Here is a 71,272-nt window from a genome sequence, read left to right on the forward strand (position 1 = left end):
AAATATTACTTTTAGTTAAATGTTTTATATGTTATCTTTTAAATATTTTGAAGTTAAACCTCAAAAAATAATACTATTTGAGAACTTAATGTTTATTGTTGAATTATTCGAATGAATTTTATTTTAATTAATATGATATTTGATCAGTCAAAAAATTATTTATAAAACGTTGGTCATGCATAATTAAATATCATTTATTAGTTTTAGTTAAAATTACATGTATTTTATTTTAAAATATTGAAGTTAAACCTAAAAAAATTAAATTATTTTTATTTATAAGAAAATATTAAAGGTCATATATGAATTATAATATTTTTTCAATTATAATAATAAAATTTAAAAACAGGCCGCGCGAAGCGCGGGATACTACCTAGTTTCCTATAATAATGCTTGGTATTTTTAGCATATACTATAGTTGTGGACATGATAAGTTATAAATGAATATAATCTCTTGTATTTAAATATTTATAACATTTAATATTTCACATTCTGCACAAATTTATCTCCGATCTTTTTATGATAAGGAAATTCTTTTTTTAAAGAACTAATTGATAAAAATTCATTGACTTTTTATGATAAGAAGTTGCGGCTAAAAAAATATGGTATTAGTAAATATTTGTTAAAATTCTTCGACTTTTATAATAAAAATTTGCAGCTAAAATATATGCTATTAATAAATATTTTTAAATTGAAATCATTAATTTCTTTGTCAAAAAACAAAAAAAAAAATTAAAAAAATTACTTCTTACGATTTAAATTTTTATTATTTCTCTAATAAAAATACGTTAAGGAGAAACATGAAAAATAAGTGAATTGTCAATTTAAATTCTATAAATAATACACTAAAAAGTAAAACTTTATAAATACTGTGCATATATTGCACGGAGTCTATATTAGTAACTCTATACATACCGCGCATTTATTACGCAGGATCTAAACTAGTTTGTTATCCTAATAAACTTTTAAGGATTCTATCACTAAAATAAAATTTAGTAAGAAAAAGGAAAATTAAAAGATTATTTTTGACGATGATACTTTTCTTGTGGAGCAACCAAAATCTAATTAATAATTAATTCTATTATTAGGTGTCAAAATGAGGTTTTTCTTGGGGAAAACGAAAGGGAAACTCAGAATTTCTAGATCACAAAATTTAACTGTTGTATTTGTGGCATCTCATAAAGGCCGCCCACCTCTTTGCATAAGTCACATTTACAGTCACCAACCACGTCTTCCGGTACCTGGTTGCCTTGTCCGTGACAAATAATCGTACATCCACGTCAATTCACGTGACCCACTCTCTCTAACTCGGAACTCACCTTTTAATTTCCGTTAATAACCTTGCATCTTGTATAATCTAGATTTGATAAAACTAACTTCACCCGCGTAATTGACATTCAAATTAATCAAACTAAAAGTTACTCCACAATTAAAAGTCAGCTCAATCTTTCTTAAATAAAATACACTCAAACCTAAAGACCTAAACACTAAAAACCGAGGCCATAAAATTGATTGTACATTTTGTACTTCATTAAAGTTGGTTGGTAAAATGGTGGTAAATCAAATATTCAATTTTTAATTAGCTTAATTGATAAAGTTGTGAAATGTGATACACATATCCCGAGTTCAAATCCCGTTAGCTTCAAAATCGGCCCTTATAACTAACTCCCTTTACACAAAGAAAAATGATTATTATATAAAACCATTTTACATTTTTACCGTGTTAAATGGTTCTTTATATATAAATAATCGTCTCATAGTAAAAGACACTTTCATTCTATCATTTGTACCTATTTTATTTTATTTTACTTTTAATTTTTAAAAAGACAGACCTTTTTTTTATCACCAACCGGTTTCGTGGGTAACCCGTCATCTATTGATTGTATATAAAAACCCTAAACCCCTCTCACAATCTCACAACACTGAGCTCCACTATCATTTGCCTTTCTAGAAAACTCTTAAATTTCAACCTCTCCTTTTATTTTCTCTCTCCAGAATTATCATGGGTATCTCCTCCTCCTCCTCTGATCCAATCTACTTACATCTCCATTTAATTTAATACTCTTAATATCATCTCAGATTTAAGTTTCTTATCATTCTTGTATTTTTTTTAAAATTTATTCTAACGATGTGTTTCGTTTTTTTGATGATTTACAGCACCAATCAAGATCGGAATCAACGGTAATACTTCTATTCATTATTCTCTGTTTTTGATTTTTAATTCTAGATCGTCTTTCTTATGCTAGATACTGTAATTATTGTGTAAGATCGTCAACGAGACGATCCGATTATATGTAAAAACACTCATTTATTGATAGTAATAGATGTAATTTTTGTTTGTGCTGAATTTAATATGATTTTTGAGCGAAGAAACATTTAAATCGGTGCTAAAATGTGTATCTGAAATTTTAGGGTTTAAGTTTCGAGTACTTTTTATGTATGACCGTTGTATGCTGCGTTTTAGGTTATGCACCTCATCCGTTACTATCGTTACATGAGATTTGTAATACTACCGTCTTATTCTAGAATTTGTGTTTATGTTTCTCTGTTTTCCGTTTTGGTTTATACGAAGTGTTGATATCTCAACTGTTGATTTTGCGCCTGTTTTATCACTGCAACAGAAGTAGTATATTGCTTAGATTGGCATATTTTGCGTATTATGCTTCAAAAATTCTCAGATACGACGCAAAATGACCTTATAATCAGCATGTAGCGCATTATTGCTATCATTATTGCTATTGTAAGGTTGTTGTACACCGGTCTGAAGACTATCTGAATCTGCTTTTTGTTGAAAACCGTATAATGACCCAATTTTTTGAGTCTGCTTTTCAAAATATATCTAGATCTATGGTAAAATAGTGATTATGTAGGCTGTTTCATTATTCTATCTGGCAAATCAACGTTTTAGGGTTTTGATTTGGGAGGTTGTGTTGTTTTTCTATAGGATTTGGAAGGATTGGCCGTTTGGTCGCTAGAGTCATCCTTCAGAGGGAAGACTGTGAGCTTGTTGCCGTCAATGACCCCTTCATCACCACTGAATACATGGTATGGAGTACTTTCTGTTGATAGATTACTGTTTGATGCGTTTTTGTGCTTTGAATTATGGTTTAGTATTGTTTAGATTGGTATTGATTTATACGAATGTTTGTTTTTGTGTGGCGGTAGACCTACATGTTCAAGTATGACAGTGTCCACGGACAATGGAAGCACCATGAGATTAAGGTCAAGGATGAGAAGACTCTTCTCTTTGGCGAGAAGGCCGTCACTGTCTTCGGTTGCAGGAACCCTGAAGAGATCCCATGGGGCGAGACTGGAGCTGATTTCGTTGTTGAGTCTACTGGTGTCTTCACTGACAAGGACAAAGCTGCTGCTCACTTGAAGGTAATTTTTTGGTCCTTCAAGTATATCTATTTGATTTGAGTCGTTTCGATATTTTCTGCGGTTTAGTTGCATGTCTGTTATCTTATTGGAAGTGCAATTTGATTTTGTTAATTGTCTAGTTGATTGTTTTGTCTCATTTGATGTGAATTATGTAAATTCAATATGCAATACGCTCTGTATGGACTATTTGGTATGTAGATTTAAAGAACATAACATGACAGAGTACAATCGAGTAGATTTAAAGAACATAACATGACAGAGTACAATCGAATAGATTCACCATTCAGGGGCAGTTCAGCGCTGTTTTAATTAGTCTTATTGTACCACTTGTTAAGGGTTTCTGTATCCTTGATTCCTAGTTGTCGTATCGCTTATCTGTTGAGTGCGCGGTCTTGTTGATTTTCCGCATGAGATTCAACTATTTGTTTCTGCTGGGATTACAAATTCTTGTTCTGAAGTGATTTGGGATGAATCTGCTAAAGTACGCATGGCATATATTTACTACATAGATAATTATTGTACCACTTATTACTTGGTTGTTGTGGGTAGGCTAACCTAAGTTGTTTTCATTATGTGAACAGGGAGGTGCCAAGAAGGTTATCATCTCAGCTCCCAGCAAGGATGCTCCTATGTTTGTTGTTGGTGTCAACGAGCACGAGTACAAGCCAGAGCTCGATATTGTGTCCAATGCCAGTTGTACCACCAACTGCCTTGCTCCCTTGGCCAAGGTACATCCTCTGCTCAGTCATTTTGGTGTGTTATTGTGGTTATTGGTTGGCTTAGACCACTGATTGTTGCTTTGTGGTGGATGCTGTAGGTTATCAATGACAGGTTCGGCATTGTTGAGGGTCTCATGACTACCGTCCACTCCATCACTGGTGAGTTTGCTTCAGATAAGGATTACATTCCTTGGTTTATAATGTTCCTCGTCTTTTCACTCCTAATTTGTTGGTTTCTTGTAATGTCTTTAGCTACTCAAAAGACTGTTGACGGACCATCTATGAAGGACTGGAGAGGTGGAAGGGCTGCTTCCTTCAACATCATTCCCAGCAGCACTGGAGCAGCTAAGGTATTGTTACATCAAATAGTCTCTGAAGATATGATCTCTCTTATATAGTTACTCTTGCATAAATATTGTTATGAGACTGTTTCATGCAGGAATGGTCAGTTACATACTGTCGCATTATTTCAGTTCACCTTTTTTACATAATTGAGCTTTCTTTTGTTTCATTCTTATGTAGGCTGTTGGTAAGGTTTTGCCATCATTGAACGGAAAGTTGACTGGAATGTCCTTCCGTGTTCCCACCGTCGATGTTTCAGTTGTCGACCTTACTGTCAGAATCGAGAAGCCTGCTACCTACGAACAGGTTAAAGCCGCCATCAAGTAAGTCACTATAATAAGACATTTGTGTACATTCATCATTCAAGTAATTATAGCATTGGACAGCTTGTAGATACGAAGATGCACATCTCACTTTGCTTTGTTGGTGATTGTTAGGGAGGAATCTGAAGGCAAGATGAAGGGAATTTTGGGCTACACTGAGGATGATGTCGTCTCCACAGACTTTGTTGGTGACAACAGGTACTATGCGATTCCATAAATCTCTAAAATTCATTCTATAATGACATAAAGTTACTTCAGAAATTATTACTTGTGCCCAGCTAGAATCTTACACAAGTTTGGTTCTATTTCCTTGAGTAACCGGCTCTCTTCTTGATATAGGTCAAGCATCTTCGATGCCAAGGCCGGAATTGCTTTGAATGACAACTTCATCAAGCTTGTCTCATGGTACGACAACGAATGGGGTTACAGGTAAATAATGTTCACTCTCCCTAATTGGTGATTGTCTTTGACTCTTTGTTATCATTTGCCTATGTGGCTTTCCTTGGAATGACAATCGTTCATTTTTTGTTTCAGTACCCGTGTTGTTGACTTGATTGCCCACATCCACAAGACCTGCCAGTAAGGGGTACTTGTTCGAGTTCATCGGTGCATGCAACCTGTTTGAGTTTTTTCGTCTTGTCTGGAGATTGTTAATGATTTTAACGCTTAGAATAAACAGGGATTTTGGGAAACAGAACAATTTTAATATTTCCATGTATTTGGATCTTTCCTTTGTGTTTTGAGTTCGCAGTTTATATAACGGAGTTAATTTGAGATTATGGTGCTTTCTCCGCTCATATTGTGTTTTCTCAGTTTTTGTTGGCACGTAGTTAATATGATGCCCATAAATAAAAAGGCACTCGACGTGGCCTTGTCCTAGTAATTTTTTGAATGTTCTTCAGCTTTTAAGTTTACGTGTTTGCTTGAATGGATTTGGCATCTTCATTTCTTCGGAGGAAATGGAGGCTTCATTATGGTTTAAACGGTATAGAATAAACTATAGGCAATGGAAAGGGATCCTGGCCTGATGCAAGTGCATCTATTTCTGAAAATTTGAAAGTAACAAAAGATTTTGACTTGGTAGTTGAGATGCTGTGTTTTTCGGTAGGTAGATATACTTCTCAATCTTCTTCCTTGCTGTGCTCCTTTTTCTATCTTCTATATTGTCCAATGAACAAAATTCGTAGTTCTTTTCTACAATAAGGGCACGATAAAATGCAAACCAAAAGACTGTAAATGAAAACATAAAGTGCAAAAAAAGTTGTCGAGTCTATGGACTGATGGTATACACTAGCGTTACACTGAGCACCTTGGTCATACTTGTACAGTCGTACATAAACCGGTACAGTTCTCCATACTTGTCTCATTTAGATGTTTTTGTTGTTTACAAACCCGGTGTTTGTGATTATAGCTGTATGCTTTGTATAGTAACAGTGAATTTTTGAGATTTCAAGGACTTGGTAATGCACCAAGGTGAGTTAGGTAAAAAAATTCACGCAAAGTACAGTAAAATTTGACGAGCGCCTCTTCTAGCCCAGTGATTGCTCCACTTTGATACGAGTTTGTATTTTCCAATAAGTGAAAGAAATATGAACCTTTGATGAAAAGCAATTGAGATTAAATGAAATCAGGTAGCCACTAAGATGAGGGCATTTATAAATCAGCAATCTTATGTTCTTAAATGATGATATTCACATCTTTATTCGTATACGGACTACAAAGAATGTGTATTAAACTTCTTCGAAGAAGACTATAGACAGTTCTACGCAAGATACTGGGGAGAATAATTTATATGCACGGGATACATAGCTTGTGTGGAACTCCGGCAGTCTTACAGCCTCAGTATGACCTCTAACTTTGAAATAAGCCGGCTTTGTCATCAGAAGTCTTATTTCGTTCAATCGGTTATTCCTACGGTAAGCAATAGCTGACAGAAGCCTCTCTTGAATCAAAGCTTAGATGGACGACTAGTAGCTTGTTGTACAAGCTCTCTCCTAAGAATCTTCCCTGAGGGATTCTTTGGAATGGCACTGACAAAAGCAACACGCCGTATCCTCTTATATGGAGTAACCTAAAAAGCAAAGTGAAACAGCCAAACGGTAAGAATTCCCAACACTAACAACCATATTACCCAATGTCTCAAGGCCTTGAGGGTTCCCGGCCTCCTACAAATGGCCGGGAAACAGAAGGTCACCTATACGGTACATAGCCCTGTCTAGGTACCGCTGTGTTGACAATACAGAGACCATCACCGATGACCCATAATGAATTTTGCAACTGACACCAAAAACAAGGCACCCTTGAGAGCATGGTGATGTGGGGTCAACAGTATAAATCAAATGTAGTGGAAACAGATTTCGCCAGAAAATAAAGCTGGCCGAGGGATCTCAAGAGGATATAGGCTTGGTCCACAACCAGACAGACACTTGATCTTAAACTGACATCATACATATATAAAAGTATACAAACAAACAGAGAACATATGAATGTCGTGATGCTTAAAAAATCAAGATAGGTTGCATTAATACTGACAGCTACAGCAAAGTAACCGTGGATATGAAGAAAACATGCCTGTTTCGCAACATAATCCATGATCTGAGACGTAGAAATATTGCTTCCTGGTTTCCTAACAACAAACGCCATTGGTATTTCCCCTGCGTCTTCATCAGGATACCTGTGGAGAAACAACGTCATTATTGAAGGTTACAGCTTACACAGTAGAAGGACATGCATAAACATACCAACAAACTTGAACTCCGAGCAGAATATCGCACACAAATAAGATCAAGCTGAAACTAGCGCTATCATATTTCCAGTTAGCAACAAGCTTTAAACTCCAATTCTATTCATCAACGGCCAGTTTAGAAACAACACGAACGGAATTAAGTTTTACTTTTCAATCCGCATGCTCTTTCTTCATATAGGAGTAATACGCTTTCTTAAATCAATGTGCCAATCAGAAATGGGAAGAAGACTTTGAAGAGGAGAGACTATAAGATTTGATTGTACATTGCCGTCTGCCAAAGAAGCCAAAGAAGTGCTACTTCTATGTTCAACACAAAAACTATGGGCCCACCAAGGCTATATCAAGTAGGGGATTAAAAATGTACAAGATAACCAGTCTCGATGTGGGGCAACCAACATGTGAAATAGGCACCCCCTGAAAATTAGAACTCAAGAAGGTGGCAAGAAAATATTGTAAGATATACTGAAAAGAAAATATTTAAACTTTAAGTTTTTATAAAAGAAATCCGGAATTCGGTTTTAAAACCTGTAAGTTTAACTTGACTTTGCATTACATTTTCGCTCTCCCTTTGTTTTTCATTTTCCCTTTTCTATTCGCATTTTGAGGTGTGCGTTCACCCATGGAAGGTTCTAAAGGATGATTCATGTCAGCCGACCCCAAATCATTTTGGGATTAAGGCTCTGATGTTGTTGTTGTTGTTATACTGAAAAGAAAAATAAATCATGTATACAACAATATGTTCAAGTTAACAAGAAGTTGTTTTCGAACTTACGGAATGACAGCAGCATCAGCAATGTCCGGATGTGAAAGTAGCAAACGTTCAAGTTCAGCCGGTGGAACCTGGCAATACAAAAGGGCTGTGATTCATAGAAAACATGAAACCACACAAGAACACAATAAAAAGAAACCCCGGCACAGGTAAATGGCTAATATTATAACCTGATATCCCTTGTACTTGATTAATTCCTTCAACCGATCAACTATATAAAGACATCCATCAGCATCAAAATAGCAAAGATCACCCGTTTTCAGCCAGCCATCGGGAAGCAATGTTTCAGCAGTTGCTTCCTTATTTCCCACATAGCCTACAATTCACATAATTGCAGTTAAATAAACCAGAAGGAACCTTTACCTTTGTTACCTTAGTCCAAGTGTGATATTTTCTTATTTAATAAAATCCCCGATGGTTGTTATTGTGGATGATCAGGAGAGATATAATCAGGGGAGCGTACGGATTATTTTCCATTTACATACTTGTGATTCATCTAAGATCAATCTTTTTTATGGCTTCCTGTGCACTTGTCTAGCAAAGAGATGTTTACTAGTTTTACAATATAGGGGCTATATACGTCTTGGTTTAAATGTTTGTTGCTTTATCTGGCTCAATAATACTGCTTATCCTCATGAGTTTTACCGACCACCTACTGAAGCAAAAGCTACACAAGACAAGCATCAAGCATCTACTGACGGATTAACATGAAATGAGACTTCTATTTTCTTGCCAAAGATACAAACAGATAGTTGTTATAAGATACAAATAAGAACAGACATCCATTAATGTATTACTATTTATTACAATTGGATTTATTGCTCAACAATTACAAACTCTTCAACACAGACAGTCTTGAACTTGCTTCTTTTAAGTGTACTCCAACCTCATCAAAATTTAGTTTAGTTTCACCGTGTGTTTATGTTAATTTTGTTAAGGTTCCAAGTAAAATCTGGAGGTCCTACCCAAGTACCTAGTTTATTCAACTAGTTCTTGACAAGTTTGACACAGATACAGGCCATACAGTTAGCCACAGAGCTTTAATAGAAATTACCCTTCATAACGGTAGGCCCACGCAGCCATAACTCCCCTTGTTTCCCGGGTGGTAACGCTTCTCCGGTTGACGGATCAACAATCTTTGCTTCCATAAGCTCTTGTAAACGGCCAACAGAGCCATATTTCACACATTCATCAGGCCCTATCGTCCTCGCTCCCCCTGCGCTTGTCTCAGTCAAGCCATATCCCTATTACAAAATATAGCAACTATTAGGCATAGCCCGCATAAAAACACCTAAGAGCTAATTAGCAGTCAAATCCAGAAAAGCAAAATATGCCAAAAATGAAGCCTAGACTATGGAAGCTTATGAAAGACCAAAAGATTGTTCAGTTAAACTTTATAGACTCATCCACCATTCTCCTACTTTATCAATGGCAAAATCATTCAAGTCTATACTGTTAAAAAGAAAATACCAGCTTCGAGAAACTCTACCTCGTTTTCAGATACAAGGATCCACTGATCCACACCACCAACTTTTACAAGAATTCTGATACAAGTTTAAAGTACAGAAACATAAAATGTATACGTACTAATAGATGATCCTCTTTAGAGGTTTGACACATGATACGTCACCCAATTTACAAACCTCTCCAATAACAAACCCCTACATAGCAATAAACAAACCTTTTCAATGTTCATATTATGGGACCACTACCAATTATCCATCACACAAATTTGTCCATGTCATCAAACAAACCTGGATACAAATATGTAACCATTTGCATGTTTTTGTTTTTCAACAATAAGGAGAATTGTGGACAAACCTCTAACAAGGTGGATGAAACTCTCCTACAAACCTCTATTGCTAATGCCCAATGTAAGGATGTAACTAAATCCTATCTACAAATGTGTCTTTTTGCTATTTATAAAACTCTCTCCCTCCATGTAAGGATTGCCACACTTCCTGTATTTGCTTTTCCCACATAATTGAACATTTTACAAGTTTAGTAAGATTCTGCCCCCATCCAACTTTTAGGGCACTCATTGCCTCATTGGACATTTAGGATAAATTTTCTTCCGGGTATGACTATTAATTTCGCTAAACTTGTGTAGATATACGGAGTAAATTTGTTAGCAACGAACCCTTATCAAGAGCAGTCAATCTATTAACAACAAAGAGAGTAAACATAATGAGCAGTAAATACTCGAATAATCTAAAGTCCAAACACAAAAGTCGGTTATTTTCAACAACAGGCATTTGAGATATTGGCTGGTACTTTTTTTCTATTCATGGGCTAGTATTATAGTACTCGGCGTAAACATTCAACATTATTTTAAGTTCTAACTAACTTTTGGTACTCAGGTAGTTTATTCGCGCATTATAAAAATTAATGACAATCCCTACCAACTTAGGGGTTGTTTGGTTGATAAGGAACTTAATTTTCCTAGGAAAATACTATTCATGGGAATTAAGTTCCCTCATCCAATTCGGGTGAATTTCGGAAAAGTGTTTGGTTGCTCATGTAGGAATTAAATACCACATGAACTTCCAATGACCAAGGGGGGAGTAGGTAAGCAACTTCCTACATCAGGTAGGCATTGGAAGTTCCTGGGAAGTTCTAATTCCTACATTTTCCAAAATTTATGGCAACCAAACAACCCATGTTTTTCAAAATCATGGGATTTTCCAATGCTTATGTTTTCTAAGTGGCAACCAAACGACCCCTTAAACAATTGAATATTACTTCCTAAATACTCAATAAATATAAGCCTCCCAACTACCAATGATGGAGTACTAAATAAAGAGTAATTAAAACTTCAAGGTACATATTGACAATTTCTCCCACGTCCTACAAGTTTGTGAAAGAGGTGTTCCCAGATATATTCTCTCTATCTGATATAATCATGTCAGTCGAGACTCAGAGTCCTTGTAAAGGAGAACTAATATTTTGCTTAACAACCTCTCCTTTCTGTATAGTCGCACATTAGTTTCGGTCACAAATTTCAGGAGACATCTACTAATACTGGTATCTAATTTCGGTCACGTATTTCAGCAGACATCGTTACTAATACTGGTATCTAGTTTCGGTCACATATTTCAGCAGACATCGTTACTAATACTGGTATGTACTTTCGATCACGTATTTCAGTCGACATCATAACTAATACTGGTATCTAGCTTCGGTAAGTGCCTCAATCCTCACCATCAGCATACTAACTTAAGGAAATGCAATAATCATAATTATCATATAAACAAACCAATAATACAAAAGAATGTCCTGCAAGCAACACTTTACAACTAAAATATAAGGCAACAATCCAAATCAAACAAAACAGAGTCTTCTGTAAAACCGTCTCACAAAAGAATATTCAAATGCACAAATGTACGCAACCTTACCTGTATAATCAAGATATCAGGGAACCGAGCTTTAAACCGCTCAGCAACCTCTTTACCAAGAGGAGCGCCACCACAGCCCAGCCTCTTAATCGAACTAAAATCATACTTGCTAACCAACTCTGATTTCGACAACACAACAATCAACGGCGGCGAAACCGGCATATACGTAACCCTAAACTTCTCCACCGCCGCCAACATCTTCTCAAAATCAAACCTCTCCATCATCACTAACGTTTCCGATAACGACACCGCTCGTAAAATCATACTAAATCCGAACACATGAAAAAACGGTAACGGAACAAGCGAAATCGCACGCGTATTCTTCGTCTCCTCATCTTCCTCCAAATACCTGTAGTAGTATCCAGCGATTAATGCGATGAGGTTCCGGTGAGTCAACTCGACTCCCTTGACTCGTCCAGTCGTACCAGACGAGTACAGAATTACCGCCGAGTCGTCCTGCGATACTGCAACTCGGTCGCGTAGCGTACCGTGACTCGGACGAGTCAACATTGATTCGAACTTGGGCGAGTCGAGGAGGATGACGCGTAAGCCGCCACGAACGGCGTCGGAAAGGTTAGGAAGCAGAGAGGAGACGGTGAATACGACGGAGGGATTGGAGAGCGAGACGAGATGAGTCAACTCGTCGGAAGTAGAAAGCGGATTAGCAGGCGAGACGACGACGTTGAGAGAGAGTAGCGAAAAGTAGATGACGGGGAGGTGGAATGAGGGAGGCGAGAGAACAAGTGCGACGGCGCGTGAGGGGATCGTGGGAGAGAGAGCGCGTGCGAGAGAGTCGACGCGGTGGAGGAAATCGGCGTAGGAGAGAGTGGAGGTGGAGGTGGCGGTGGGGGAGATGAGGAAGGGGAGGGAAGGGGAGAAGTGAGGGCTGACGTGGAGGAGAGAGAGGACATATTGGGTGATGGAGAGTGGGGTGGCGCGTGGAGGAAGAGGGATTGGGGGACGGAGGGAGGTGTAGGTTTTAGTGGTGGTGGAGTAGCCAGTGTGTGGGTCCATGCTGAAGTGGTGAGGAATAGTGGAAGAATGTGTGGATGTGAGATTGTTGGTTTATATACGCATGCATGTTGGTGTTCGTGTTCGTGTAGCACTTGTCTGCTCACTCATACAGTCATACGTGAGAGTTTACACACACGATTAATTCCCGAGGCTTGGAAATTGGGATTGTAGTTCATTGTAGTGGAGTACGAGTGTACGACTGTAATCAATGGATAGCATATTGTAGTTTGGTTTGTCACATCGATTTTTTGTTTATCCTGTTTTTTGGTATATCTGCATTTCGATAATGAACTGATATCTTGTAATTTGTATGGGTCTCACATTCTTGTATTCATCAATGAGAATATATATATATTTTTTTTTTAAAGATGCGTGTTCTTGGTAAATTTCTGACAATATTTGTAAAGCTACATCCCAATTTTTCTTTCCAATAGTAAATTTACATGCTTATTATTTTGTGAAAATTACAAGCAAGTCTCTAAATACTCTTCAATTTTCTTCTTTCTATATTTTGTCCATTTACACATTATCATCCATTACTTTTTCTTGTAATCTTGAAACGTCTCAATAAATAATCAAAATTATTTAAAAAAAAATGGAGATGGGAGGTAATGGAGAGGATCTAAATTACAATGTACGACTATAGATTTTGGGAACCGCAGGGACGTCTTAAAGTAAATGGAGGTCCGGTGCACCACAAAAATATGAGGCCCAAATATGAATGCATATGTACTACAGTATATATCAAGATTTGTATTAAAATTATCAATAAATCTTGTAAATTTGGGGTTGCAAAAAGCGGAGGTCCGGTTCCACCGTTCGGGGTTGCCCAAGGCCTTAGACACCCCATGTTGGGGAGACTTGAGGTCGCTTCGAAATTATTAATGTCACTCATGATTGTGAGACCGATGAATAATAATATGGTCTTAGAGTTCGTTTGGAATGAGAGTGATAGAGGCTAAAACAATAAAAACTAGGAAGAGATGAGTAGATGTGGAGAGTGGAAAGAGGAGGTGAAGGAGGAACTATTATCTCCTTATAGAAGTAATGTATTTATTACTTGGGCGGAAAGATAGGTAACTATTACTCACTTAATGGAGGGACAATTACACTATCTTACCCATTTCTATCTCCAACCTCCATGACTTTCTTCTATTTTTTAGTTCATTTATGCTCTATCACTCCAGTAATAATTACTCTCACTAGTTTTAGCCCGTACAAAATTGCACGGATTGCTTTTAAAGCATTCGTTATCATTGAAAATGTATGGAAAGAAATGAATAATTAACTTTTGGAATTCAAATGCATTTTTATATTTATAAGAACATCAATCAATTAGTATAAGTTATGCACATTATTATAATATAAAAATATCAATCCAACCAACAAAAAAGTCACCATGTATAATGAAAATTAATCCAATGAGATTACAAATTTTACGGCTTCTCACTACGTGAAAGTAATTTTGACATTACAAAAACATGGGAATAGACAATGGGCTTACAAACTCAGAGTAACTTGGTAGGTTGCACCAAATTGCTTTGTTACTATTAGTTCAGTATACTGTATATCACATAATAGTCGTCGTCTAGACTCATGGGAATAATATTCATCAAGAATACCGCATAATAATCGTCGGTTTCAACTTTTACATTTAGACGGATTTGAAAAACTTAACGGGCACGATAATAAGGTGATCGAGGTTCGAAAATGACACGAAAGGTGTGATTATAACGTGACATGATATGACCTCACCCGAAAATGACTTGACTTGAAGTGGTACGAATTGACCCTGATATATCATAATGACGCCAAATGAGTTATTTAAGGCAAAATCTCGACCCAGAGTAACATAACTTGAAAATGACTCGTCTTATTGATCCAAAATGATCCGACTCAACTGACCTGAGTCAATTGTCCGAGTCAAATACATTTGATGGGGCATATTCTGCACCGCTGACCAAGTCAACATATTGAGCAAGGTCAAAGATATCCACAAGAAGTCAAACTCAACGACTTATGCGGCCCTAGCCGATCGACCCGTCACTGTCGACCCACTGGTCTCGGCATGGCAACCGCCCGGTAGGGACACATACCCGCGTACTCACATCCAAGACCCCTCGGCGGTGAGTCAACGGGGCCCGCCGGCCTGCCGCCAGGTCCCTCGGCCGAGGGGTAGATCAGTCTTTCCACCTGCTAGCCACTTGGCCACTACGTGACAAAAGGTGAAAGCCTATAAATACTCCTCAACCTTCATTGAGGAAAGTATCCAACCAATCCACAACTAAACCTAAATACACTAGTAATCTGGTAATATCTTCCTTATCTCTCTACAATATACATTCAGCCAAGTAACAACTTATCCCTTAAGTTTACTGACTTGAGCGTCGGAGTGAGTACGCTTGGCACAAAGCCAAGCCCTCAGTTCGTTCATTGTTGCAGGAGAGGCCGAGAGGAACGATTAAGACCAAAGGAGAATCCAACTCAAGACATCATTCAACAAGCCACGGGTGGTAACTATACTTGCTCGGAATTACACAGGAACAATTGGCGCCGTCGTGGGGAAAGATACTAGAAGCTAGTCACATTCATTCCCAAACAAAAAAAAAAAAAACAAAAACCCACCCAAAAAGCTAAGAAGATGTCAAAACAACAAGACGCAGTCGTGACCGACGAAACCGCATTCTACCACGATGATACTTTCAACAATTGCGAGTCGTGCGGCCCTCCACCGCGTGAGTAATCCAACCGGAGTTCGGGATGCCAATAATACGGGACACGCATTGCCCGATACCAACCAGGTCACCATCATGGGACATGTGGTTGACATAGCAAAGCGAAAATGGTCTGGACCTAATCGAGTATCGCCTTTGCTCACTTTGTCACGCCGACAAGAGCGGCGGAAACCGTCCGGAGACCAGGGCCCAAAATGTGACTCGAGAAATTTGAACGGGCACCGGGAGAAGCGACCCGGCCAAGTCGCGGGGAGCCCAAAGTGGGCGTGGTAGACCTAAGTCCTTCCCGCACTCATGGGAGGACGGCGTCCCCGCAACACGAACGAGGCTTACCCCAAAGGAACCGGAGGAGTCCGGCTCGGCAGAGTTGGAGAAGAAGTCCGAGTCGAAGAAGAAGTCCTTCCCGCTACGAGGAGAGGAGCCGGATTAGGAATGCGAGGAGCCGATCGCCGCGTGTCGTTCGACACGTGGTCGGAGCTGACCCCTCAACGCCTACGTCCTAGAAATCCGGTGCCAACCAAGCTCAAGTTGCCACCCCTATCATACAAAGGAGATAGTGATCCAGCCGACCACGCTGAGGCTTTCGAGTCTTACATGTCGGTATGGGAGCAGCCCGATGAGGTTTGGTGCCGAGTTTTCCCAACAACTTTGCATGGGATGGCTCAAAGTTGGTACAAAGGGCTTCCCGACGGCTCGGTATACTATTACGCCGACCTAAGAGACGCCTTTCTAGCCCAGTACTCTTGCAACAAGAGAAGGGCCGTGGAGACATCGGACCTCCTAACTATCAAACAGGAGGGGGCGAGTCTCTACGAAGCTATGTGAAGAGGTTCGATGGAAAGGTCCAGCAGATTCGGGAAATTAATCCCCCGGCGGCGGCCGCGATGATGAAGGGCCTCCCAAGGGGAGACTTAAAAAATGAGCTCATCAAGTGCGGAGGCTCGAGCTTAGATGCCGCGGAAGGATGGCCGACCAGGCCATCAAGGTAGAAGACTATCACAAGACATGGGTCGGCCCGGCGAGGCCGAGCCCTCCGAAAGAAGAGCCACCGGGAGGACAACCGGATGAAAGACGCCGAAGTGACAACAACGGGTCACGGTCCGATGAAAGACGCCGTGAGAATAATAGGTCACGGTCGGACAAGTCGCCAGAAACGGGACTCGACATGCGCCGGGTGGAGTTGGGAACATACCACCGAGGCGGTATAGTGATAAAACCCCCTCTCGTCGTATCGGCCGCCGAGGTCTTCGCCCGAGCAAAAACGAGGGCCGAAGTGGGAGAGACCCCAAGCCAAAAAGTGCGGTGACACGAGCGATCTTGTGAGTACCACGGCCACACCGCCATCTAACCAACCATCGCCGCATCGAAGAATGCCATTGAAGAGCGATCCAGGAAGGGGAGCCTCGGCAATACGTTACCAAAGGCCAAAAGAGGCGACGCCGACGAGTTCGGGTAAGAAATCCGTCTTGAACGGATAGGAGTGATCCATGTTGTCATCGGGGCAACGAGAACGGAGGGTCCGCTCATGGGCACAAACGGCACCTGAACGAGCTATATCAGGCCATCAACTTTGTGCCCAACACAGCGATCCCTGCTTCCAACATCCCCGATATAACCATTGGAAGGAAGGACTACGAAGGAGTCATCGCTCCTCACAGCGACCCACTTGTAGTCAATTTGGACATATCCAACCACCTGGTCAAGAGGTGCACGATTGACACGGCGCATACACGAACATCATGTTCGGGGAATGTTTCCTCGGCCTCGGCCTGAAAGTCAAGGACTTGAGCCCCGCACCAACCCACTATACGACTTCTGCAGGGCCGGCTGGTACCACCGGGATCAATCGGACTCCGGTGACATTCGGCGAAAAGAATGCGGCTAAGAATGTCCTAGCTGAGTTCGTGGTCATCGACGGCTCGTCCGCCTACAACGTTCTCATAGGCCGAGTCACCCTGAGCGAGGCTGACGCAGTGATGTCCATCCGGGCCCTAACACTGATGTATGTCTCGGACCGGGGGGAAGCGCATAAGCTCGTCTCCAAAGACGAGAATGACGAGGTGGTCAACGTCCGGATAGCCGCGGAGGATGCAACATGCAATCCCTCAAAGTGGCAAAGAAATCGGAAAAAGGGAAAAGTCTATCCTTACAACGGAGGACGACCTCATGGATGTAACTAGCGGGACTAGGACGGTGTGCCTTTGATAGGCCATTAGACGCCGGTAATCTCGGGAATACTCTATGTAGCGGCGGAGGTGTCCAAAAGCAGTGTGGGCACCCGACGCATGTTTTTACCTAATGAAAAATCGTCCAAGTCTTCCATCAAAATGTTCATTTTCCCCTAGTCACTAGGAAAGCGACGCCTTGACTCACCTTTGTCATACCGACAAGAGCGGTAGTCTTTATCGATAGCGAGATGTCGGCTCACACTTGTCATACCGACAAGAGCGGCAGATCTCCATGAAGAAATAGGCGCCGTCGCAGTCACCCCAAGTAGTAGACGTCACGGCAGTCACCCCAAGAGGTTTGACGCCGTCGCAGTCACTCCAAGTGGTAGACGCCACGGCAGTCTCCATGAAGAAATAGGCGCCGTCGCAGATCACCCCAGTAGTAGACGCCACGGCGATCACCCCAAGAGGTTTGACGCCGTCGCAGTCACTCCAAGTGGTAGACGCCACGGCGATCTCCATGAAGAAATAGGCGCCGTCGCAGATCACCCCAAGTAGTAGACGCCACGGCAGCGATCACCCCAAGAGGTTTGACGCCGTCGTCATGATCACTCAGTGGTAGACGCCACAGCGATCTCCATAAAGAAATAGCGTCGTCGCGAGTCACCCCAAGTAGTAGACGCCACGGCGATCACCCCAAGAGGTTTGACGCCGTCGCAGATCCTCAAGTGGTAGACGCCACGGCGATCTCCATGAAGAAATAGCGCGTCGCAGATCCTCCAAGTGGTAGACGCCACGGCGATCTCCATGAAGAAATAGCGCCGTCGCAGTCACCCCAAGTAGTAGACGCCACGGCGGTCACCCCAAGAGGTTTGACCGTCGCAGATCACTCTAAGTGGTAGACGCCACGGCGATCAATAACAAAAAAGCAGATCTTTGGCTCACTTTGTCACACAACGACAAGAGCGGCAATCACCACGGGAAGCGGACACCTCGATGGTAACGACCGGCGCGGTGATACTATAAGCGTTCAAAATGCCTCGAAGCGTTAACACGATTGAGATACGCACTCTAGACCGCCTCGGCCAAGCCGAGGCGGAAACAAAAGAGACACTCAATTAATAACGTAAGGAGACAACCCAGGCGAAGACATAGACGCTGAAGTACAATTGAGACGCTCAAATACTGGCGTAAGAAAAAGAAGTGAGGTAAAAACCTCGGCCAGGCCGGGAGCGGAAGAAACGAACTCTTATTAAAAATGTTCAACGAATTACAAGAAATTACAAGGATAAGCCAAAAGACAAAAGGCTACAGATATCATCTCCCTATGTCCGTTGTTGCTCGCCATCGGCGTGTGGCGCACTTTCTTCTTCGATGGGTAACCCGGTTCCCTTAGCGACCTCGGCTTCAGCAGCCTCAGCCTTAGCCTCGGCAGCCTCAGCTGCCCTTGCCCGATCGGCTTCCTCCTTGGCCGCTTTAGCCTTCTCAGCAAGAGCTGCCTTCTCCGCGGCCGCCTCCTTCTCTATCTTCGCCCTCACCGCCTCCTTGGCCTTCTCCGCCACGGCTTTCTCCTTGGCTTCAAGCTTGTCATCAAGCAGCTCGTCATATCTGCCCCACGGAAAGGAACCATCAAGAGGGAAGAGCTCCCCAATCACTTCCCTAGCAGCTCCTTCGGCCAAATCCCGGAATTCAGCACACATGTTAGGGAGCATGACGGTTTGGAGCATCTCAATGTCCTTCTCCTTTTGCCTGGTGACGGCCTCTTTGCTCCGAATCACCTCCGCCTGGGCCTTAAATAGGTCCCTGGATTCGTTCCTCTGCTGGAGGTAGAGGTCGGCGTGCCTCTGAACAAGTTTACACTTCTCCAGTGACTTAGCAGCCTTCGGTGCCATGCCTCGGCCTTGACTCTCTCAAGGACCTCCTTTTCAAAGATCATCTGCTGAGTTTTCTTTCAGCCAAGAGCGCCTTCTCAGCATCTCCCCTAAGCCTCTGCTCATTGAGAAGATCTAGCTTCGCCTTCGCGGCCACCTTCTTAGTGGCATTAAGCTCAAAAGCGGATTGAGCCACGGCTTTCTCCTGCTCTATGATACGAGCACCGGTAAGATCGTTCCACCTCGCCAGCTCCTTGATCAGCTCCGTGCCTTCCTCTATAAGCTGGGAGACGGAAACCTTCTGGGATGAGGGAACAGTGGTGACATTTTGATCACCGGCCTGTAGCTGGGAGAGGGAAGCCTTCTGGGATGAGGGAACAGTGGTGACATTTTGATCACCGGCCTGTAGCTGGGAGAGGGAAGCCTTCTGGGATGAAGAGACAGTGGTGACATTTTGATCACCTGTAGGCGGGAGAGGGAAGCCTTGGGACGAAGAGTTCACGGTGACGTCTTGATCACCGCCCGCACTGTGAATTCCCCTCCACTTGCCGCCCAACAAGAGCGGCGGACGATCAAGGGCCGATCTACAAAATTTAAAGTAAGCATCGGTATCAACATACACAGACATGCCGGAGAGCTCACACGCGCGCGCTAAGGAACAAGCTAAGTCGAGCCACGGGATAGATCAATACCGTGCTTGGCCTTCTTGGCCGAAGGCGCACTTCCTCGTCGGCGAAGCAACGGCGGCGGTAAAGGCATCTGCTTTCTTTTTACGGACAAGGGCGACCCCTCCTCTTCATCGGAGTCATCCCCATTGGAGATATAAACGACCTCCACCGTCTCCTTCGAGCAGGGGGGATGGAAGGCGAGTCGATGTCGATGCCATCACCGCCGAAGGTTTTGTTTTTCGCGTATGGCGCGGCATGTTACTAACAACCTTCGCACAGGCCTCCACCGCATTCAAGCTTTTCAGCCGCCTGGTCCATAAGATCATTCGGCGACGTCCTACGGTCATGGGTCAGAGCCTTGGGATGCAAGTTAGCAACGGTTTTGTCTTTGTGCAGCCCCATTCTCCGGAGGAAATCCTCAGACAAATCGCGTCCAAAGTGGTCTGCAAAAGAAATAAAAGCAAGAGTTAAGTAGAAGAAATAAACCAAAGTTCGAGACATAACGAGAACGGTGATGGGCCTCACACCAACCCCACTCACCCTGCGCTAGGGCCGGTATGAGGCCGACATGGCAAAGCGGCTCATCCTGAAGAATGATCTGCGTTGGGGGGATCCATCTTTTCGGCAGCCCACTCTTGTCCAACTCAAAAAGCCTCATCGCCAGCTTCTCGTCCTCCTTAAGAAGGACCTTGCTGGCATCCATTTTAAGCTTCTTCCGGCTGACCCATCTGTCATGCTCCGCCTTAGTCTCACACCGCAAATTCACTTGGTGCTGAAAAGAGAGGGGCAGCGGATAGTCATCCGGCACCTTAACATACACCCACCGATCTCTCCAGTCTTTGCAAGAAGTAAGTTTGTCAACAGAGACATAACCTTTCTCCGTGTGCACACTGTACCAACCGACGCGACCGAGAGATTGTGGTGGAGATAATGAAGCCGGCGGAATAAATTTACCGTCGGGGCCTCCCCCTTGAAGAGACAAAGCCACACAAAGCCGACTATCGTCCTCATGGCCAACGGATGCAGTTGGGCCACAGCGACGTTCATAGCTTTAATGATGGCCATGACGTACTCATTCAGCGGAAACCGGAGCCCGTACTCCAAATGTCGCATGTATACGCCGGTATGGCCGGCGGAGGAGGGCAACAGACGGCCTGGCCCTCCTCGGGGATAACAATCTTGTATCCCCTGCCAAAGAAGAAATGACCCTCGAAAAATTTCTCACGAACAATGGCAAACTTATGTGTCCAAGCTCGGTCAACGCGTACCTTGCAGACGTCACCGTGATCCATAACGTACCGCCTCACCTCTTTGGGACGAGCCTCTTCAGCATCATCACCAAAATCGTCTGCGTCATCATCGACATCAGAGTCATCCTCCCATTCCTCCAAAATTCGAGGATCGATTTCAGGAGAAGGAGACCTAGGGCCCCCAGGCCTTATCAGGAGGGCGTCCAACTTCTCCTCCTCATCAAGGCGCGACGGGGAACCTCCCCGCGTCGGTCTGCTAGGCCCGGCATCAGCAGAAGACATGTTTACAATAATAACTTACAGAGTTAATGTAACACCCCCATACTCCAAGTGCCTTACCAGGACCACTCAGGTATGGAGACATCACCATCTCGGTTGCCCGAGGCATGATAATCAAATAGACAAAATAGAAACAACATTTATTATAAGTGCTTTAATGAAAAGTTACAATCCTCAAACCAACTGAAAGTACAATACATTATTCCAACTAACTGTTCTCAAATGAAATGTAAATCAAGACTAAACTACAGCGGAAGACTCTATCGTCATGTCGTGGCCATCCCTGACTATCCAAAAGAGTATCATCTCTATACTGCTCAATATCGCTCACCATCCCCGAATGGATCACCGCAGTTTTACAAAACAACACCGGGGTCAATACTAATCACACAATCAAAATAGATAATAACAATAAGGCAAACAGACAATTTGAATGTCACACATACACACAACACCAACTCCCATCATCATCTCAACATCGATCCCTTTGGACCGACTACCGCCGTGGGGGACCGCGGCCGTTCCACCTAAGCCCGCTCATCGTACGAGCGATAACCCTGTATCATTAATGTGCACATCCCCTTTCGTGGCGGGTTCCACGAAGGGCGAAACTAGGGCGTGAGATCACTCCCGCAAGTGACCCCACTCAGCCGAGAACGCATCTCGAGAACCATCACAACCAATCACAATCACAATCACAATCACAATCACAATCACAATCGACGACTAACTACAAGACATCACCAATATCCCATTATGGGACTAATGCGAGTAGGAAATCCTACCCGGAAAGCAAACACGCAGACGATCTAAACAATTTTGTCTCAAAACGGCTCCTCTACGAATTCTCCTCCTATCACACATAACACATAAAGGCTACCAATTACTTACTTACTCATAAAACCCCCAAACCCTAAATTAGGGTTTGACCAAAACTAGCAAAACATTATAAAAAATATGCTAGAAGCTTACCCTTGACGCAAGGAATCCAACAACACGAAAAACAACGAGAATCGACCGTCTGAACTCCGGGAATCGTCAAGAACGCGATTAGGAAGAAGACAAGTTGCTTTCTCTCTTAAACAGGTTTTAGGTTTTGGTAAAAGTGATTTAAAACTAAGGCAATTGGTTTAAATACCCTAATCGCATAATTAACAAAACCCGCGAAAACTCCCCGTAAAGCGGGCGCTCGATCAGTACCCAAGGTACTCGATCGAGTACCCCTACTCGATCGAGTGCCGAGCTACTCGATCGAGTGCCCAACAGTCGAAACTATTTTCTTTGCGACACTTACCCTTACTCGACGGAGTAAGGGCTACTCTATAGAGTACCCCTAAGACTATAAATACGGAGTATTACAGTCTTCCCTCCTTAAAAGGAACTTCGTCCCGAAGTTCAAACCACTACCAAAACAAAGGTACTCCCATAAGCCTCCCGACTCGAAGGTCAAACAAAACACAACGTAAAGCATGACACTAACCCAACTTATCCCGACAACATACCGACACAACATGAAAAAGAAGGGTGTAAAAGCTCTTAAAAACTCTCGCGATCCTCTCCTACCCCCCTAAAAGAAACAAGGTTACGTCCTCGTAACCATACATACCTGATCAAAGAGAAAAGGGTAACGCTCTTTCATGATATCTTCAGCCTCCCATGTAGCTTCCTCAGTCTCGTGGTTAGACCAAAGGATCTTAAGCAACACCGTCTCACCACTCCTGGTCTTCCTAACCTTAGGTCAGGATCTTCTTAGGCACCTCAAGGTATGATAGGGACTCATCCAACTCTAAGCTCTCTGCCTCTAACACATGTGACGGGTCGCTCACATACTTCCTTGAAAGTGCGATACATGAAACACATTGTGCACTCTTTCCAATGCATTTGGTAACGCCAAACGATAAGCAACTTCCCGACTCGCTCTAAGATCTCATAAGGCCCTATAAACTTCTGACTTAACTTGCCTTTCTTCCCAAATCTCATAACTCCACGCATCGGAGATACCTTCAGAAGAACCTTGTCCCCAACCTGAAACTCTATGTCCCGACGATGTAGATCTGCATAACTCTTACGTCGATCTGGGGTGCTCTCATCCGTTCCCCGATCATCTTAATCTGTTCCACCATCTCATGCACCATCTCTGGTCCTAAGACCACTTTGCCTGGCTATCGTCCCAACAGATTGGACTCCTACATCTCCTCCCATACAAAGCCTCAAACGGCGCCATACCAATCTTTGGTGTGATAGCTGTTGTTGTTGTAAGAAAACTCTATCAAATCCAACCTCTGCTCCCAGCTACCACCAAAATCCATCACACAAGCTCGCAACATATCCTCAAGAGTCTTGATTGTTCTCTCTGTCTGCGCCCATCGTCGCAGGATGAAATCTCGTACTCATCTTCAAAGCTGTTCCCAACGATTGCCTTACCGGGACCACTCGGTATGGAGACATCACCATCTCGGTTGCCGAGGCATGATAATCAAATAGACAAAATAGAAACAACATTTATTATAAGTGCTTTAATGAAAAGTTACAATCCTCAAACCAACTGAAAGTACAATACATTATTCCAACTAACTGTTCTCAAATGAAATGTAAATCAAGACTAAACTACAAGTGGAAGACTCTATCGTCATGTCGTGGCCATCCTGACTATCAAGTATCATCTCTATACCGCTCAATATCTCGCTCACCATCCCGAATGGATCACCGCAGTTTTACAAAACAACACCGGGTCGGTACTAATCACACAATCAAAATAGATAATACAATAAGGCAAACAGACAATTTGAACTGTCACACATACACACAACACCAACTCCCATCATCATCTCAACACCGACCGTCCCTTTGGACCCGACCACCCGATGGGGGACGCGGCCGTTCCACCTAAGCCCCGCTCATCGTACGAGCGATAACCCTGTATCATTAATGTGCACATCCCCTTTCGTGGCGGGTTCCACGAAGGGCGAAACTAGGGCGTGAGATCACTCCCGCAAGTGACCCACTCAGCCGAGAACGCATCTCGAGAACCATCAACAACCAATCACAATCACAATCACAATCACAATCACAATCACAATCGACAGACTAACTACAAAGACATCACCAATATCCCATTATGGGACTAATACTGAGTAGGAAATCCTACCTGGAAAGCAAACACGCAGACGATCTAAACAGCTGTCTCAAAACGGCTCCTCTACGAATTCTCCTCCTATCACACATAACACATAAAGGCTACCAATTACTTACTTACTCATAAAACCCCCAAACCCTAAATTAGGGTTTGACCAAAACTAGCAAAACATTATAAAAAATATGCTAGAAGCTTACCCTTGACGCAAGGAATCCAACAACACGAAAAACAACGAGAATCGACCGTCTGAACTCCGGGAATCGTCAAGAACGCGATTAGGAAGAAGACAAGTTGCTTTCTCTCTTAAACAGGTTTTAGGTTTTGGTAAAAGTGATTTAAAACTAAGACGAATTGGTTTAAATACCCTAATCGCATAATTAACAAAACCCGCGAAAACTCCCCCGTAAAACCGGGCGCTCGATCGAGTACCCAAGGTACTCGATCGAGTACCCCCCTACTCGATCGAGTGCCCGAGCTACTCGATCGAGTGCCCAACAGGTCAGAAACTATTTTGCTGCGACACTTACCCTTACTCGACAGAGTAAGGGCTACTCTATAGAGTACCCCTAAGACTATAAATACGGAGTATTACAGTCTTCCCTCCTTAAAAGGAACTTCGTCCCCGAAGTTCAAACCACTACCAAACAAAGGTACTCCCATAAGCCTCCCGACTCGAAGGTCAAACAAAACACAACGTAAAGCATGACACTAACCCAACTTATCCCGACAACATACCGACACAACATGAAAAAGAAGGGTGTAAAAGCTCTTAAAAACTCTCGCGATCCTCTCCTACCCCCCTAAAAGAAACAAGGTTACGTCCTCGTAACCATACATACCTGATCAAAGAGAAAAGGGTAACGCTCTTTCATGATATCTTCTGCCTCCCATGTAGCTTCCTCAGTCTTGTGGTTAGACCAAAGGATCTTAAGCAACACTTGTCTCACCACTCTGGTCTTCCTAACCTTCCGGTCTAGGATCTTCTTAGGCACCTCAAGGTATGATAGGGACTCATCCAACTCTAAGCTCTCTGCCTCTAACACATGTGACGGGTCGCTCACATACTTCGCAATGCGATACATGAAACACATTGTGCACTCTTTCCAATGCGGTGTAACGCCAAACGATAAGCAACTTCCCGACTCGCTCTAAGATCTCATAAGGCCTATAAACTTCGACTTAACTTGCCTTTCTTCCCAAATCTCATAACTCCACGCATCGGAGATACCTTGGAAGAACCTTGTCCCCAACACGAAACTCTATGTCCCGACGATGTAGATCTGCGCATAACTCTTACGTCGATCTGGGTGCTCTCATCCGTTCTCGATCATCTTAATCTGTTCCACCATCTCATGTACCATCTCTGGTCCTAAGACCTTTGCCTCGCCGCTATCGTCCCCAGATTGGACTCCTACATCTCCTCCCATACAAAGCCTCAAACGGCGCCATACCAATCTTTGGTGTGATAGCCGTTGTTGTAAGAAAACTCTATCAAATCCAACCTCTGCTCCCAGCTACCACCAAAATCCATCACACAAGCTCGCAACATATCCTCAAGGGTCTTGATTGTTCTCTCTGTCTGCCCATCTGTCGCAGGATGAAATGCTGTACTCATCTTCAAAGCTGTTCCCAACGATTGCCTTACCAGGACCACTCAGGTATGGAGACATCACCATCTCGGTTGCCCGAGGCATGATAATCAAATAGACAAAATAGAAACAACATTTATTATAAGTGCTTTAATGAAAAGTTACAATCCTCAAACCAATCGAAAGTACAATACATTATTCCAACTAATCGTTTCTCAAATGAAATGTAAATCAAGACTAAACTACAGCGGAAGACTCTATCGTCATGTCGTGGCCATCCCGGACTATCCAAAGTATCATCTCTATACGCTCAATATCTCGCTCACCATCCCCGAATGGATCACCGCGAGGTTTTACAAAACAACACCGGGTCGATACTAATCACACAATCAAAATAGATAATGTCAATAAGGCAAACAGACAAATGAATCATCACACATACACACAACACCAACTCCCATCATCATCTCAACACCGATCGTCCCTTTGGACCGCCTCGCAGATGGGGGACCGCGGCCGTTCCCACCTAAGCCCCGCTCATCGTACGAGCGATAACCCTGTATCATTAATGTGCACATCCCCTTTCGTGGCGGGTTCCACGAAGGGCGAAACTAGGGCGTGAGATCACTCCCGCAAGTGACCCCACTCAGCCGAGAACGCATCTCGAGAACCATCAACAACCAATCACAATCACAATCACAATCACAATCACAATCACAATCAGACAAACTAACTACAAAGACATCACCAATATCCCATTATGGGACTAATGCGAGTAGGAAATCCTACCCGGAAAGCAAACACGCAGACGATCTAAACAGCTGTCTCAAAACGGCTCCTCTACGAATTCTCCTCCTATCACACATAACACATAAAGGCTACCAATTACTTACTTACTCATAAAACCCCCAAACCCTAAATTAGGGTTTGACCAAAACTAGCAAAACATTATAAAAAATATGCTAGAAGCTTACCCTTGACGCAAGGAATCCAACAACACGAAAAACAACGAGAATCGACCGTCTGAACTCCGGGAATCGTCAAGAACGCGATTAGGAAGAAGACAAGTTGCTTTCTCTCTTAAACAGGTTTTAGGTTTTGGTAAAAGTGATTTAAAACTAAGACGAATTGGTTTAAATATCCTAATCGCATAATTAACAAAACCCGCGAAAACTCCCCTCGTAAAACCAGGGCGCTCGATCAGTACCCAAGGTACTCGATCGAGTACCCTACTCGATCGAGTGCCCGAGCTACTCGATCGAGTGCCCAACAGGTCAGAAACTATTTTGCTGCGACACTTACCCTTACTCGACAGAGTAAGGGCTACTCTATAGAGTACCCCTAAGACTATAAATACGGAGTATTACAGTTAAGAAATTGGAAAGTTTGTTTACCTTGAAGAAAAACACCCGCCGGAGTAACAACTCTGAAAATTAGAAGACAATGAAACCCTTGAAAGTTTAGAGAAAAATTTTGGAGAATGAAATTGGTGGCCAATTTCACGGGATAAGCGCCTATTTATAGGGAAAAGCCCATGAAGAAGGACCAATCGAGAACGACCCGTGAAGCGTCAACCAATCGCGTGCGGACACGTGTCGGACATGCAACCATGGGATGTCAATCGTTGCAACAGTTAGACGTCAATCAATGCAGCGGTGACCAAGCGTCTTCAACACGCCTATTCATATCTCCTTGCCTATTCACCTTCCTCAACGAATTCCCAAGCACCCGCTCTCCGCCGCCACGTAATCAACCAAGCTAAGAAGCGCGGCCGGGGCAACCAAAAACAACCAAGCACACTCAATCCACGGTCTCGGCCGGCGTCACTTTCTTTTCCACATCGGATGCCCTTTACACATCCATGTGGAGGGGGATATGGTACGGCCTAAGAAAGACCAGGCCGAGGTAAAAGAAGCCGCCGCAGAAGAAGCCGATGCAGAAATTTTTTACAAATTACTTGCGCAGAATATACGCTCAAGCATACATCGGAGCTCATACCACGGCATAGACTACGCTGGGGGCAAATTGATGGGGCATATTCGCACCGTGACCCCGACCAAGTCAACATATTGAGCAAGGTCAAAGATATCCACAAACAAGTCAACGACTTATGCGGCCTAGCCCGTCGACCCATCGGCACTGTCGCTGGGTCTCGGCATGGCAACCGCCGGGACACATACCCGCGTACTCACATCCAAGACCCCTCGGTGAGTCAACAGGCCCGCCGGCCGCCATAGGTCCCTCGGCCGAGGGTAGATCGATCTTTCCACCTGCTAGCCACTTGGCCACTTGGCCACTACGTGACAAAAGGTGAAAGCCTATAAATACTCCTCAACCTTCATTGAGGAAAGTATCCAACCAATCCACAACTAAACCTAAATACACTAGTCATCTGGTAATATCTTCCTTATCTCTCTACAATATACATTCAGCCAAGTAACAACTTATCCCTTAAGTTTACTGACTTGAGCGTCGGAGTGAGTACGCTTGGCACAAAGCCAAGCCCTCAGTTCGTTCATTGTTGCAGGAGAGGCCGAGAGGAACGATTAAGACCAAAGGAGAATCCAACTCAAGACATCATTCAACAAGCCACGGGTGGTAACTATACTTGCTCTGAAATTACACCCGGAACAACATTAATAGTACGACAAAGGATCAGATATCATTGATCATATGGGTCGGTTATATTAATAGCTAATGTTAAGCCCACAATATAATTTATGGGTGTCATTCGTATGGGCCAAACAGACAGGCATACTCGGAATATGGGCGAACAATCAAATATATTAGAATGGGCCACATACAATGAAACCCACACAAGGTAAATAAACCCTAGGCACAAACCCGCATCATATATATACTACTCCCTCCTCCTCACACCTCAACAGTGACTCAGTCAATCCGTCATTCCGTCTCACTCATTACAAACCCTCATCGTCTTTACAAACCCTAATCCTCTCCCTCTCAATCTCTATAGACGGATATCTCTTGACAATTGGGTTATCTCGATCCGAGTCCAACCCGAACTTCCTGAAATTGACTTGAACGGGCAAAGTTTCGAAAAAGGAAACAACTAACAAGAGTGCAAAACAGAAGAGAAGGGTGTGTTCTTGCTGGGCCTGTGTACTCGTATGCCCTTGGAGGCCGCTGCAATTCATCTCTTCTTCTATCGCCTCCATTAAACAGGTTAAGCTCTTAATTTAATCATCGTTTCTGCTCAAATTAATTCAACTAATTAGAATTCTTATCAAACCCTAACTAAATTACTAATTTCAGGATACAATAATTATCTCTACAAATGCCGAGAACAACAACAGTAGGGTGTCCAGGTTGCCCACCTGTACGAGCTCTTTCTTGTGACGGTCTTGGCCTTGTTAAAGGTACCCTTTTCATTTTTTCATTTGTTTTTGTCAATTAATTAGTGTCATGTAGTTATAAATGTGATTAATTTTGATGGGTTGCTCTTAAATTGTGTTAATTTAAAGGTAACATTTAAAATTTTTCTTTTCTTTTTGTGAATTAATTAGTGTAATGTTGTTATTAATCTGATTAGTTTTCATGGGTTGCTTTTTAATTGTGTTAATTTGTGGTGAATGAACAGTAACTGAAGCTAGGAGTAAGGAAGGTGGGGTTGCTAAGGTAGTGGAGAGATGGGGCGACCCTGATTCCTCTAAAGCCATTCTCGCTGCGTCTATCGATGACCGTAAATCTTACCCTGTATGTATTTTTAGATTGGTGCTGCATTTTTTCATTATTGGGGATGTATATGACTGTTGCTGTTATTCGTTGTTATTGCAGTTGCTAGCCGTTGCCAGGAAAAATGGTTCGGTGAGTATAATTTCTAGTTTTTCTAGAGCAGAATGAGATCGACATTTAGTGTTTCAATCTTTGTTTTATGGTTCATGATTTTGTGTAATTGTTGTACTTTGCAGATTGATGTAATGAGTCCGAAAAACGGGGAGGTCTGCTTTTCGGCTCTTAATGATTCTACTGATTTGGCAGTAGACGATCCTATTGCAGGATTGCATTTGTTTAAAAAACAAAGGCTAGACTCAGAATCAAAGTAAGTTAAGCTAAGACGCCATTGATATCGTGTCTATGACAATAACAGAAAAAAGTTATTTCGTTTTAGCTAGGGTTGTTACTGATCTGATTTGAGCAAAACTAGAGCTAGGGGTGCTTCGGTGCTAATGTGTTATACTGTTTGTGTCTGTGTTATGTTAATTAGATCCTGCAGTTTGCTAACATGTACGAAGAAGGGGAAAGCAACCGTGCGTACAGCTGAACTTCACACTAGTTCTGATTCGTTTGATTCTGAGCAAGCATGGAATGTGTGCAGTTCTGGTGAGATTCTCTGCAGCAAAGTACACGATGATGAAGGTTATTCCGTGTTTGGAGGGTGAGTCTACTACTCTACTGTTCCGCCTAACCACATAGTAGGAGATTAAGTTTCTTATATCTACATAAATGTATTATAGTGTAGATTATACTGTTTCTATATTTTGTTTTGTTTTGCTGTTATGTTTTGAGTACTAATAAAAAATTTGCTTTGTTTATCTCAGGAAAGGCGTTGAGCTTAATGTGTGGGATCTTGAGAAGACAGTAAAACTCTGGAATGCTAAATCAGTAAGTATCCAGTTATCTGTTATACCATTTTCGCTATTAACAACTTTATTTGCTAAACCCGGCAGATGCTCTAAGTTTTACTTCAATGACCTTTTGCAGCCACCTAAGAACAGTCTTGGAATCTTTACTCCAACCTGCTTTACATCAGTGACCTTTGTAAACAAGGATGATCATCGTAAGGTTGTGGCTGGTACCCATGATTACCAGGTAATGATTGTTTTAAGTTAATGCAGCTGCATTTAACACTTTTGTAAGGGCTCTCATCTATTAAACAAGTGTTTTTGGTTTCGACTCAGCCTTGAGAGTGGTCTTGTCTACCCATTTATTTACCTTATGTACACCCAAGAAGATAGCCACAAATGTCGATAGGTGATTTTTCTTTCAATACCAAAAAGAATTTCAACCATTCTGAGCCAATAGACAGCAAAGAAAATGTGGCTTCTGCTAGTCAATTCCTATAGTTGAGATTGACGGTTGAATCATTATTTTGATAAGCTTACTTTTGTGAGCTTATGCATACCAGAAACAGAATGTGAATTTAGGTATTTCCAACCCAGTATATTACTGTTTTCTTGTGACGCTCTCATCGACAGTTTTTTTGTGTCGTATTTTGCTGAATCATTATAGACTTATCAACTTGTGAGTGTGTCCTTGTCCGCGAAATATAGTTCTCATCTTTGACAAAAAAGGGTATATTTGTCTGGGGAACTTCGGCCCAAGTTACCTGACATACCTGGAAATGTCCTCTATTTTGACGAACTTGTGTTTGTTCGTTCCTGATAGGTTCGCCTCTATGATATATCAGCGCAGAGAAGGCCGGTGTTTTCTGTCAGCTTTAGGGAGACACCTATTAAAGCAGTAGCAGAAGATTTAGACGGAAATACTATATATTTCGGTAATGGAGCTGGTGATCTGGCTTCTATTGACATACGCACAGGTACTGTAAATCTGATTACTTTTTAATATGAATTTGTACTTTGTACATGGATTTAGTTTGTCACAACTTGGTCTATTGCCCATCTGTTATCATATATGGCTCAGGCAGTCAGGTTTCTGAACTTTTGACAGGTGTAACTCAGCTCGAACATGTCTGTAATAAGATCTTCATGAATGGTCTGTCTTTTGAGGCATGGTAGTAGGACTTGAGTTAAACCTGGTCATAGATTATTTATGGGTTATGACAGCCCTTGCATTCTTCATCAATTATGACACAAATTTTTCGCTAACTTAATTTGTTGTCAACATTGATATCTGATAGATGGGCATTATTCGATGCTGACATTGTCCTAATCATGTTGTGATGGCACAGGGAAGGTACTCGGGTGCTTTGTGGGAAAGTGTTCGGGAAGTATCAGATCCATAGCTAGACATCCGGAGCACTCTATTATAGCATCATGTGGTATGCACATCCATCATATTCTTTTGTCCAATTGACTATCATAAATCGCAATTACTCTAACTTATGTTTTGTTTGACCTAGCTTTAAAAGTGTTTTTGTAACCAAAAAAGTAGTAGTTAGGCCAAACACTAGGGAGGTTTAAAACTGCTTTTAAAAAGTCAAAAACTGATAAATGACCCCCAAGTAGAAGTAGTAAATTACTCTACTACTACTTTTCAAATGATGATTCTACAAATAACCTGGTTAGTGGTTACTAGAAAAAAGCACAAAAAAAAAGATGTGTGAAAGTAGTTAAGGGCCGTAAGGCCAAACATAGAATTTTATAAGAAAACCGTTTTTACAAAAGGTTGGTCAAACAATCAAAACTTTTCCAAAAAGTAGCTTGTGAATAAATTCCTTTTAAAAAGGAAAAACTCTTTTGCATAAGCAAGGCGAGGCGTTACCTTAAATATCCAAGTCCATTTCTTTCTTGGAAAAGTTGTTTGCTACTTGATTTATCAGATTTCTTTTTGAAACAGGGTTGGACGGTTACTTGCGCATTTGGGATATTGAGTCCAGGCAGCTTCTTTCTGCGGTATGTTCTGTTTTGCAGTTACTTCATGTTTAAGGAGCTATGTTTGATTTGTTTTGTCACCTAAGTCCTAAGTTATGCATAAAATTAGCTTAATATCCTATCCGGATAAGGTTGTGTGTTGTCTCGCTAAGTCCTAGATATTGTTTCACATCTTTGTTGGCAGGTATATTTGAAGCAGCACTTGAACAACGTGGTATTTGATTCAAACTTCTCTGACGAAGGTTAGTTTCTGTGGCCTTTTTTTGTGCAGTTGTATTCTGGGATAGAACATCTCTCAGTTCATGTAATGTACAATCTTCTACCACACCAAACCATCGATACCCCAAATACAATACAAGTGAGCGAGCAGGGTACCATAATGACTAAAATATTGTAAAATGTGCGCTAGTGCCTATGATTGAAGTATTGTAGAATAAAGATGTGATGAGTACCGTTGTTTGGCGGCATTTTTTTCGCTTCAGATTTTCAATTTTCAATTTAGGATATTTTATCAGAACATTTTGCTTACCTACATTGAATAAGTAGTTTGACGTGGATTCGATAAAGGTTTATTTTGTTGTGGGTAGGAGGGAGTAAGGTTTGAGCTCACAAGCATAGTCTGTCTTGGTAAAGAACTCTTATATAATTTTATCTTGCTGAACAGAAGTGCTAATAGCTGCCCCAGATAAAAAAGAAGACGAGGCTCCAGCTAGCATGGAGCAACAATTGCAGAATGAAGATGAAGAGGAAGAGGAAGATTCTCTTCCGGCTAAGAGGAAAAAAGGTGCAAAGGATAGCCGTGATACTAAGAAAAGAAAATCCAAGAAGAAAGCAAAGAAGACGAAGGCCGAGTCTGATAGTGATGATGATTAATAATAGCCGGATTCATAATACCCATGATACCCATGTGTTGAAACATAGAAAGTCTGTTTCCGATAAATTTTGGCGCCAAGATATATTAGTTGTATTTTATCTTTGTTTTTCTCTATTCTTGATAAGCTAAGAAAATTAGGCTGGTCTTCTATATAGGTCTAACCTATCTCATGCTTTCGGATGAGCTAGGTAAGTTGAAGCCATCGGCTATCAAACCACCACGAAAGAGTTGGACGCGAATGTTCAATAGAAGCCATAAAATCAGCAACTTTGTTGGTTTCACGAAAACAATATTTAATAGTTACTCTCTCAAAGAAATGAAATTTAATTTTACATCTTTGATAATACTTGAAATTTCACTAGGAATTTGCCAAGTAATGCGAATAGAGTTAATAACGCATAAATTATCACCTTTAACTATTAGTTAGTTAGTTAGTTAGTTGGAGATTGTAGTTAGTTAGAATCTCCTGCACATTTCTCAAACCTCGGGGGTATTTGGTGAAAGTCATATTAGTTAGCTGCAGTTAGTTAGAGATTGTAGTTAGTTGGAATGCACATTTCTCAAACCTCGGGATATTTGGTGAAAGTCATATTAATTAGCTGTAGTTAGTTGGAAATTCAAAAAGTTGCCGGCTCTAACTAATTTTCCCCTAAATCCGGTTGCCGTTACAATATTTGACGAAGTTAAGGGTAAGGGCAGATGATACACTAAATTGAAAGTTCAGGGGTACTATGAGCACATTCCTAAAAACTTGGGTACCACGTGAATTAAGTCAAATCTCAGGACACCAACCACCATGGAAATTATCCCAATAATTAATGTAACAATTTAATGTTATTAAAATTAATATTAAATATGTTTACTTTTTATTAAAAAAATTCGATTTAAAAAATGTCAGAAAAAAGGCGTTACAAACTATTGTGAGCGGTATTCTTACCTTAACCAGAACTGTAACCCATATGGTCTGATCCGCATTTGATCTGACATGTATTCTACCCAACCCGTATTCTTACCGGCCCGACCCGCTTGACATGTTTAGTCTATAATCATAACCCTAAATCCCCAACTTCCCCAATTCTTTAACCCTTTATGTAAACTGGGTAACACTATTCCTCAATTTTTTCACTGAAATTGATTGTTTATTCAAATACCCAGATAAAAAGTTTGAATCTTTACTCACTTTTATCAACTAATTAACCATAATCTTCACTAAATTTAGTGAATTTTAGTGAAAATGATGAAAGAATTGGGAAAAAAGGATAATTCTTCAGATGATGATCGAAGAAACTTGATTAATCAAAACGACACCGTTAAACCCACATTTCAGATTGATGATAATGGTTTCGGGGCATCGTTGTTTCAAGCTTGATCTTTGTATGTTAATGAAAAAGAGGTATCTTTTTTTTTTTTGGTGATCGGTAATACGGGGAAGTGGCAAATAAGCTCCAAACGTTTGCCCATATGTGCAAATTCACCCATCTCTTTTTTTTAGTGCAAATTCACCCCATCAGTTATGATGTATGTGCAATTAAGCCCCACACAATATTTTCAGGTCAATTTTTCGCCGGAGAAAAATGACATGGCACCGGAAATATGACTAGGATTAGATGACTAGGATCAAGTTAGAAAATTAAAAAAAGAATGATTTTATTAATGCAAGGGGGCGGTCGTTTATTCTTCTATACAGTAGTCTAGGTTTTTCATTCATTCTTGCGCCCGTTTGTCTCCTCCAGCAGACCTATCATTATCTTCATTCATCTTTATCTTCATCCCAGAATAATTCTTCTCTAGCAGCCATGTCTACCCAAGTTAGGATTAAAAACAGAAAAAATCATGGTTGTGTCAGGATGAACATACCTTATTGCATTGCTCAGCTCTGAGTTGTCTTAATTTGAGTTTTTCCCCAAGTTAGGATTAAAACAGAAAAAATCATGTTTCCGTAAAAATAATACCAAATTAAATTAAAAAAAATACCTGAACTTAGCTTTTCCCCAATTTTATTTTGAAATCTCATTTGATACTTGGGGCAAATTTTCAATTACCACATAAGGATAGACTTGTGGGAATTGAGTTTGTAGATTTGATTAAAAATGGAGGTGTAGAGAGCTCATTAATTTGGGAGCTAATTAATTTGCAGGGAGTGGGAGATAGGAAATTGGGAGGGAGTGACTTAATTTGATAGGCATGTCATTTGATCTAATGAATGGATGACGACAGTGGGTAAACTACAATGGGTAAAGTGTGTCATGTTTTTTTTTTTTTTTAATTTTCTAACTTGATCCTAGTCATCTAATCCTAGTCATATTTCCGGTGCCATGTCATTTTTCTCCGGCGAGAAATTGACCTGAAAATATTGTGTGGGGCTTAGTTGCACATACATCATAACTGATGGGGTGGATTTGCACCTACAAAAAGAGATGGGGTGAATTTGCACATATTGGCAAACGTTTGGGGCTTATTTGCCACTTCCCCGGATCTCTCTAATATTACAAGTTTGGTGTTGCAGTTGCTAAGAAACTTATAGAAATGCCAGAAATGAAATGAAAGCTTTTATTATCAAACTGTTGCGTACATCTGTTACTACAATGCTTACAGCTGTTACATATTACAATCCATGTGCAACTACATACATTATTTACTTGACCAGTAACCAAAAATGGCCTAAGAGAAACCCGAGCTTCGTTGACACATGCATTCTGGAACTGGATAAGCGATAACATCTCTGTCCCTTTTACCGGTCCTAGGCTCTGGCTGCCCTTTAGATTTGTTATGCAACTTTCTCATGCCTGCTCCAAATTCTGCTTCTGATATCCATGGATCCTCATAGTATGCCACCATCATCCTCTTATTTGGCCTTATATACTTCCTGTGACCCGTGTATGCTCTATGCCCCTTCACATTTTCCCAACTGTCAGAAATTGTTAAAAGAAAAAAAGAGACTATTTGAAATAAGAATTTATTACCTGCATTGCTCGGGCCATGTTACCACCGTGGGATGGCAAGAAGACATCGCTACTGAGGGAGACAATGTAATCGACGGCCGCTAATGCTGATGACCTGTTGGCAAAAGGCAGCAATTCCTCACACGTGGCTAGAGTTTCCTTGGTCACCAAATGTGGAAACTCTTCAACCAGAGGTTTCAGAGCCAGGGACCCACCAAATGGCTCTCCTCCAGCAATGTACACTCGGGCCTGTTGTGGGGCCCCTAGCGCCTTGAGAAGTCTAGCAACTTCAAGTGCATTCAGGGGGCAGAGTCCAGCAAGTCGACGTTGAGGGTAGCTCATGTTGACTCTTCCAGTGAGGTACTTGGGTCTGGTGTTTCGCTCTTGTTGGATGATCTGGTCGTATTGGAGTCCAAGCCCTGTTCGACAACCAGTCCTGGCCCATACATCTTTCTCAAGCCGAAGATGGACTGCAATGTAAGGGCCTTCAATCCACATTCGTCTTGCCAATCGGTTCCCTAGTTCCCTGATTGGCTCTGAAAAGCGCAATGCGTGGAAGGCTACCTTACAACGAAGCTTTTGTAGATCATCCGGAAGATTTTTGGAGAGTTTGGAATCTAAGCCTTTCAGGACTAGCATGCCTTCTTGTTTCAGCTGCAGAAATTCAGGAACACATGTAAGAATTATTTATTAACCGTCAGAGTCTTATATGATTAACCTGTCTCATATAAGAATTATTTATTATTTGAACCAAAGTTATTTATTAGGGATTTGTAGACACATACTTGCTTTGAAAATCGAGATCGGATCCAAAGAGGGGAGACATCAAATGGTATTTGGGTCTCAACAGCCTGAGTTGAGATCAAATGTGTGAAGGGGAGTGCTGATACGACGCGTACATCAGCCTGTAAAGTCCTCTTGAAGTGCTCTACATCAAATATATCAGCAAATTCACTGCAGCACAGCAGGGTGAAACATGTCAACATCACCGGATATGTGGTGAGGGAGCAGAAACTCATTCCCGTCTCTTTCAGGAATGCAAATATAAATATATTAGAATGTTATGTCAGGAGATGGCCAAGAGGTGTGATATTCAGACCGCTGCTGCAAACAGCTTTGAGTGGATTAATAGCAGACAATGGTCCTCCAGGATTCAGAAGAGTGTGATAAACTGTATGTATGTATGTATGATGTATGTATGATGTTTTAATGTTTGGATGCAACAAAATAGGACAAGAGTAGAAGGCTCCATCTTAAGACCTTCTATCCTTGTGCAACAGATCCATCAATAAGTCAAAGTAAGGGTGAATTCGAGGCTGAATCTTCCCTTAAGTCACAAGGATACAGATTGGATTAGACGACTTTTGCTTTAATCTTATTTGTATCGTTGTTATTCTGATAAAATGGATGAGTATTGAGTACATTGTAATCGTTTTGTTATTGAGCTTAATCAGAATTACTTACATTTCACCAAAAACATCTTCACAAACAAGATTTAAGTTCTATACACAGAATTATTATTGTTATATTCTTGTTATTATAACAAAATCATGTAACATCATCGATAGATTCAAAATTATTGAAAAAAAAAAAAAAACTTAAAAATCACAAAAGTAGTGAACGCAAGAACATGAACTAAAATTACTTCGTATTATGATAAACTAGGAAACTAAATATTATGCATATATAACAATAATATCACATAATAGTGTGACGGTCCGGTATTTTTGCCAAATCATGAATTTTAAGGGGTCGAAATATGCGGAATTGCGGACCGTGACACTAACCAACTACTATTATAATCTGAAAAAAAAAAAGTTAAAATCTCGGATTTACGTTGCGTACCTTTCATCACCCCAGATGAAATTAACATGCAAGAAAGGGACAACAAGAGCAGCTCTAAGAATCCTAGCGATTACGACGGCGTCGACAATCTGATTCCTCTGTTGATTCAACCCACCGGAGGCAACCACCACCAAGAACCGCTGTTTCTCCGAAGTTATCTCCGGCGACTCCCTCCGATACCCGATCCCAAAATCCAAGCAAGGCACATACCCTTGATTATCCGGCTGCTTCCAGAACTCCACCTCTTCTTGACTCAAATTCATGGCGGAAACCCCATGCGAAGGCAGCGGAACCATCTCACTCTTCGACAACGTGAGCTCGTCGCTGTAGTCGGGAAAAATCGCGGAAAAAAAAGCGAGTTGAATGGGGGAATGGAAAAGGCAATTGTGTTTGTGAGAGACATTAACGGTGCCGATAACGAGGAGGATTGAGACGACGAAAAAGGTGAGTAGGGAGAAGATTAGGAGGACGAGAGATGAAGAAGGTTGAAGGAATTTATGGGATTTGTTGGATTTTCTTGGAGTGTAGAGGAGAGTTGAGAATGGAGTGTAGGAAAGTAAGTGGAACATTAATGGTGTCTTCATTGTTCGGGTTTTCGCCATTGACGGAGCTTCGAGTTCCAAGGTTTGATTAATGGAGTTTGTGATTTTTGAACAATAGTTTTGTTCTGAGGAAATATGCGTGGTTAGTTGTGGGATAGAGTTGGTTGGTATATATAATATAATCTGTTGTGAATTCTGTTACAGTAACTAACTTTTTGGCGGGAAAAAGTAACAACTTTTTTAAAAGATATTTTTATCGACATTGGTGGTACTGGACTAGTTGTGGCTGGCTACTAGACGTAGTGTAGTTGATTTTATTCTGTTGCCCTCGAATAAGAGTTAGTTGTACTAATAGGCATGATTATGTTACGAGAGAAGGGGTTTTGAGTAATTTGTGAATTTTAGGAATTCAGAATTCACGAGTATGTGCAAAATGAAAATATATTATATAAATTTACTTAAAAAATAAAAATATTTTCTGATATCTCTAACCCTCTCTTGACCCGTGTGACCGTGTTGGATTTTCAAAGATGATTATGGTGAGTTTGTCCCGTTTAACTCCTTTATATTGTTATACATAGACTAATCGCGATATTTCCCCTACCCCTTTACCCCACCTCTTGATCCACATATGACTTCAATACTTTTAGGTGTATCTATTTTGCTCACCAAGTCACCATCTTCATCTCAGTCTTATATGGCTAACTAGGTTTGGTGCCCGGCTACGCCCGGGAACCTTTATTTACCATTTAAATTTTATTTTCTATGAAATCTGTTTCGTTAAATTTGATTAACACATACATTTACAATTTATATCTTGAAATTATGATGAGATGTAAAAATAATTAACAAATTATGTAACACGTCCACTACTCCCGCTGTCAATATTATTACTTTAACTACTCTTGCTATTTTTACGGTTAACCCGTTAGTTTTGTCAAACCCATTAACCATTAAACGTCAAACTCCTGCTATTTTCATTACATGTTTTGTGACTACTATAGTACTATTACTTTCACTCCTCCCGCCGTCATAATTTTTTCTTTCACTAGTCCCGCATTTATTATTGTTAATTTTACTACTCCCATTGCTGCTAATATGACTTTCACTACCCCGATTGCTATTATTGTTGCTTTTACTACTCACATTGGTGGTTACTATCATATCATAGTAGTTAATTATCTAGTTATATTAGAGTTATATATTTAAATAAATCCGAAATATTAGATTAGAATATTATTTAAAAGCAATCATTATTATTTACTAATTAAATTACAAATCTAATAAATTATGGAATATTATATTTTTTGGAAATCTAGATTGATAGTTTTTTATGGGAGAATTCGTTTAATGTCTTTTTTGTTCCTCCTAATAATTTTATGGGAGAATTTGTTTTAGTTTTTTTTTTTTTTTTTTTGGCGATTGTGAAAAGAAAGTCTTATATAGATGACATCTGACTCATTTAGTCAAATGCACTTATTCTAGCAAAACCGTAAACTAATACAACAAAGTAGCTATATCGGGTCACCAAAGCGTGTTGATGGCGTACAGATGGCTGAACACAAAGATCACTTTCAACTTCCACTACATTCTTGGAGGGACGATCGTAGCTGACCAAAAGATAGAACATATCATTACTCATCTTAATCGACTGAGCTTCGGAGAAATACCTACAACGAGACACAAAGATATTTCTCGGAGATTTATCCCCTAGGCTTTGATTCACATCGTCTGGAAACCCACGAGGCCCTTGACAGAATGAGATAGAGCAAAGTGTACTTACGCCACAATAACGTAGAAAGAAAAGGCGGAAAACAGACCTTGAAAGCCTGTCTCCAAAGAAGAGAAATCTCCTACACTTTGGACGCCAATCCCAACGGACAAGAACATCGTAACCCATAAAAGCGAGTAAGTAGAATGGTAGCGAGAGAGAAACCCACTTGAACAGCCCCCTAACCAAAACCAACTCAGAATAGAGGAGAGAAATGGGCACAACACGCAACGGACGCAAAATTATCAACGCCAAATTTAACCCGTTACTAATCGTTATGTTATTAAAAAAAAGTAGAGTAAGGTAGCTACAACAAGTAACACATGGGTAAGAGGACAGGACACCCAAACATCCATGAAGGAGCCAGAAACCAAGAAAAGGTTATTATTCGGAATAACAAGAGAAACGATAAACAAAGATTAGACATTAGATAAAACTGAAAACCACCGCATCCTAACCAACCAACAACATTGCCAAAATCTCCGATTCCACCCTACCAAGCACATCTCAAACAGACGGAAAAAAGCCCCATCAGCCGTGACCTCACACCAACCACAGAAAACAACGAACCCAACAGACACTAAGTGAATGACGCGGCCCAGCAGAGACACCAAAGGAATCAGAAGCAAACGAAAACCCCCCAGGACCACCGCCTCACATGCAACAAGCCCAACCAAAAGGACAGAACCGATCGACACCAAAGACACATAAAAAGGGACCGATAGGGTGTTGTTAGTCATGACTTTAGTGTTGTGTTAAGTCGAACAAGTGGTTCTTGAGGGGAAGTGATGGTGATTTTGCATCCGATTTGCGTTGGATCCTCCACAAAATTGTCTTTTATGGTATTTATGGTCAAGTAATTGGTTGAGGCCGGGAACTCTTATTTTATCGTTTATCTACCGGCATGGCTACTTGGTTTGTCGGTGTCCTTTGCCTAGTGAGTTAGATCACAAATGTAGGAGATTGTTCTCCATCGAAGAAAAGTTATGTTTCAGAACTTTCCACCATTCGTTCTACATCCAAAAGGTGTAAATGCATCTTATACTCGTCACTCATCAGCTCAAATGGCTTGATTTCCCTTGGGACTTTAGGAGTTATTAACCTTGTAGTGATTGTTGGTGTTGAACCTAGCTCGTGCCCAGTCCACCGACTCTACCAACACGTTGCAGATTACCGACACTATTATCTACGCAATTGTATGTTTTTTATATAGTAATTTGCAAGTATGGAGTCATGCTGGTGTTATGGAGGACTCTTTGCAACGGTCAAAAATTTAAAAATAATTACGGAGTAGTTTTGTAGTACTACTTTTTTTGACACACTAACTTCAAGACTCAACATGGATTTGCAAAACTATTGGTGAGATAATACATCAAGAGTAAAACCACATACAATTAGTGAGACAAATAACAATACAAACCCCATATGACAAACCGCAAATGATTTTCGAGGTAAATAAATAAATGGGACAAAGGAAGTATATAAGTGTGCACCCTTCAATTCCTTCACTTATTTACCCCTCTGACAAACTTGATCCAAAATAAATGTGGTTTATCACTTGGAACAGTTGAACATAAGTAAATATCAACGAAGGTGCATCAGTTATGACTAATTTGCACCAAAAGAAACTGCCCAAAAAAGATTTCTCATTGATAAAGAACTCAAAATATTTGCTAAAACATGTAAACCGATGTTAACAATCCTCGCGAGTCAATATTACATCCATTTCTTCCTCTGTCATCACCATCGCCATCACCTTCTCTTGTACATATTATATTGCCTACAATACAGTTCACTCGAAAACTCTCACCAACACGGCAGCAACCTATGAGTAAACTCAGCAACCATCAAAACATAATGAAGTGAAGAGACTTAAATATACTAATATCATAAACTCCAAGCTCTCCATAAGCAGCGGGTGTAGAAAAGGTTGATCGGGTAAAAAGTAAGGTTGATCAGGAAAGCTTTCTCGACAAATTATTCAGACCACATCCCACACATTTCAGAATCACAGTTCCAGTAGAAGGATCTGGCTTGATGACGAATTTAACCCCAAGAAAGTCTCTTATAAGCCTTAATGTTTCCATTCCATATTGAGACAGTTTCCCAACTCGAACTTTTGAAACGTCTGGAGGACATAATGCACAGAGAAGAAATAACAAACCCTGCAAAACCAGAAACACGAGATTTCAAAAACCAAACAAACCTAAATCAGGGGGCATCCGTCACATCCCTGAAGGCAATTCTAAAACTACAAATTGGAATAACTGCATATCACAATCTGCGGACTAAAACTTAAACAGATTGGAGGTCAAGGCTCCAGCGAATATATATTTTGTACTTAACTAAATAAATAACAGAAATGGTAACAAATAAAAACTTTAGGACTACTACTACTCATGCCAGACATTGATGCTTATGCAGTCAAGGAACCAAAAAATACTATGTTTTTTTTTCTTTTGTACCTACACCTTTATATATATATATCTATAATAAATAACAGAAAATAGTAACGGATCAAGACTTTACCCTACACTCATCATGACAGACATTGAAGATAATGAAACATATTTCACTACTTCAAATCAGTCGACTTAGACTTTCTGCTCGTTAGATGACAAAATAAACCACAAGCATAAGAGCAAATCAAATTTTACAAAAAGCTGAAACCGATAACGTCTAGTCTGCCAGAGTTTGTACTGTCATTGATAATTATTTTCCCTATCTGCAAATCGTCTGAAGAGCAATTTAAGAAAATATGTTTCCCCGCCAAGAGAAAGTTGGTTCTTGGCAATGGAAGCATAGCAAAGCAAACATAAAGGATTCATTACTTTGGCTGACGAATGATGAAATCAAAATTTCAAGAGACGGCTGGAAACATATGGACATAGCATTCAAAATCCAATATATGAAGACAAATTCTTTTCAAATGATTAAACAAAGGTGTCAGTGACAATGGCCAATCTAGCTGTGTCACAGAAATCAGATGATAGCAAACTTTTTTTTAATTTTTTTTTTCAAGAAATCAAACCTGATGTGTTGAATCCACCACTCCTCCCAGCTCTATTTCACCAAGTAAAGCAGAAGCAATTTCCACACCAACTTCCTCAGGTGACTTTAGCTCAACCTTTTCATCAACATCCAGTTCACCTAACTCATCTTTTCGTCCATAAGAAACAGCAGTATCCACAGAAATGAAGCACCCAGAAGTGGTTTCAGCAACTAATGAAACTCCATATCCCGGGGAACTGAGTCAGAAAGGGGATTCCATTAAAAAGAGTGTCTTCGGACATGTCCAGGAAAAGTTATAAACATTTTAAATAATTGAAGAAAAAGCGAACACCCCCTCTATTCCAAGAGGATTGTCTGGCTGATTATTCTATATTTCTTCTCCAGCACATTCTGGTAGTAACTAGTAATTTTTAAGAAAAAGCTTTCTTGTCTCACATCTTAACATTTTGCCTTATATGAGACTTATTTTGGAATACCCCAGTGCCTCAAGGGCTTCAGCAAATGGTGATGTGGGGTTAAATACACGTAACCAAACCTTTGTGTAGTCAACACGGAGAGGTTGTATCCGGATAAACCATAATGACAATTGCATTTAGAATTGCATCAAATTACTTAATTTCTGATTGAAATGAATAAATATAAGCAAAGTGATGCAGATGCCTACTTTCCAGCTTGTTCACCAGCCTTATGGTCGGTGAAGATATGGACATCGGGAAGCAGGCGATTAAAAATTCCACGTGCAGCATGTCTCACTGCATTTTCGAACTGAGAAGAAACACGTGCAGAAAAGGACCATCCTCTGATACGCTTGACCATTCCGTCATCAATCCAGTTTACAGCCTGAGCAAGGAAGATGTATCATACATATAAATCCAATCATCAAAAGATACAAGTGTAGAGTAGCGAATCAACAAGCAACAGTTTCACAAGTGGAACTTACTGATAAACTACTATGGACGATCGGTACTGATAACATTATTTCTCCACCGCCCGAAGGAGGAACCCCACGGTTGATAACCTTCAGCTCTAGGCCTTCAGAAGGAACTCCAAAGCGTTTCAAAATGTTCAAGGTGGTTGAACGGAAAGTATCAACTGATGGATCCTTTGCATCATTGGTTATACCTAATATAACAGATTCTTATAGGAGTGAGTAAAAACTGCTTCAAATGAAAGACAAACTGTCGTACAATATGGGATAACTTAGCAAAAAGATAGAAAAATAACTTTATACATGTAAGAGTTGATGTGATTTTGAACCGATCTAAATATAAGAAAAGCAAAAAAATTTGATAAGAACATACAATATCCTTGCGAGCATCGATCTATATTGGCATGTCCATTTGTCCTAATGAATTATTCACAAATAGGCTATTGCCAGCCATTTAACTCAACTACACCCGTGGGACACCACAACAACAGTTTCAGTTTCCCAGTGTGAATAGCAAAGAGATATGAAGGCAAATGGTTTCATTAAGCTATGATCGCGGCACAAAAACAAGATAAAAACTAAACCAGTAAGCCAAGCAAGCCGCCTAGGTATAATATAGCTCGGTCTGAAATGTCACCAAACATGTTTTAGTCAGAGCAGCCAGTAACCACAGTAAAAAAAACTACTATAACATTGACCACACAAGAGTAGATGCAAATTTAATGGCAACATTTTTGCACTCTACTCATCATCACTTTTATTTACTCTCGTCCAAAAATCATATTGTGCTTCCGCGTGCACCTTATACTCCGCTCATCAAAATCTAACACTATATATTCATCAAGACTTTTAACTCCTTAGTACTCCCACTATTAAAACGTAACACCATAGATTCATCAAATTAAAGTAACAAAACCAACACAATGACACAAACCACGAATGCTGGTCCATATCCAGCTAGATTTCATAATCCCTTTCGGGTATGCATATAACAGGAAAATCCATGAAAGCAATAACTTCCTGCCTAGTAAAAACATAACCACAGAAAAAGGAGAGAACCTTGAAGCTTAATTTGAGTATGCCGCTTAGCAAACAAAGAAAGAACAATCAAAGGTTCCAAGAAATATCCAAGAGAGCGGCTCAATCCACAATCATGCTCCAGATATTTTCCACCCATTATTATCCCTGGCTTGTATTTCAGCGCCGTACCTGCATTCATACAAACAAAAACAACAATCAATACACTCCCAACATCCAAGTTATATCCTACAAATTTTCATTCTTGTCCATCCCAATTAAATATAGTAAAAAAAAATGGTGAAATTTCTAATATTACCCTAGTTTAAACAACTACCAACATTCCATCTAATTTTCATTGCTTATATTTTCTCTTAAGCAAAGTAAAAGAGATAATATTTCCATTTCCAACGGAGGCAAGGACTAATTATTCATATTCTAAAGTCTAAACTGCCAATAACATCTCAGTGCAATTTTTCATGATTTGTCATTCAAAAACAGCCGCTTTGATTGCTGACGCAAGGGTAAGGTTCCACACATCTGCAGAGAGGAGCTAAATAGAAGCAAGAGGCAGGGAATCCAGAAAACTATTGATTTCCGCTACCCAAATTTCGGTTCTAGCTACGCTCCTGCACATCCGACACCAGTTACCTTATAATTTGCAGGAACCCTTAGACACAAAGTATAAGAATAATGTTTCGTCACTCTTTCTTCAATCGAATCTTCGATTCAAATATGACAATATAAACGGGATGGTGGGAGTAATCAAAAACATTCAATAAACCCTAAATTAAGAAAAAGGGGGGATACCAGTTTCATTGATTTCGACGACGCAATCATCACAGAGCTTCTCGAAGAGCCAAAGAAGGTTGACTTCGTGTTTGCGAAGACCAGGGGCAGTTTCGTCAGAACGAATGTCTTGGATAATGATGGGAGTTGAAGAGAGAGTGGAGAGAAGAAGACGTAGCCTGAAGTGTTGGCTTCCTTTCAATCTCAGGTAGTTTTTTTTCGCCATTTTTGCGGGTTTTTGCTTGCTTTGTGGCTGAGCTGCTGCGTTGTTAATGGAGGTGCGGATGAAGATGGTTTGGGTGATTTCACTAATTTGGGAGAAACAGGGTTTAGGGTTTTGACTTGGTCTGGCTTTTTTTTTTCCTTATGTTGGGTAATTGTAACCTGTAAGTACACCGGGCAAAATTGACCGGCCCGAGACTCGATAAATCCGAGCTAACTCGACTCGGAAGTAATTCGATAAAATGACCCCGACTTGAAGTGACCCAAAAAACCCCAATTGATCCGAAATGACTTATTTTAAGCAAAATGTTGACCTGAAATAAACGGAGTGATTTGATCAAAAAAAGCACAACCTGATAAATGACTCGATGATCACAGACTCGAAAATGACCCAATTCGACGTGACCCGACCCCAATGACCCATTTACCAAGTCTACTTGTAAGTATACGGAACGGGGTAAACAATAAACATGTTAGTTCGCTCTATTGCGGGTTGAATCTGTAATACTATGGTTTTCTATGCCTTTGGGTACTCTATCGAGTGGGGCTTACTCTGTCAAGTAAGTAAGTTTGGTTTACGAAAGAGTGTTCTGCTGATGGATACTCGATCGAGTAAGTGTGGCACTCGATCGAGTAAGGGTCACTCGATCGAGTAAGTGACTTACTCGATCGAGTAAGTCGGTTCTGCGGTTTGTTTTAGTCGGGTTTTGTTAGTAACGCGTGATTGATATTTAAAGCTTTACGTCAGTTCTTTTGTCACTTTTATCTTTTCTAAAACCTCTCAAAAGAAAAAGCAAGTTACGTTACTTTCGTCTTCGCGTTGCTATCAAATCCCAAAGGCTAAGATCGTCGGATCGTTGTGTTCTTTACGCCGTTGAGTTCATCGTGTCGTGGGTAAGATCCTTGTATATTTTCTATATCGTTTCGTTGAGTTTGTTTAAAACCCTAATTGGGTAATTTGGGGGATTTGGGAGTATGATGTTGTATTAGATGGTAATGGTATGATTATGTTCTTATAGGAGGTGGTTTCGTAGAGGAACAATTTTGAATAGCTGCTTTGTGACGATTGATGCGTGTATTTTATATAAGGTTTTTACCCTACATTTACACGCATTTCTATGTTATTTATGTGGCATCTAGCTACAAATGTCTCCCGAAAAGTCTACTTTGGTTTGTCTTGTATTAATTGCAGGTATGAACCGGAAAGGAGCAAAATCGAGCCTGAACCTGTCCCAATCGCATGCATTTTGGAGAAGGAAGAATCGGAGCTTGGAATCTGTCACTTAGAGATACGTGAAGTGGCTTCGGAAGGTGTTTTGAGTTCATTCGCGCTAATACAGCTCGATCGACTAAGTTGGCTGCTGAAAACTGGTCGATCAAATGCTTTATCCTGCTAAAGATGCTCGATTGAGTAACTACTGTACTCGATCGAGAGGGGCGTTCTCTGGATTCCTCGATCGAGTATCTGTTGTCCTCGATCGAGTTATTTGGTCTAGATTTTACTCGATCGAGTTGTTTGGTCTAGATTTTGCTCGATCGAGTGGTTTCATTCTACTCGATTGAGTAGCTTCTACCGCGAGGATATTTTCTACGCAAGGATATTCTATTTTCTATCTTAGAATAAATAGGATGACGGCAGTAGAACAATTATCACTTCTTCTACCTTTAACTTTTGGATCTGAAACTTTCATCTCATCTATTTCCTTTTGCACTTTACTCTTTAGACCTAAATACTCCATTGCTTGGAATTCTCTTGTAATCGGCATTTCGGTTCTTTATTTCAATTAATTATTATTGCAATTCTTATTCTTGTTCTTTCCATCTTCTCTCTATTGATTCTTTCCCTTGATTTGCTTAGCAATTTATCACCATGTTGAATTTGTTTGTCTTATTTGTTATCATTAGTATCTTCATAATAATTATGCATAGCTAATCCCTTCATGTTAGGGCATAGGGGAGCCATGGTAATTAGGGAGACTATGAATCCGTAATTAGGGTTTAGTACGAATTGGGTCTGTGTTGTTAATCATTGCATTAAATAGCGATTAGTTGCTTGAGTCGACGCATTTAGCTAATTGATTCAGTACACCTTGACCTAGATCGAAAGATTGGAAGGGGTAAGACTTGCAATGAACATTAAGGCATTCTAATGAGGGTGAAAGCTAAGTTAGTAATGTTTTAGGGTGAATAGTGGACCGAGAGGACCTTTTCATTACCCTGCAGACCGAATTTATGCTGACCTTTGACCCTAGATTGGACTCCTAGAAAACCATGGTGAAACGACTGTCCTAGCTACTTCTCTTTATCTGTTAATCTCTCTACAGTTTAACCCTTGCTCCCCCTCTGCTCTCTTCCCTTATATTTTCATAGTTTAGAACCAAAACAATCAAAACCCCCAAGAAACAGTAACTTAGACGGACTTAATTTAACATACAACATTCCTATCTCCTTGTGGATTCGATACCCGACTTGCCTCTGCTGCATAGTTAGAGCCAGTTGGTTTTATTTTTGATAGGGTTGCGACAGCCATGTCAAATTTTGGCGCCGTTGCAGGGGAGGTGGCGTTATTTTGTTGCTTTATTTTAAGTTTATCTCTCGTCTCAAGGAATTCATTCCTTGAGACTGATCTCATATTTTTTTCTAGTGCCATAATTGTTTTGCAGATAATCCGTCCTAGAAGAGGGCACTGCTATATCTGTCGTTGTTCTAACAACTACAGCTGCTGAGATGCCTAATATCACTAGTCACTCAGAACCTACTGTAGATACCTTACCAAAGGGGTTTTTACCTCCTACTACGGATGCATGCACCTTTGGAATACATCCATCTTACATTCAGTTGGTGGAGAGGACTCTTTTTAGGGGAGTAGCTGGTGAAAATCCGGCCAAGCATATGGAGTTGTTCACTGATTACTGCTCCGCCATTCCCTTAGTCGCTGGGGTGACACAAGAATGGGTCAAGGAATTTATTTTTCCTTTTTCCTTGACTGATGACGCTCGGGAGTGGTTGAGAGATTTGGATAGGGAAGCTGCTGGTGTTACTGACTGGAATTCCCTAACCTTGGCCTTCTACAGAAGGTACTTTCCTCCACAACGCACCAACGCATTAAGAGGCCAAATCACTACTTTCACACAGTTGGCCACTGAAGATTGAAATGAAGCTTGGACTAGGTTCAAGAAACTAGTTCGCTCTATACCTCATCACGGTTTCCAACAATGGTCCCTCTGTAATTATTTTTACAATGGGTTATATGATGATCAAAGAGCCATATTAGATGCTGCAGCCCAAGGAAGATTTCAGAAAAATATTGATGACAACAAGGGAGGACATCTTATTGCAGACATGGCCATACATGTAGCTGAGTATGGAAATCCTAGAGGAGGTAGGCGAGTAAGCGTAAAGGATGATGAATCTCCTGTAGTTGTGACTGAAGTTCTTGATGTCGGGTGTGACATATCGGTGAGCCTGACGATGGGTGAACATGAGCAGGTCCATGCTATGATTGAGCAAGAGGTGATTTGTGGTAGATGTGGTGCGGAAGGACATGATTCCATCACTTGTATGGCAAAAGTAGAGAGAGTTCGTGTTTATCAACAATACAAGCAAGGAATCCCATTCTCTCAGTTTTATGAAGAGGTAGCCATATCAAGTACCTCTATTCCTATTGATTCAATGCCGCAACAAGACGAATCTTCTTCCACAAATATAAAAATAACAGAGCTGAAATCCTTGGTGCTGTCTTTGGCACTCCAAGTTGATAGTGGGATTTATCGTCATTTCCCAATCAAAAACAATTTATAAAACCTAATTAAAAAGTAGTATTTAATCGGGGTCGAACACAAAGATGGCGGAGGTTAGATACTTAGTTTGTTTTAGTCTTTAGTTTAGTCAAACAAATGTAAGAGGTTGATTAATTGTAAACTAAGATGCAACAAGGTATAAAATTTAAACTAAATGAAATTGTTTTTAATTAATAAGGGAATGCTAAGGTCTTTGCGTTCACAAAGGGCAATTAGGGGGAGAAACAAGGTCTAACAAGAGAAGGGTAATAATAGTGGTGAAGGGTTTAAGACTAATTTATTAGTCATCTTAAGCTCCTCAATAAGTTGTCATTTGATCAAGATAAACTTGCTACAAATATAGCATAAAGACTACCCAATAGCATGAGCACCAAGACGGACCGAATGCATCAAAGAGATGTTCTAACTTTCATTAAAACTCATCGATAAACACTTCTAAAACCATATAATAGCACAATGCACCAAGGTAAGCCAAACATGTTAATGAAATGTCCCAATTTTCATTGAGGCATTTCTACAAACACTTCATATGCATTAGAGTAGAAACCACATAATCACCCAATTCAAAAGGTTAACAATCCAAATTCATCCCCTTAATTACCCAAATTCCCTCTAGACCCTAGATAAGACTACTCACACATGTTCATGGGTGAGAAATTAACAACAAATTGCAACAATACACAAGCAAACATTGTAAACATGATAAAGATTAATACTTTGAATGAATAACAAACAAGTAAGACCATAAATATAAACTAATGAAATAATTGTAGATAAAAGATGAGAATTGTACCAACAAAGAGGAAAGGAACAAGCTTGGACAATAATGGAAGATGAATTTCTTCTTGTCTTCCAAATACAACCCAAATATTAAATGTAAACTATTGATAAAATGAAGAACTTGCATAAACAAAGGAAGAATTAAACTAATAATTAAAGAAAGATTATAATTTTTTATTGAATGAAAATGAGAGAGGAAATATTAGGGTTCTACAATATTGAGAGAGAATAATAATCTAGTCTAATTTCTATAGTCTATTTTCTATTTTCTAATGTGGTAGTGTCTAATGTAAGGGGTTTGGTGTATAAATACTAGTTAATAAAAATACCACTAATACTACTAATAATAATAATATTAATAGAACTCTCATCCTCACCTAACACACACATTACACGAGTAAAGGACTCAGCCAAAACAAACAAAAACAACAACAACAAAAAAGGGGAAAATGGAAAGGAGACAAACAACACGCAGCAAAAGGGGGTCCCAGCCGGTTCGCCGGCCGCCGGCTGTGCACCGGCACAAAACCCGCTGGAATATTGAGGTGAAATTGATAGGATTTAGAGCCGGTGAGGGTGTCGGCAAACGGTTGACCGGCTGAGAGCCATAGCGAGATTTTGTTGCGGAATGAGAGCCGGTGAAGCGGCAACCGGTTGACCGGCTGAGGGCCACTCTTTGATGAATTGATGGTGAATGGAGGCCGAGTCTCTGGCGGTTTGTAAACTGGACTCGGGTTTTGATTCCGAGTTCGAGGTGAGCAATTAAATTGAACTGGGTATGTTGTGATGGTGTTCGATTGGTGGTTCTGAGCAGCGAGCTAACCCCGGTTTCGATGTCGGGTTTTCGGGTGGTGATGAAGGTTATAGGGAATAGTGATGGTGATGCGTGGCAGGTGGTATCAACGATGGTGAAATGACTATGGTGATTGGTTATGGATTATGGTTGTTAATGGTGATTGGAGGATGGAGGTCGAGTATGGTGGGGATGCAGTTTGCTAGTGTCGCTGCTGCTAGTGTCGGGTTCGCCTGAAATGCAACCAAGTCGAAGATTTTGAGGTATAATGAATCAAATAAGGCTTGATTCAGGTTTGGTTTCCGCGTTGGCATTTCAGTTGCTGCTCTTGAATTTGGACGAGGGGTAGCGGTGGCAGGGCACGATAATGGTGATGTCTGATTCGGTTTTGGGCAGCCAAAGGTGACGATGATGGTGGATTTGTTATAATGGCGGGTGAGTTGTATGGTGAGGATGATGGTGGTTGTTAGTTGATGGATGTTGTAATACTACGGATTTTTATAAGCTAAGTACTCGACCGAGTAGAGCCTACTCGGCCGAGTAGTGTCAAGAGTGTAGTTTGTTTGGGTTCTGCCGAGGAATACTCGGCCGAGTATGGTGAATACTCGACCGAGTAGAGGATACTCGGCCGAGTATACACTTTACTCGACCGAGTATCCGGTCTGACGAGTAATATTTCAACGGTTTGATTCGGGAGTAATTAGGGATTATATATTCGATAATCAGTTTCTAAAACGTCAATTGCAAACCTAATCAAACCTACGACACTCTAATCACTCCCAAATCTCTCCTCTGTGTGTGTGGGCATCGTAGCTATCGCTTTCAATCTTTCATTCTTTCGCCGGTAAGTCTTTATCCATATGTTGTTGATGATTAATTCTAGGGTTTGTCTTTATTTATGAATTGGGGGAAATGGGGTTTTTCAGTTAGTGATTGGAATTATATGATTGTTTTTGTAGGTGGCGATGTGGTAATTGTTATGCATTTGTATGGTTTATTGCAGCATAAGCGGATTGCGAAAAGGTAGGGTTTCCCTACTCAGTTTATTGTTAATTGATTTAAGATTGTGATTATATTGTAATTGTTGTTATCTGCTGATCATCGGAGTATGGGTGTTGTGGTGATGGTGGTGATGTGGTTGTGTTGTGACGATTGTGGTGTTGTGACAGCTGTGATGCTGTGTGCGATTGTGGTGGAGTCACTTGCGGGAGTGGCTTCACACCCTAGTTCACCCTCCGTGGAACCCGTCACGGGAGGGGATGTGCACATTAAGGGACAGGGATTGTTAGTCGCTCGTTGATGAGCTGGACTAGGTGGGGATGGGCTGCGGTCACCCACTGGCGGCGAGGATTACCTGTTGCGATGGGTAATCTGGCAGGGCTACACACTTTGGTGTGTAGTCGGTTACTGTGTGAGATCGGGAGACCGGGGATGGAGGATGATCAGCCGATTACATTGTTTGTTGTCTTATCTTGATTATTGAAGAATCGACCCCGTTGTTGTTTTGTAAAACCTGCGGTGATCCATTCGGGGATGGTGAGCAGTTTATGACAGGTAATTCAGATGTTTAGCTATGGGACAGTCGAGGGGAGTCATCACTCGAGTTAGCTTCCGTCGTCAAGAGACTTTGCTTACATTCTTTGTAGTTCTTAGACCTTTCACATTTATACTTTGGTTTGGTTTTAGAAACATGTAATCGCTAACTCTTTATACTTTAATAAAGGTTATTTGGAATTGGTAACTTTGATATACTAACCTCGGGAAACCGAGATGGTAACAGCCTTTGATGCTAGGGTAGTCCTTGGTAAGGTACCTTGGTATGAGGGGGTGTTACAAAGTGGTATCAGAGCCGAAGATTCTGGCACCTAAAACTAATCAATCCAATGAACTTAGGGAGTCTAAATAAAATCAACCCGGGGAGAGTTGTTTGGAGCTACCGCAAAGACTTGGGAGACGTCCCGAAGTCGCATTAAGGCCCTTACGATCTCAAGCCGGTCACTTGGGGGGAAACTGTTGTATGTTTGAGTCATGTGTGTGTAATACTTGTAACTTGAGCCTTGTGAAATAGTTGGATGACATGGTGAAAGTGATGGAATATGGTAATATATGAAAGGTGAATTGTGAATTCGTATATGATGGATCTTGAGCATGAAGAATGTGATCATTTTGCCTGTTTGATAGAATCTTGAGCAAGAAGTATGGTAGTGGTATATGTACATATGAACATGATGATGTTAATGTTTGGTTGTTGGTAGTATCATGTGATTAAGGTCATGCATATATATATATATATATATGAATGTCGTGTTTAATTTTCATGTGGGTATGATAAGAGTTTACTTATGTACTGGTTTCATGAAGTATTGAGTTGTTGTTGTTGCCTTATGCATGTTAAAATCGTTTTGGTTTAGAAAATTTGATTCGTATGAAGACCGATTATGGAAGGGCTGTCTTAGAACTGTCATAAGTCGAGTTATAGAAATGATATTGCTGTGATTCCAAGTTGAGGTAATAGCTTGTCTTCTTACGATTCTAACGATAGGTCACACGCCCGAAATGACCAAGTAACGAGTGAGATATGACTGTTTTACGAAAACTGGACGATGTTGAGAACTGTGCTGGTACTCGACCGAGTAAAGTAATACTCGACCGAGTAAGGGCTACTCAGCCGAGTATTCCCAATACTCGACCGAGTAATCCTCTGTGATAATTGTGTTCGCTTCTGGAGTCGAAAACTCGGCCGAGTAATATAGTTACTCGACCGAGTACCCTATACTCGACCTAGTATGTTATGTACTCGATCGAGTACTTCGATGGGCGGCCATTTTGAGTCGGTGGTTTGGTTCTTACGGTTGTTTTGAGTCGTAGGGCATGATTACATGTATGTTTTGGGTCTTAAAGTATTCTTTTATATATGTGACGGTCTTGATACGTAAGTTACCGAATGTTATGATATGGAGAATGCCGGCTTATGAGGGACATGTGTTGGATAAGGAACACATGTGTTAATGTGGCTGTGAGAGATAGTGGAAAAACAAAGGGAAGAATGTGAATGATACCCGTCGTTGTGAGCACCAAAAATAATATTTATAATTCCTATTAAAACTAACCTAGGCTAATGGTCACAGGGTCGAACCACAAGGTGGCGAATGTAATTAAAAGTTGTCTAAATTTAGTCTAAGGTAACAAGTGTGGAGGTTGATTTGATTTGGTCTATAGCTAATAACAATAAAAATTAAACTAAAGAAATATATTAAATCAAATATAAAGAAGGGTACTAGGATGGTCGGTTCACTATAGTTTCGGCGGCAGCAAACTAAGTCGGTCTAAATCAAACACATGAGGCGGGAAAACAAGAGGTCCTCTCGGTCCACTCTTTACAGATAACATCTTTCGATCTCGCTACAAGTCCCTAATATCACTAATACTGACTTTCGTCCTGAAAAGTGACTTATAATCTAAACTTTACCTATCTTTCGATCTCAGCATAGTTTAGTCATTTTAATTGGTGATCTAACAACTTTCTCTATCTCTCGATCTAATAGGCCAGTCACATCCTAAACATTCAACTAGTCGTGTGCACTCGATTCGTCGAATAAAGAATCAAAACAATTAAAACGAAGGTAAAACCTCACGTGGCCAGTCGATCGACCAGGTATGGCGGTCGATCGACTGACACGCGATTTCAGTCCATGTTAATTCTACGCCGCCTAATCCTACAGTTCCCCTATATCCTAGCACAAGCAATTTAGCTACTCATACTGAAATTAAAGGCAAAAATAAAATTGGCTAAATAAACTACAGAATTCCTGATTAATGCGGTAAAATAAACAATTAACATAAGACGGCAATTCGGCTTTGGGGAAACTGATCTAGCAATTCTACAACTACGAATGAATGCAAAATAACTGAATAAAACCAGAGAATACCGTGTGAATTGCGAAGGAAAAGAACAAAGCCGAATGCAACAGTGAATTGTATTCAATACCGAAGTAATCCTCGAACCCTAATTAATAAACTCAAACTAAACGGAATTGAAAACTGAATAAGAACTTCCTCCTTTTCTCAATGTTCTAGGTTACGTTATATAGAAAATATACGTAACACTTATTATCAAAACCTAAACACAATGGGCTTGCTTTTCCTCGATCTTCTTATTCACGTCTGATTAGCGTCTTGGTCGATCGACTAAGCATGGTGGTCGATCGACTGCCCTGAGCTGAACAAAGAGCTACGGAACCGCAGTTGGTCGATCGATCAAGGCGAGTGGTCGATCGACCGAAGTAGCTGATAGTTGGCTTCTATAATCTCGTGGATTTGTCTTCTGGGCCTTCAAATGCGCACCAAGCTCGTTTCTTAAGTGAATTCTTCACGTCAAATGCAATGCAGGATACTCGGGGACGGATTTAGCCCAATTTCCGTTGAATTCTTCACATTTCTGCAATAATGTACAAAAACACGAAAGTAGACGGAAATAGGGAGAATAGTATCATAAACTACTAAAATGAGCTCTGAAATGCGTGTAAAACAGGATGTAAAACATCATATAAAAGACACGCATCAAACTTCCCCAAACCAAACCCTTGCTTGTCCCCAAGCAAGAACTAGACTCGATCTAATTACCTAATGGAATGAGTTCAATCTCAGAGCGAAATGCAAACTGTCAAGCCTAAACCAATTTAATGCAATAACCAATAATCAATTAGCAATGTGAATCATGCAAATGAGTTATAATATCGTTAAAAACTGCTGAACCGTCAACTGTAGAGACTTATCAAATTGGACTCTCACGGGTCGCTCAAATCACTCATAAGCACAGGTGAATATATAAGAGGATAGAAAGAATTCATTTTGTAGAGACCCTCACCTAACTACGACCTATAAGAACATGCCTGCAATCTAATATGAAAGTAATCTCTATGACCGTACATATGCATTCCAACCAACAAATGACCATGACACATGCCGAGGTAAATATGGATAATGTGAGGTATGGGTAAGAAGAGGCAAAATATTTACGGGAAAGTGGAGGTACAGGTGATCAAGCTAGTACCAAAACGGAACCATATGACAACATCCTTCTTCTTGCTCAAAATTCAATCGATACGGTGTTATAGCAAGCACAAAACTCACAATCTCCATCATAACAGTAATCAACCAACTCCCAATAAGATACTAATGCAACATGGGAGCAAAAATCGCCATTTAAATAAGACTTTGAATTTATGCGAATTGATTTCTTTCGGAACCCAGTCGATCGACTTGATGTAGTGGTCGATCGACTGAAGTAAACAGTACATAACTCTTTTTTTTTCTTCCTTTTTCGAATCATTTTTTTCTTTTGTTTTCTTTTCTTTGAACTTCTTTCCTCCTTCATTCTTTTTATCCAACAAAATCTCAATAAGAGCAAATGCTACCAAAAACCGAGTAACAATCCCAAGAACATAGACTACTAGCTTGACAAGGGCAGGCTAAATGTAGGATGTAGTAATGGGACAAAAAGGCTATTTTTGGCAGTGTGAAGCTTATGGGCAAAACGAATAAAGGGAAACCTCTACCACATGTGTCAACAAACCACAGACCGAATGCATACAGGTATTAAGCAGATTAAGTTCATATTTATGCACATTTATGTAACATGTCTCATAAGGAGTACTACTCACAATCCTAGATAAACCGGTCATGAATGTCACCAGTTATAGGCTCTAAATCTCAGAAATATGATGTAGTTTGCCAAAATTCTAAGTCAAGTCTCAAGTTCAGCAAATAACTAACGAAAACTCGTGGATATGCACTTATACGATTCTACTAATAACATGTCAATTAGCACGACTTAGGCATAAAACAGATGCAAATGCAATGTCATCATTGAAATACTACCGTTCCGACTCGATCTATATGCTAAAATAAACGTGCATTTTTTGAATTTTATCGAATTTTCAATTTTTTTGAATTTTCTATATATGAGAAATGAAGGAAACAATGCAAAACAAAAATGTAAACGTGAATGCAAGCAAATGATATGCGACGCAAAACCCTTCCCCAAACCAAATCGCATAATGTCCCCATTGTGCAAAATCATGTAATGAAGAAAAGAGAAACATGAATTTGTGAGAAAATAAAGAAATATGACATGAAATGGAACTTGGGAACTCACAAGACTTTAAGCGCAGCAAAAGGAAACCTCCTCAAACCAGCGTGAGCTAGGAGGTTTCAGTAGCTAGCAGTGCTACCAAAAAGTACCTGAAAAGACAAAAGGACCACGCATAAGTCCGAGAAAACAATTTCGAAGCGGTATTATGCGCACAATTTAGAAAAATAGAAGAAATAAACAATATGACGGAAGATAAAGTGGAGTAGAAAACTCCCTCAATTCCGCAAATCGACCAAACGCAGCAGGGGAGAGGTCGGGAACAGGTACAGCAGTGCAGGGCGGTCGATCGACCATAGCAGGAAGTCGATCGACCAGAGTGAACAGGAACAGAAGCTCCTGGAACTGTGCAGCCAGTCGATCGACTATACAGGTCGATCGATCGGACCGAAAAAATCTTCTTTGTAACCCGATTTCTTCGTATTTGCTCAATAACTTGAGCTAATGAGGTCTAAAAACCTGCAAGTGCACAATAATACGCGCCCAAAATTGCGCAAAACCCAAAGTAAAGTCTAAAGCACTTAAAAATTCCTAAACACAAATAATTAAATGCGAAGTCTCGCTCACACAAAAGCAATAAAAAGAAAGTCTAACAAAAGCAAATAAATAAAGGTTTTTGATAAAACATGTGATCAACTAGTAGTTGATCAAGAACGGCCATGGTATGGCCCACTTGGTCGGCTTCTGGCCACAAGAGGTAGCCTCAACGGTGCTCATCTCATCATCTGCACCCTTCTTAGCTTCCACGCCCGTAGAACTCAACGGGTCAACATGTCGGACATCATCCCAAGCAATGACCTCTTCGGACTCGTCGGAATCCAGATCAGACTCCGTTGCCTTGACCGGCTCATCTTTAAGCTCCTCATCAGTGCCATAGCTCAGGCATCCAAGACCGCCTCGTGAAATGATCGGCTCCTTCACAGCTGGAGCAACTTGCAGCTCTCCCTTCCCCAAACCAGCTCCTGCAATGTCTAAAACAAAAGAATCTTCCTCCACTTTGCTCCCAATCTAGGGCGGAGGTGTTACAACAGGAGTAGGAATAGAGACAGGCATATCAGGAAGTATAAAATAGGATTTCTTTTCAGAAACCGTATTGCAAGTGACAGGCCACATGGGGTCCTTCTTCCTAGCTGTCTGAGCAAAGACAATGGAGTGTTTCCCTACTTTAAAGGTCAGGGTCCCAGAGCCAACATCAATAACTGCACCAGCAGTGTGCAGAAATGGCCTACCTAGAATGATAGGTATGTGGGCATCCTCAGGCATATCTAGGACCACAAAGTCTACAGGGAAGAAAAACTTCCCTATTTGCACAGGGATGTCCTCTAAGACTCCTATAGGCTGGACCGCAGAGCGATCAACCATCTGAACGGTCATGCTCGTAACTGCAAACCTATTCAATTTTAACTTTCTAGCAAGACTCAAGAGCATGACGCTAATACTAGCTCCGAGGTCACATAATGCCTTCTCAATAGAGAAGGTACCTATATTATAAGGAACGGAAAAGCTACCTGGGTCCTCTAGCTTATGGGGTGCAGTGTGAGTCAAATAAGAACCTGACTCTTTAGTGAGTGCGACAGTATGCACAGTTTTAAGTGACCTCTTTTTAGACAGTAATTGCTTCATAAACTTCATGTAAGCGGGCACTTGATTCACTAATTCAAGGAAAGGTACTTGTACGTTTAGACTACGAACAACATTTTCAAATTTATTGAAAGATACCTGTTCCTTCGTCGGCACCAATCTCTCCGGATAGGGGTCAGAAGAAGTAACTTAGCCCTCTCCTCTAAATCTCGCATGCCGGCATCCGTGGACTTAGGCTGGAAGTCCACTACCTTCTCCTTATTGAAGCTTGACCCCTCTTCAGACCGTCTCAAATATGAACCATTGATCGACATTGGGTCGTACTTCGGAACCGGAACAGACCCATCAGTAGTCGGGTCTGGCCTCAATATTTTCGGGGCAGTCGTACCCCGAAACAAATGATCCCTCAAGTTATCGGGCATTGGAGGACGAAATTGTTCACCATCAGCAGCGGTTCCAGTCGATCGACCAGGTTGGTCAGTCGATCGACTGGCTTCAACAGTACCAGAAGCTACTGTATGTTGCACCTCAGTCGATCGACCGGGTATGTCAGTCGATCGACTGACATACCTGGTAGACGCCTTTTTCTTTCCTTTGTTCGTTCCAGCTTTGTTTTGACTCGGTTCCGGCTTATATTTTTCAGGGGCATCCTCAATCATAGCAGGCCCCTCCAGGGTAGACCCGCTCCTCAAAGTGATGGCATTAAGGGTCTCCTTTTGGTCAGTTTGAGTCGGTAAGTGCCCCGGAGCTCGAGTGGTATTCTTGCTAGCCAATTGAGCAATTTGGCTCTCTAGCAGTTTCATCCCGGCCTCCCTAGCTTGGGACTCCTTTTGCAACATATTCTTCAACTCAGCAAACTCAGAATTTTGGGATTGTTGTTGCTGCGGCACATAAGGAGGTTTTTGATATTGTTGTTGCTTGTGAGGGGGCACATAACTTTGCTGCTGCTGCGGAGGTGGAGTTGGATTTAGGATATTCGGGCTACTCCACCTCAAGTTGGGATGAACATTAGGCTCATAGTAGGTGTTTGTCTGCCTATAATATTGAAAGGCAGCACAAGACTCAAAGGGACTAGGACAATTTTCTGAAACATGTCCCTCAGCTCCACACCTTTTGCAAACGAATGGACCGTCTGACACAGCATTTACATGGTAAATACCTCCTTTAGAAGCTCCTCCCAACTCGTATTTGTCAAACCTCGCTGTGAGAGCCTCTAATGTAGCTACAGAAGGGGATTCAGCACTCCTCCTCTGATTGCCTCTGGAATTCCCATATTCAGCTTTATGGCTGGCTAAGTCATCAATGATCTTCCACCCCTTAGTCTCTCCCATATTCTCAGCAAATCGGCCATTGGCTGCAGCATCCAAGATAGCCCTCTAATCGTCATACAGCCCATTATAGAACTGATTGCAAAGACTCCATTTTTCGAACCCATGGTGCGGTATGGTTCGCACCAATTTCTTGAAACGGACCCATGCCTCATGAAAGTTCTCATCCGGCCCTTGTTTAAAGCTCGTGATCTGAGCTCTAATGGCATTCGTCTTCGAGGCAGAGAAGTATTTCTTGTAAAATGCCAGGGCTAAGGAATTCCAATCGGTGATCCCACGAGCAGCTCGATCCAGATCTCTGTACCACTCCCTTGCAGCATCGTGGAGTGAGAATATAAACATGGTCTCCTTTATCTGGTCCTGGGTCACACCGGTCGGTGGGGGTATAGAGCAGCAGTAATCGATAAATATCTCCATATGCTTGGCTGCATCTTCATTTGCAGCACCCCCGAACTGATTCCTCTCAACTAAGTTGATATAAGAAGGCTTCGGTTCGAATTTCCTATCTGCTCCAGGTAATTCGAACCCCTAGTATAGATTTGCAGCTGTCGGCTCAGAATGACTTGCTATAGTTGCTTCTTCAGCCATGACTGGAATTTCAGGAGATGTGACTATTTCAGCTGAAGAAGTAGAAGCAGGAGATGTAGGTGGGTCTTCTTCGAACAGCTCGTTCTCGTAGTAACTAGACAGAGTACTCAGCTCTTTCTCTGTCGGCAATACCCTTTATGATCGTCTCAACTCACGCAAGGATTTCTCAATCTCAGGATTGAACGGTACTAGGTCACCACCCTGTGACCTGCGCATAAGAAGAAACTACAAAAAGAATATAAGAAAAGTTTAAGGAACGGATGTCCCTTAAACTAAGAAAGACAAAATAAAAGCAACTAAAAATTAGAACAATTGCCTCCCCGGCAACGGCGACAAAATTTGATACCCGTCGTTGTGAGCACCAAAAATAATATTTATATTCCTATTAAAACTAACCTAGGCTAGTGGTAACAGGGTCGAACCACAAGGAGGCGAATGTAATTAAAAGTTGTCTAAATTTAGTCTAAGGTAACAAGTGTGGGGGTTGATTTGATTTGGTCTATAGCTAATAACAATAAAAATTAAACTAAAGAAATATATTAAATCAAATATAAAGAAGGGTACTAGGATGGTCGGTTCACTATAGTTTCAAGCAAAGACAAACTAAGTCGGTCTAAATCAAACACATGAGGCGGGAAAACAAGAGGTCCTCTCGGTCCACTCTTTACAGATAGCATCTTTCGATCTCGCTACAAGTCCCTAATATCACTAATACTGACTTTCGTCCTGAAAAGTGACTTATAATCTAAACTTTACCTATCTTTCGATCTCAGCATAGTTTAGTCATTTTAATTGGTGATCTAACAACTTTCCCTATCTCTCGATCTAATGGGTCAGTCACATCCTAAACATTCAACTAGTCGTGTGCACTCGATTCGTCGAATAAAGAATCAAAACAATTAAAACGAAGGTAAAACCTCACGTGGCTGATCGATCGACCAGGTATGGCGGTCGATCGATCGACACGCGATTTCGATCCATGTTAATTCTACGCCGCCTAATCCTACGGTTCCCCTACATCCTAGCACAAGCAATTTAGCTACTCATACTGAAATTAAAGGCAACAATAAAATTGGCTAAATAAACTACAGAATTTATGATTAATGCGGTAAAATAAACAATTAACATAAGACGGCAATTCGGCTTTGGGGAAACTGATCTAGCAATTCTACAACTACGAATGAATGCAAAATAACTGAATAAAACTAGAGAATACTGTGTGAATTGCGAAGGAAAAGAACAAAGCCGAATGCAACAGTGAATTGTATTCAATACCGAAGTAATCCTCGAACCCTAATTAATAAACTCAAACTAAACGGAATTGAAAACTGAATAAGAACTTCCTCCTTTTCTCAATGTTCTAGGTTACGTTATATAGAAAATATACGTAACACTTATTATCAAAACCTAAACACAATGGGATTGCTTTTCCTCGATCTTCTTATTCACGTCTGATTAGCGTCTTGGTCGATCGACCAAGCATGGCGTTCGATCGCGCCTGAGCTGAATGAACAAAGAGCTATCGGAACGCAGTTGGTCGATCGATCAAGGCGATGGTCGATCGGCCAAGTAGTGATAGTTGGCTTCTATAATCTCGTGGATTTGTCTTCTGATCCTTGAAATGCGCACCAAGCTCGTTCCTTAAGTGAATTCTTCACGTCAAATGCAATGCAGGATACTCGGGGACAGATTTAGCTCAATTTCCGTTGAATTCTTCACATTTATGCAATAATGTACAAAAACACGAAAGTAGACGAAAATAGGGAGAATAGTAGCAGAAACTACTAAAATGAGCTCTGAAATGCATGTAAAACAGGATGTAAAACATCATATAAAAGACACGCATCAGTGAACTAATTGAGGTAAAGAGCATGTCTTGTGAGGTATGGTGAGTGATATAGTCGTGTGTAGGGTAATATAAAAGTAAGTATATTTGAGCAAGGGTGATGTGGGTGTAAAGAAACGTGAGAAAGAAAGATTGAGGTGAGGGATATGAATAGTGACATAGTGGTATGTGTACGGATTTATGGAGGGAAACGGTTAGGATTGTGTTGGTTAAGGATATATGTGAGAAAAGGCAGTTATAGAGGGATGAAAACAAATGGTGTATAGTGAGATCGAGTTATGCCGCGATGGGTAGATATTGGTCGAGTTTGGGAATTTGGAATATCAAGAGGTGAGGCTAGTATGTAATTCCTTGGGAAATTAACGGTATGAGGTAAATTTTTGGTTTCCTAGAGATTCGAAAGGGAGATACGACTAATGGAAGAGTAACCATTAGTGTGTAGACTTGATGTGACAAGGGTGAGTGAGAAACAAGATGGGAGAGGACAAATGATAAGAAGAATGATAAGATATTGAGATGAATTAATGGAATTAGAGTTGTGGAGCTATGGGAGAATAAACAAATTACTAAAGAGATAGTTAGAAAAGAGAAAGGAGATGAATTATTAATTGGTATTATTGGGTAAAAAGGGGGAAAGAGGGATGGAAGTAAGTTGAGAGAACGTTGACCGGAGTTAAGGAGCATGAAGGTAGGAAATTATGGAAATGAACGATAGCCTCGCTAGAGGGTGTGAGTTAATGGTTATATAGGAGAGCAGGACGACATGTTAGCCGTGAGTTTTGAGGTATTAAGGGAATAAGAAGCTTGTAAAGTGTTTGCACGATCTGAGAAATTGGTGGAGAGTTAGGTAACGATATGATAAAGGATAGAATTAGGAATAATGTTGAGGTAGATTTTGTTGATAGATTGGATGTTCATTATTTGGGATGATAACCAAAGAGAGGAAATGGATTGTTATATTAAGAAGTGATAGTAAGAGAGTAGTCACATGAAGGATGTTGGTGTCATAGTATTGTCTCTAGTGGTTGAGGATGATGTTACTTTAGGGAAGTTAGTTGTTCTAATGAGGTTGATTTCGTGGAGGTGATTAGTATGTTTGGTTGTGAGGGAGTATAAGATGTGGATATATGAGGTGTTCGCTGGAAGTTGGGTATTGATGTTATAGCTACATTTGCCGGAGGAGTGATAATTGTGTGTATGAGAGGATATGTTATGGAAGGCACCTGAGTTAAGTCCGGGATGAGAGGTATTCATTGTCAAGTGGTAACTTACGTGATCAGGATTGGCTAGTTAGATTCGATTATGGGTCCATGAGGTGTGTAAAACTTGGTGTGAGGTCATGACCTCACGAGTAACGATGTGGTGTGATAGTTATGAGTCGTTATATGTGTGTGTTCTACATCATAAGTTATAATTATATGTGTATGTATGATATCTGTAAGTAATGGTGTGAGGTTCTGGCCTCAAGAGTCATAGTAGGGATGGTATTCATAAGGTTGGTATTGGTGATCCCGTCTAATGTGCTGCGTCGTGATCTGGTAGAGCAGATTTAAGAAAGTCTTGTGGTCAAGGAAGTTGTGCTGAGTCAGTGTTTTGAGATTGTAAAAGTTGTGATGACTATCGATGTGGTTGTTGTGCACTGTGCACGGTAATTCGTGTTGTGATACGAGTATTTCGTGTTGTCATAGATTGTTGTTTGTTTACTGCTATTTCTTGTCAGTGTCGGTCGGGGCATATAGACCGTTGTGTTGTTTCCCAATGTTTCTTACCAGTGTCGGTATGGGTATGACCCTATTGGTTTTATAGAGTATGATATGAGAGAGAGTTGGGTATGGTTCTGTTGTTGTCATGGCATGGTAATATTCTGTTAATGGGGCACAGTTGTGAGAGGTTGTTAGAGTACTTTTGATCTTGGTTTAGATGAGGCATTGGTGGACGTAGTTGTGGAAAGAAATTGTGAAACATGTGTGGTATTGAACTTGAAGCTACGGGAGGTTTAACACTTTTTATTGGGGCAGTGAGTACGGAGTTTTGGGACTTAGTATCGTGTCAAGTCAAGGGTGAGTTTGTGGTAATAAAAGAGATGAACTTGAGAAGCTAATGTGAGTATATGTAATATTTTGTGGATTGTGAGCTAAGATTGTGGAGATGAGTGTATAAGTATATAGAAGTATGTTGTTTTGCAGTAGTGTGGAAGAGATGAAATAATGGTAATAGTGAGGATTTTATGATATATGTTATGGGAGTACAGAATAATTGGAGGCACGAGAACTGTTAGAGAAAAAGAGAGCCCTGGATATAGGAATGGTTGTAGGTCTTAAGGTTATAGTGGTTTATCGTTGACATGCGTTGATAATGAGGGTTATGGGAGGTATGGCAATGGACCTAGTATTAGTGAGTTACGAGGACGTAACATTTATCTTAAGAGGAGTAGGATGCGACAAAGAGAGTTCAATGGTTGTACATGTTATAGTATAATGGGAAGTTTGAGTGTTGGTGTAGAGTAAAGGATGGATTTGTGTTGGGGTTGATTTTATTACCGGTAATGGCAGTACTCGTAGTAGTATGATGTTTAGGAGTGTGTTTAAGACTCGAGAGTGTTAACGGATTGTGTGAGGATGTTTATGCGTGTGAATAAACTTCGAGGACGAAGTTCTATTAAAGGGTGGTAGAATGTAACATTCCGTCTTGATGGTTGATCTTGTTCGGTGGATTGCCTTGGTAATTGAGTTGCTAGTGAGGGTTATAGAAGTGAGACAGAGTTGGCAATATTATATTGTGGTTATTCGGTAATGTTATGGAGTCAGTATTGGGAGCCTATGCTATAGTTGAGACGATATCATGAGCCATGTTATGGAAGGAAGAGTGGTTTGTGGAGTTAGTGTTAGGTGTCCATGTTTTATAGGTTGGGTTGGAACTTCGGGGACGAAGTTCTTTTTAAGAGGGGAAGACTGTAATACTACGGATTTTTATAAGCTAAGTACTCGACCGAGTAGAGCCTACTCGGCCGAGTAGTGTCAAGAGTGTAGTTTGTTTGGGTTCTGCCGAGGAATACTCGACCGAGTATGGTGAATACTCGACCGAGTAGAGGATACTCGGCCGAGTATACACTTTACTCGACCGAGTATCCGGTCTGACGAGTAATATTTCAGCGGTTTGATTCGGGAGTAATTAGGGATTATATATTCGATAATCAGTTTCTAAAACGTCATTTGCAAACCTAATCAAACCTACGACACTCTAATCACTCCCAAATCTCTCCTCTGTGTGTGTGGGCATCATAGCTATCGCTTTCAATCTTTCATTCTTTCGCCGGTAAGTCTTTATCCATATGTTGTTGATGATTAATTCTAGGGGTTGTCTTTATTCATGAATTGGGGGAAATGGGGTTTTTCAGTTAATGATTGGAATTATATGATTGTTGTTGTAGGTGACGATGTGGTAATTGTTATGCATTTGTATGGTTGATTGCAGCGTAAGCGGATTGCGAAAAGGTAGGGTTTCCCTACTCAGTTTATTGTTAATTGATTTAAGATTGTGATTGTATTGTAATTGTTGTTATCTGCTGATCATCGGAGTATGGGTGTTGTGGTGACGGTTGTGATGTGGTTGTGTTGTGACGATTGTGGTGTTATGACAGCTGTGATGCTGTGTGCGATTGTGGTGGAGTCACTTGCGGGAGTGGCTTCACACCCTAGTTCGCCCTCCGTGGAACCCGTCACGGGAGGGGATTTGCACATTAAGGGACATGGATTGTTAGTCGCTCGTTGATGAGCTGGACTAGGTGGGGATGCGCTGCGGTCACCCACTGGCGGCGAGGATTACCTGTTGCGATGGGTAATCTGGCAGGGTTACACACTTCGGTGTGTAGTCGGTTACTGTGTGAGATCGGGAGACCGGGGATGAAGGATGATCAGCCGATTACATTATTTGTTGTCTTATCTTGATTATTCAGTAACTGACCCCGTTGTTGTTTTGTAAAACCTGCGGTGATCCATTCGGGGATGGTGAGCAGATTATGACAGGTAATTCAGATGTTTAGCTATGGGACAGTCGAGGGGAGTCATCACTCGAGTCTAGCTTCCGCCGTCAAGAGACTTAGCTTACATTCTTTGTAGTTGTTAGACCTTTCACATTTATACTTTGGTTTTGTTTTAGAAACATGTAATCACTAACTCTTTATACTTTAATAAAGGTTGTTTGGAATTGGTAACTTTGATATACTAACCTCGGGAAACCGAGATGGTAACAACCTTTGATGCTAGGGTAGTCCTTGGTAAGGTACCTTGGTATGAGGGGGTGTTACAGAGGTGGTGCTCGGTGTTGGTGCAGGTGGTTGAATAGGTGGTGACGATGGAGGTTGTTAATGGTGATGCGAGGTTGATGATGAACGATGATGGTGGCCAGGTGAGATGGTGATGCAAATGCGGGTTAAAGGATAGTGATGAACTGACGATGGTGCTAAACAAAGTCAAGGATTGACTTTCTATTATTCATCATCATTCCCTTTAATTTGACTCGGCCTTAATCCAATCCACTTCACTTGACCTTTCTTTTATTCACGAACTCGAATCCTACATAATTAAATAACACAAAATCAAAGCATTATTTATATAACATTTATAATAAAACTAATATATTAATAAATATATAAAATATAAATATTTATTCGCGATAGATAAAATCGAATTATTAAATACTAATATTATTAAAATCCGACTAATTATTAAATATGACTAAGATGACTAATTATTATAAATTAGTAAATAACTGAGCTATTAAGTCCTTTAACGCACACAAAATCGAGTTGAATAAGAGTAAAAGTATGGGTAAAATACGACTAAAATGCTACTTATCAAATCTCTCCACACTTAAACCTTACTCGTCCTCAAGTAAGCTCATTAAATTAAACTAAGACCCGTAATATAAAAGGACTAGATAAACTAATAATATCCGATGAAAGGCAATTAACGGGCCTTCTCCGTCCCTTCAACTCACAACGAAATACAATGAGGTATGTGCTTCCCTGCAAGGTAAGTAGGGGCTTGAGGAAAATTTAGACACATCTAACATTTAAGCACGTAATCAATCATAAGATGCTTCAATCAAAAAGTCAACCGCTTTCCTCATCTAAGCGGAGGGTTTGCTTTGAACAATTAAAGGTAATGGTCGGGAGATACCGTCTCATAGTCTCGACGGGGTGTCAATGCCCTAGTGGTGGTTCAAGCAACCTCAATATGACAAACAAATGCCTAGGAAACAAATTCAAAGGCGGGAAAGGGGGAAATTAAGCCTAACCTTCAAGATTGACTCAACCACACAAGATTCGACCAAATTGACCCATGACTAAGGGGACCTAGACTACCGACTTCCTCACGGTTTTCACTAGTCTCTCATTTTCTTTTTAGAACGGGTGATTTTTTATGCCAAAAAGTAACCAAAATCACTCAACTACTCGACTCGTGAGACATGCCCACAACCTAAAATGGAAACCTCTCCTACAAGACCATTAAACGAGATGCAAAAAGGGAAAAATATGCATACAAAGAAACAAGGGTTGTAACGGGGCTAGGTGACGGGACGAAACGGGGTTGGTGAAAGCACCATTTTGGAAAAATGTGGAGGTACACATCAAGAAGTTGCCAAAATTCTATTTCTTCCACTTTATTGCAACAAATGAGCAACGTCTACACCCTAACAAAAATTGGTTTCCAGAATTTATGCAAACATTGTGCAAACCCGACTCACTTTGGAAAAAACATGAAAATTATCACCTTATTGCAACCAATGAACAACGTCTACACCCTAACAAGAAATTGGCTTGCCAAAATCAAGCAAAAATTGTGTAAACCCGACTCATTTAGGAAAAACATCATGTGCCCTTTTATTCTTGCAACGCCTTTTTCTACTCCATTGATGAAAAGAGTGTTGCTTGGCTTTTTCTCATCAAACAAAGTATAAGTAAATTTTTTTCTTTTTCCTTACATTTTTCTTTTTTTCTATTTCCTTTTCTTTTCTTTTTCAAAACCTCTTTATTCAAACCAACCAAATAAAACCATTATCCCGACTCACTCATCAACTAAGTTTCAAAACACCTTTTTTCATACAACTAACAACATGTAAGCAACTTTCTTGATAAGGGAAGGTTGTTTATGGTATGTAGCTAGTTTTGTAGGTGCCAAATGAGAGGTTCAAGCTCAAAAGGGGTTAGCAAAAATAGGACCTAGTCTAAAGGGTCGAAAAATTAGGCTTATTTGGCAATGTGAGGCTCAAAAAATGAAATGCAACTAATTGTTTCAATGTATGCACACAAATGAAAATCTCATGGTCTAAAAGAAAAGAACGCCATGCTTATGCGTCGTGATGTAACATGCCACGCAGGGAGCCTACCCACACCTAAGGGAGACCAGGCATGGACGTATCGGTCCCAAGGAGGCTCTAAACCTCACATGAAAGTAGCTATGTCGAAATCTAGGCCTAGACTACGGCCTTGGTCTCACATGGTGGTCGAAACTTTCCGGTCTAGCCTCATTTCCCGGGTATTTGCAAGCAAATACCCTAACAAGGAGGTCAATGGGTGCAAGCTACAAAAAGAGGAAAGATACGGCCTAGACAATATCATCATAGAGGCATCATATACAAACTCAATGCAACAAGAAGGAAAAACAACACATATATACATGTGAAACAAATGCATGCAAGAAATGGAAATGAACATAAGGTAAACATGCAACGAGTTGACTAAACCTAGTAGCACATCAATACCAACACAACAATCCAAAAGTTCCCAGAAGGAACATCCAAGGCACAAAAATTCCCATCCTCCTTTAAATATGCAAGATATATAAAGAAAGAACGGTGAAGGAGTAAGAGATTAGAACGAGTTTACCAAATGGTCTTCTTGCTCCTTTTTGCCTCAAATGGTCAATGCTTATGCTGGAGGTTAGCCAAACATATATATACAATGCAATATTTTTGGAATTTTTGATTTTTTTCGATTTTTAGGCATTTTCTTGAATTTTCTTAAATTTACAAGTATATATGTATATGTACAAATATAAAAAATATTCACAAAATGGATATTTCCCTCCCCACACTTGAAATTTACATTGTCCTCAATGGAACAAAGTATAGGGAGAGAATAGGAAAAATAAACAACATATTTTTGGTGGTTTTTGAATTTTTCGAAATTAAAGAACATGTTTTTGGTATTTTTAAATGATAAAATTTCCTCCCCACACTTATTTATTTACATATTTTCAATGGAAATAAATATGTGGAGGAAATTTAGAAATGAAATACATGTTTTTGTTGATTTTTTTTATTTTTCAAATTTTTAGTGATTTTCAAATAAGTATGGAATGCATGATCTAATCTATATGTAATATTGAAATACGATGCAAGTTATACTATATGAATGCAAAGAGAACTAATATAGATTAGCTCCTTTTCGAATCATGTCACTAAATGCAAAATGCGGTAAAAACTTAATTAAAGAGAAAG

General features: G+C 40.6%; 5 protein-coding genes across 7 annotated transcripts; 2 read left to right on the plus strand and 3 right to left on the minus strand.

Annotated features, from left to right (window-relative positions):
- The first annotated feature begins 1,905 nt into the window (after window positions 1-1,905).
- LOC141653348 (glyceraldehyde-3-phosphate dehydrogenase, cytosolic) lies at window positions 1,906-5,559 on the plus strand. The gene is made up of 11 exons (XM_074461082.1): window positions 1,906-2,003; window positions 2,155-2,178; window positions 2,942-3,042; window positions 3,163-3,378; window positions 3,960-4,106; window positions 4,196-4,256; window positions 4,350-4,447; window positions 4,620-4,762; window positions 4,877-4,960; window positions 5,102-5,191; window positions 5,297-5,559. Exons 1-11 carry the CDS (start codon window positions 2,000-2,002, stop codon window positions 5,343-5,345), a joined length of 1,017 nt encoding a protein of 338 aa, XP_074317183.1. The 5' UTR covers window positions 1,906-1,999; the 3' UTR covers window positions 5,346-5,559.
- An 814-nt stretch (window positions 5,560-6,373) lies between these two features.
- Window positions 6,374-12,803, minus strand: LOC141653346 (4-coumarate--CoA ligase-like 9). 2 transcript variants are annotated; one of them, XR_012547388.1, is made up of 6 exons: window positions 11,673-12,803; window positions 9,332-9,521; window positions 8,448-8,593; window positions 8,213-8,348; window positions 7,334-7,970; window positions 6,374-6,833 (listed from the first exon to the last, which is right to left on the minus strand). XR_012547388.1 is itself a non-coding variant. In XM_074461079.1 (6 exons), exons 1-6 carry the CDS (start codon window positions 12,684-12,686, stop codon window positions 6,711-6,713), a joined length of 1,644 nt encoding a protein of 547 aa, XP_074317180.1. In that variant the 5' UTR covers window positions 12,687-12,802; the 3' UTR covers window positions 6,374-6,710. The 2 variants fall into 2 exon arrangements, 1 of the variants encoding a protein (XP_074317180.1); XM_074461079.1 differs by having other exon boundaries at window positions 7,334-7,436; window positions 8,281-8,348; window positions 11,673-12,802.
- A 16,641-nt stretch (window positions 12,804-29,444) lies between these two features.
- Window positions 29,445-33,968, plus strand: LOC141653347 (uncharacterized). 2 transcript variants are annotated; one of them, XM_074461080.1, is made up of 13 exons: window positions 29,445-29,568; window positions 29,659-29,762; window positions 29,984-30,099; window positions 30,181-30,210; window positions 30,315-30,445; window positions 30,611-30,781; window positions 30,945-31,008; window positions 31,108-31,215; window positions 31,792-31,945; window positions 32,318-32,407; window positions 32,926-32,981; window positions 33,145-33,202; window positions 33,625-33,968. In XM_074461080.1, exons 2-13 carry the CDS (start codon window positions 29,681-29,683, stop codon window positions 33,831-33,833), a joined length of 1,269 nt encoding a protein of 422 aa, XP_074317181.1. In that variant the 5' UTR covers window positions 29,445-29,568; window positions 29,659-29,680; the 3' UTR covers window positions 33,834-33,968. The 2 variants fall into 2 exon arrangements, with proteins under 2 accessions (XP_074317181.1, XP_074317182.1); XM_074461081.1 differs by lacking the exon at window positions 33,625-33,968 and having other exon boundaries at window positions 33,145-33,207.
- Window positions 33,969-36,351: 2,383 nt separating this feature from the next.
- LOC141652170 (O-fucosyltransferase 37) lies at window positions 36,352-39,308 on the minus strand. The gene is made up of 4 exons (XM_074459783.1): window positions 38,622-39,308; window positions 37,562-37,730; window positions 36,798-37,430; window positions 36,352-36,726 (listed from the first exon to the last, which is right to left on the minus strand). The coding sequence occupies exons 1-4, from the start codon at window positions 39,221-39,223 to the stop codon at window positions 36,496-36,498; spliced, it is 1,635 nt and encodes a 544-aa protein (XP_074315884.1). The 5' UTR covers window positions 39,224-39,308; the 3' UTR covers window positions 36,352-36,495.
- A 3,252-nt stretch (window positions 39,309-42,560) lies between these two features.
- LOC141653349 (putative RNA 3'-terminal phosphate cyclase-like protein) lies at window positions 42,561-47,033 on the minus strand. The gene is made up of 6 exons (XM_074461083.1): window positions 46,702-47,033; window positions 45,934-46,083; window positions 44,887-45,068; window positions 44,611-44,786; window positions 43,966-44,182; window positions 42,561-43,099 (listed from the first exon to the last, which is right to left on the minus strand). The coding sequence occupies exons 1-6, from the start codon at window positions 46,904-46,906 to the stop codon at window positions 42,890-42,892; spliced, it is 1,140 nt and encodes a 379-aa protein (XP_074317184.1). The 5' UTR covers window positions 46,907-47,033; the 3' UTR covers window positions 42,561-42,889.
- Window positions 47,034-71,272: the final 24,239 nt, after the last annotated feature.

Source organism: Silene latifolia, chromosome 4 (genome assembly GCF_048544455.1).
Source record: "Silene latifolia isolate original U9 population chromosome 4, ASM4854445v1, whole genome shotgun sequence".
Classification (NCBI taxonomy): domain Eukaryota; kingdom Viridiplantae; phylum Streptophyta; class Magnoliopsida; order Caryophyllales; family Caryophyllaceae; genus Silene; species Silene latifolia.

Excerpts from the sequence above, each read along its gene's own strand:
- LOC141653348 (XM_074461082.1), top strand. Across the intron at positions 4,257-4,349 it reads TACCGTCCACTCCATCACTG|CTACTCAAAAGACTGTTGAC; the intron begins GTGAGTTTGCTT and ends TAATGTCTTTAG. Across the intron at positions 4,763-4,876 it reads CAGGTTAAAGCCGCCATCAA|GGAGGAATCTGAAGGCAAGA; the intron begins GTAAGTCACTAT and ends GGTGATTGTTAG.
- LOC141653346 (XM_074461079.1), bottom strand. The coding sequence starts at position 12,686 with ATGGACCCACACACTGGCTACTCCACCACCACTAAAACCTACACCTCC. Across the intron at positions 8,594-9,331 it reads TGGGCCTACCGTTATGAAGG|GCTATGTGGGAAATAAGGAA; the intron begins GTAATTTCTATT and ends TGTGAATTGTAG. Across the intron at positions 6,834-7,333 it reads TGGATTATGTTGCGAAACAG|GTTACTCCATATAAGAGGAT; the intron begins GCATGTTTTCTT and ends TTTGCTTTTTAG.
- LOC141653347 (XM_074461080.1), top strand. The coding sequence starts at position 29,681 with ATGCCGAGAACAACAACAGTAGGGTGTCCAGGTTGCCCACCTGTACGA. Across the intron at positions 30,100-30,180 it reads ATGACCGTAAATCTTACCCT|TTGCTAGCCGTTGCCAGGAA; the intron begins GTATGTATTTTT and ends TTGTTATTGCAG. Across the intron at positions 32,982-33,144 it reads CCAGGCAGCTTCTTTCTGCG|GTATATTTGAAGCAGCACTT; the intron begins GTATGTTCTGTT and ends CTTTGTTGGCAG.
- LOC141652170 (XM_074459783.1), bottom strand. The coding sequence starts at position 39,223 with ATGGCGAAAACCCGAACAATGAAGACACCATTAATGTTCCACTTACTT. Across the intron at positions 37,731-38,621 it reads TTCATCTGGGGTGATGAAAG|TGAATTTGCTGATATATTTG; the intron begins GTACGCAACGTA and ends GCTGTGCTGCAG. Across the intron at positions 36,727-36,797 it reads ACATGGCCCGAGCAATGCAG|GGGCATAGAGCATACACGGG; the intron begins GTAATAAATTCT and ends GAAAATGTGAAG.
- LOC141653349 (XM_074461083.1), bottom strand. The coding sequence starts at position 46,906 with ATGGCGAAAAAAAACTACCTGAGATTGAAAGGAAGCCAACACTTCAGG. Across the intron at positions 44,787-44,886 it reads TCGTCCATAGTAGTTTATCA|GCTGTAAACTGGATTGATGA; the intron begins GTAAGTTCCACT and ends TTCCTTGCTCAG. Across the intron at positions 44,183-44,610 it reads GCTGGTGAACAAGCTGGAAA|TTCCCCGGGATATGGAGTTT; the intron begins GTAGGCATCTGC and ends TTTCTGACTCAG.